This window comes from Chenopodium album, chromosome 27 (assembly GCF_948465745.1).
Source record: "Chenopodium album chromosome 27, dcCheAlbu1.1, whole genome shotgun sequence".
In the NCBI taxonomy this organism is placed as follows: domain Eukaryota; kingdom Viridiplantae; phylum Streptophyta; class Magnoliopsida; order Caryophyllales; family Amaranthaceae; genus Chenopodium; species Chenopodium album.
In genome coordinates this window covers 8,785,760-8,857,848 of record NC_137860.1, presented here as the reverse complement: position 1 = coordinate 8,857,848, position 72,089 = coordinate 8,785,760, and the positions used below count along the sequence as shown (strand labels likewise).

General features: G+C 34.2%; 4 protein-coding genes and 2 pseudogenes across 5 annotated transcripts in view; 5 read left to right on the top strand and 1 right to left on the bottom strand.

Moving 5' to 3' along the window:
- The window catches only part of LOC145619640 (phenylacetaldehyde synthase-like), a 4,935-nt pseudogene extending 941 nt beyond the window's left edge, over positions 1-3,994 (top strand). Inside the window, exons 2-3 of the transcript XR_014108172.1 lie at positions 1,182-1,562; positions 3,351-3,994. The product of XR_014108172.1 is annotated as a phenylacetaldehyde synthase-like (transcript). The remainder of the gene's footprint in view (positions 1-1,181; positions 1,563-3,350) is intronic.
- A 1,542-nt stretch (positions 3,995-5,536) lies between these two features.
- LOC145619444 (cytochrome b6-f complex iron-sulfur subunit, chloroplastic) lies at positions 5,537-8,320 on the bottom strand. The gene is made up of 5 exons (XM_081674132.1): positions 8,161-8,320; positions 7,774-8,021; positions 6,869-6,986; positions 5,976-6,158; positions 5,537-5,857 (listed from the first exon to the last, which is right to left on the bottom strand). Exons 1-5 carry the CDS (start codon positions 8,197-8,199, stop codon positions 5,753-5,755), a joined length of 693 nt encoding a protein of 230 aa, XP_081530258.1. The 5' UTR covers positions 8,200-8,320; the 3' UTR covers positions 5,537-5,752.
- A 21,612-nt stretch (positions 8,321-29,932) lies between these two features.
- LOC145621179 (uncharacterized) lies at positions 29,933-36,789 on the top strand. Its single transcript, XM_081675915.1, has 4 exons — positions 29,933-30,245; positions 32,187-32,395; positions 34,274-34,381; positions 35,171-36,789. The coding sequence occupies exons 1-4, from the start codon at positions 29,954-29,956 to the stop codon at positions 35,852-35,854; spliced, it is 1,293 nt and encodes a 430-aa protein (XP_081532041.1). The 5' UTR covers positions 29,933-29,953; the 3' UTR covers positions 35,855-36,789.
- A 776-nt stretch (positions 36,790-37,565) lies between these two features.
- LOC145619377 (G-type lectin S-receptor-like serine/threonine-protein kinase At2g19130) lies at positions 37,566-40,393 on the top strand. The gene has a single exon (XM_081674058.1). It carries the CDS (start codon positions 37,582-37,584, stop codon positions 40,078-40,080), a length of 2,499 nt encoding a protein of 832 aa, XP_081530184.1. The 5' UTR covers positions 37,566-37,581; the 3' UTR covers positions 40,081-40,393.
- A 2,680-nt stretch (positions 40,394-43,073) lies between these two features.
- Positions 43,074-43,445, top strand: LOC145619639 (calcium-binding protein KRP1 pseudogene; annotated as a pseudogene).
- Positions 43,446-57,166: 13,721 nt separating this feature from the next.
- LOC145619123 (uncharacterized) lies at positions 57,167-64,208 on the top strand. Its single transcript, XM_081673724.1, has 5 exons — positions 57,167-57,482; positions 59,451-59,896; positions 60,016-61,270; positions 61,440-61,586; positions 63,372-64,208. The coding sequence occupies exons 2-5, from the start codon at positions 59,846-59,848 to the stop codon at positions 63,974-63,976; spliced, it is 2,058 nt and encodes a 685-aa protein (XP_081529850.1). The 5' UTR covers positions 57,167-57,482; positions 59,451-59,845; the 3' UTR covers positions 63,977-64,208.
- Positions 64,209-72,089: the final 7,881 nt, after the last annotated feature.

The following is a 72,089-nucleotide window of genomic DNA, read 5'->3' as shown; positions in this document are numbered from 1 at the left end:
CATGATGAAATTTAACCGTTTAAAACCATAATTAATGATTTCCTAAGGATACTTTCGTTAAGCTTATGAGCCTTGTTTAGTGAGGGACTAAGGGGTATACTGGTAAGCAACGAGGGAGCTCCAATTAATCTTAGAGATTAACATTTCAGTTTTATCTCTTTTTACAACTTTATGCATTGATTTCTGTGTCACTTTATTATTTTATTTTTATAATTTTAAAAAATAAAATAATATAATTACATTGTGAGAGGAGATATGTTAACATAATTATCTTCGAGAGAAACTTGAATTTACCGGTCGTTTACAATCTCTATTGGGATAGTTTGACAATTGCCTAAAAAGGCATCTTGATTCTTAAATCATGCCAAAACTTTCCTTTTTTTTTTTCCCAAGGTTTGATCCAGCTGGGCCTACTTTGACTCCAAAAATTTCATCCAATCAAAACACATTTTTTTTTTTTTTTTAATTTTATCCAAAACACATATTTTCTTGCATAATTTAGCACACACCAATTAATACTTGCCAAATAAATCGTTATAAATAAAAATAAATTGATGTATAAGCAACAAAGATAGCTCCTTTATCTTCCCCGGAGTGTGTAGAGGCCTTAGCTGCAAGGTATGCTCTACAATTGGCGCGTAGGATGGGATACAGGAAGATATGGATTGAATCGGATGCTTTGAGCGTTATTAATACGATATCTTCGAATACCACGGCCTTTTCCCCAATCTTTGTCATCTATGAGGATATTGGTATTGCCAGAAAATGGTTTGATGTTTGTCTATTTTCTCATGTGAAAAGGGCATGTAATACTGTGGCTCATCTTGTTGCAAGATGGGATACGGGTGTTAACTCTGAATATGTACGTTTAGATTCTTTTCCCCAAAGTATTATTACTTTGGCGGATTTGGATATTATTTAATTAATATACATGCTCTGTTTCTTTCAAAAAAAAAAAAAAAAAAAAAAAAAAAAAAACTAATAGGTAATTAATACTCTCTCCGATTTTTTAGTTCTTTACATTTGGAATCTTGTAACTCATATGAGACAGAATGATCAGATGGAAAGAAAAAATAAATCGGAGGGAATAACAAATTACTTGCACAAGTTTTACACATTTAAAGAAATTGTTACAATGATTTACTTTTTTTAATAGCAAGTTATATTGAATGTACTTACAGGTAGTACATGTGAAGCAGTAGTGTGCACTCTAGCAGCCGCAAGGGATCGTGCCTTGGACACTCATGGTGAAGAAAAGATAACAAAATTGGTTGTGTACGCTTCAGATCAGACCCATTTCACGTTCCAAAAATCTGCTAAAATTGTTGGAATTTCCCCTCGGAATTTTCGAGTTCTTCCAACTTCTTCCTCTAGAGACTTTGGATTATCAGCAACTAAATTAAGGGAAACAATTGAGGCTGACATATCACAAGGGCTAATACCTTTGTATGTTTGCGCTTCTGTTGGGGCAACAGGGTCTGGTGCTGTCGATCCCATCGATAGCCTTGGCCAAATAGCTAAAGAATTTGGTGCTTGGCTTCATGTTGATGCTGCTTTTGCAGGTAATTTTTCATCATGCATCTAGTCGCGCTCTAAATTATCATTTTGGTCATTGGAGATTTAGGCCCTGTTCTTTTCACCTTAAAAAAAATAATATTAAGTAAAAATAATTTCTGTTCAGTAAAAATAAGTTCAGTTCAGCAAAATTAATTTCAGTTCAGTAAAAATAATTTCAGTTCAGTAAAAATAAGTTCAGTTCATTAAAATTCAATTTTCATAAAGAAGAATTATAATAGAAAATCAGTAAAAAATAATTTAATTTCAATAAAAATAATTTCAGTTCAATAAAATTAAGTTCAGTTCAGTTCAGTAAAAATAAGTCCAGTTCAGTAAAAATAATTTCAGTTCAGCAAAATTAAGGTGAATCAAACAGGGCCCTTAGGGGTGGAAACTGGTAACTTAGATTGATTATTACATATTTGAATTACACAAAATATTGTACCATTATGAGATATAATACTACCTCTGTTAACTTTTAGTTGCAACTTTGGGGGTATAAAATACATACATAATAGGTTAATAGTACACACAAAATACCGATGTACCCATAAAAAAAACTATTGAATGTCAAATAATGACCATTTACCCTCCTATGTGTTTTCAAAACACATAGTAGCTATGCACCAAGATGCACACATTTTTTTGACATAGTATTTTTTTTTTTTTTGGAAAGCTTTTGACATAGTATATCACCGACTAATTCAATTCAATATTGGCTTTTTTGAAAGAATTTAATGTTCACTTTTACAATATACAGTAACATTTTAATAATTTTTTGCAGAACTATTAACATTTTTATAATTTTTCAAGGTCATCAAATTTTGTCTTATTCTATGAAAATCTCCATTTCTATGTACTTGGATATTCAAATTTTAATACTGTAGTATAATTTTGTAAGTACCCTAAATAAGGGAAATCGATTTTGGCACACCCTAAATTGACTTAGACACACCCCTATGTGAGAAGAGCATAAAAAATTATGCTCTCATATAGGGGTGTGCCAAAATCAATTTAGGGTGTGCCAAAATCATTTCCCCTAAATAAGATATGGTAAAAATAATACGGATAAACAATAACTCTGGTGGCCATAAATTGGTTGGATGTGAAGTAATATAGTAAAGTACAATTTAGCAAATGCATACATTCATTACAGTCTAGAGAAAAGATTTTTCTCAACTTCTTGTGTACTTTAGTGATGAACAGAGACTTGCATCCACTTTGTACACATATAAATAACTCAATTATATATCGTAAATTGGGTTTAGACATGTATAATCATATTATCATAAATTGGGTTTAGGCATGTATAATCATATTATCTATTTTGGGTTTAGACATACGCATAAACCAATCCTGGGAGGATCATGGAGTGGAGGGACGGTTTGTCTCTCCATCTCCCCCAAGAGTGACTTGGATTCGATCCTCACTCCACCCCTCCTGTAATATATATAGGAGGGACACCCAGGTATCATACCGTGTAAAAAAAAATAATCAGAGTTCGAATATCATCCACCCCTCCTTTCAAAGTGGGATATTAAATGTTGGGTATAAACCAATCATGACAAACATGTATAATCATATTATCATAATTTGGGTTTAGTCATGTATAATCATATTATGGCAATTTGGGTTGGGTATTTGGGTTTAGACACGTATAACCATATCATCGCAATTTGGGTTTAGACATGTATAATCCTATTATCGATTTTGGGTTTAGACATGTATATAATCATTTTATCATAATTTGGGTTTAGACATATGTGTAACATATTTACTGAACAATTTTACAGGAAGTGCTTGCATATGCCCAGAATATAGACACTATTTGAATGGAGTGGAATTTGCTGATTCAATTAGCATGAACCCACACAAATGGCTCTTAACCAATATGGATTGCACTTGTTTATGGCTAGAGAACCCCAAGTTACTCGTCGATTCTCTTTCTACTAATTCTGAAATTCTCAGAAATAAGGCTTCTGATCTCAATGAAGTAATAGACTACAAGGACTGGCAGATTGCTCTGAGTCGTCGTTTTCGAGCCCTTAAACTTTGGACAGTCATTCGTCGATATGGGTCAGATAATTTGATGGCTCATATACGTAGTGATATAGAGTTAGCCAAGCATTTGGAATCCTTGATTCAGAAAGATAAGCAGTTCGAGTTGATCGTGCCTCGGAAATTTTCATTGGTTTGCTTTAGACTTAAGCAAGTTAGTAGTGATGGGAATTTGAATGTGATCAACCAGACATTGTTAGAAGTTGTGAATTCGAGTGGCAAAGCTTACATGACTCATGCGGTTATAGGGGGAAAATTTGCTATACGTTGCGCAATTGGAGGTTCAATGACTCAGAAGTGTCACATTGATAGCCTTTGGAAGTTGATTCAAGAGAAAGCTAGAACTATCATTTTTAAGAATGGATGGAAAACTATTTAGAGGAAAAAAAAAATGCATCTAAATTAGAGGAGAAGTAAGTTGATTCATTCCTAATGTTTGAGAGTATAATTCTTCTTGTAATTGGATCATTTGTGATTTGTGAGCCTTGCTTTCATCTTATTGCATTTTTTTTAATTTTTAATTTCCAACACTTTTACCTTCTTTTAATGTAGGACAACTGTTCAATTCACATGTGAGTGTTACAGAGTTAAAACCAAACAGTAGTTGTTTCATTCTAGATGTTTTGCTCGCATTTTCAATAAAGTCTTCTCATTAAAGTATTTTAATTATGTATTTGGTAAGTACATTATTAATATCCAATTTTTATAACTTAATAGTGTAAGAGTTAAGATATATATTTGCTATCAAAGATTTGCATTGACATACGTAAATGGGATGATTATTATGTTGGGTTTTGTATGTAGTGTGTGGAGAGTGGTTCAAGAAGGCAAGGGAGCAATGGGTTTTGCTTGGTACAAAGCAACAATGAAAGACAAGGGCTGACTTTAAGTGAGCATATCTCAAGATCTAGACATGATATTGAGATGATTCAAGTTGGAGGTGATAGATCGTCTCAAGAGCTTCTAACGACTGGTCATAAGCTCGATTTGGTGTAGAATGAGGAAGTTATGGCCATTTTACAAAGACCTGTATGCGCAGTGCGGGAGTTCAAGGTCAAACCTGCTGTAGAAAGTCATTTGCAGTAGCCACTGACTCATTTTGGAGGTTTGACGACCGAACCCAAGTGGAGGTTCGACCGAACCCACCTTGGTTCAGCCGAACTCTGGGTAGGTTCAGTCGAACTCTCGTGGCTCTGTTTTATCGTGCTTAAGCCTCGGTTTTTTACGGTCTTGATTTTTTCGTTGTTAGTAACTTGTATTCTTAGCCTTGGATTGTTTACCTTGTATTTGGACTATATATACTCATGTATGTCAATCATTAGGTTATGATGTTAGATCAAAAAGAGAGAAAAGCCTCTTGAGATTAGTTTTTCTTAGGGTTAAGTTTAAGAGAGTGAATTAAGTGAGGTGTGAGCTTTCATGGTATATTGAGAGCTTGTAATCATCATCATCAAATTGCTCCATAGTGGATTGGTGGGTTTCCTCCCGACACTTGGGGTCCCACGGTAAATTCGTTCTTGTTCTTTATATATTTTTGTTTCGTTCTTCGATTATTGTTAATTGTCGGCTTTGTCGCTAATCATAAACTTGCTAGCACATACGTAATCCTTTCATATTATGTTATGGAGAAAGAACTATACAAGGAAATATAATGATTCATTATCTAACTGCTTGGGGCACTTGTTAGCAAGATCCTAATAAATAATCCCTCAGTGCACTTCCTCCCCTAAAATTGTATTTCCGTGAGTGAGAAATGGGGTTTTAATTTAGGGACTAATGGAATATAATTGTATAAATCTCATATACTCTTTGTTCATTCTATCATTCAATGTTGTATATGCAGAGGTAGTTCCTCATCCTAGACATGTATTCCTTACCCTAAAAAATGAGTTATTTTTAGCACAGCTGTAGTAAACAAGGCTTTGCTTCAAACCATAATATATAAGATTTAGGCAATTTATATCAGTAGCAGGGAAATGTATCTGCCAGGAAAAACTTGAATATTGCTGTCCTTAGATATTCAACATTACACAGTTTACAATACTATCTACTGTACTCAATGTATCTTTGGTGATGCAGAACCATGTAGTCCACTTCACAATGAATTCAAATCGATGACTGGTAGAGTGATCTAGTCTTATGCCGACCACCATGGTTCATCACCAGTTCTGAAATCTGTTTCAGTCCATGGAACGAACACCACCTTTCCATCATCAACATCACAATGCGCCAATGCCAATGACTGTCACACAATTACAGAAAAAAAACAGATTAGGAAACTTAAGATTTATCTACAACAGATTAGTAATTACCGATTAGCTAGCTAACGACAGAGATGAGCAACAATATTAAGAGCGTACCAAAGGTGCAGGTCCTCGGACAACTCTGCCTTGGTTATTGTATTGAGATCCATGGCATGGACAGATGAATTTGTTCTCTGCAGCATTCCATGGAACAACACACCCAAGATGTGTGCAAACAGCATTGATTCCATATGTTGCAAGAGTTTTGTCGTTCTCCACAACCAAGTATGTTGGATCTCCCTGATGCAGCATCAGTAAATTGTAAGAATAAACTCAACTCCACCAGCAGCTGACTGATTCTAAAGTTTTGTTTTCTTCACTTTACTTACGACTTCTTACTTATTTAAATCAATCCAGATCATATCAAACCAGGCCAGAAGAATTCAGACCGGATTATAACATACAGAATACAAATAAAAGTTCAGGCTTGAAAATATTTCTAACCAAACAGAATAATTCAAATTAGAATAGACTAGGAAGAGCAGACTAAACCAGATTAAAAAAAAAAAAAAAAAAAAAAATCTATAAATAAAAACATCTTAACTTAAGGTGAAGTGAACATAGTAGTATTATACTAGGTATATGTATATGAGCATCATGCTGAAATGCTGAATGACCAGTAATACAGTTGCTTTAAATTCTATGTGCAATGGTACAACCCAAAAATGTTTATCAAGAATCAAACCCTCAAAACTAAACCAAGAGAAAGCTTATAAAAATAATATAATCCGCAATGACAGCAGGAATGGACGCCAGTTCTGTTTTGGTCCATTATACATAGCAGTATAGCACATAAGCACCGATTAATACTTGTACGGTCCAAATAACTAGACTTCTTTGTAGAAAATTGTTAGCCTATGCTCACTTTTTACGTACTTATTCGTACTGAGCTAGTGTGCAATGGAGAGACCAAGAGAGAAAAGGCAGACTATGAAGGATGGCAGAGATACCTTCAATCCTTGGGTAAGGGTTCGGTCTCCAGGTGCGTGTGTCTTGAGCCACTCAGCAGCAATGACATCATTGCCAAGAGCATCCTTAGCGATGGTACCACCAGCACCACCTCCTCCACTGTTGTTGACAGATTAAATTTAGAGCATAAAACTCGAATAGCATCAGTATGTTCAATGACTATGATGCACAAAGACGTGAACGTGCAGATATCAAACCAGAATCCAAGAACAGTTCAAAATTTTCCTAAAGATAAGTATGCAAATGAAACAAACGAATTTTTACTCAACTTTATTCATCTAGAATCTCTCATTACTAGAAATTAGATATAAATTGAGGAAAAAAGACCAAAAATAGGAAAAGGCAGAGAAGTATCATATATTCTAACATTGTACGGAGTAAACATTAAACAGGACATATTTGCTGAGTATATCTGCCTCAACTAAAGCATCCACTCCTTACGATATCTTATATCGTATTTCAATAAACTTCGATGGCTTAGTAAATTTAAACCAGAATTCTATAACAAATTCAATTTTAATCAGTTTAATTACAATCGATGAATTATAAAATCAAATGACTTATGTTCATCTCAGAGTAACTAACAAAGGCTTAATACTACCTCCGTTACATATTATTTGCAACGATTTGACATACAGTAGAGAGGGAAAATGTCTAATCATTGCAAATAATATGTAACGGAGGTAGTAATAAACTAGACTCCTTCTGAAGGGTGGTCATACTTAATATTAGTAGCATTTACTAATTTACAAATAATAAAAAAGGTCAATGATAGTACTATGCAACTCTAATAAGTATAAGAAGCTAATTTAAACCGAAATAATAAACACTAACAACACTGATCGATGCATGATTTTGTCGATATATTAAATAGAGACGAGCTTACCCAGGGGGGACAAAGAAACCTGCATAAGGAACCAACATGAAACCAGTAGGAAGAGAAATGGCACCCAATAACAACAAATTCATTAATTCTCTTTTTTTCATGTCAGGCACATCATCTGCTGGAATGCTAGTAGCTTGGCATGTTAGCTTCATCCCTCCTACTCTTTCCTTTCCAATCAAAACATTCACTCTACCCGCTTTCGCCAAAGCCAATGATGGAGCGAACATTCCACTCTTGCTCGAACATAGCTAAACATCCAACACAAAAAAAAAGGGTCACTAAAAAATGGCGCAATAACGTAGACAGGATTCGATCACATATCAGCCATTGAGTTTTTAACAAGTAATGAACAAAAAGACGTGTCGTGTCGTGTCAAAGAGTACGTACCTGAGATGGGGTGGCGGATGAGAGGGTGGAGGATGCCATAGGAGCTTATTGTTGTGAAAGATGCAATTTGTTGAAGATTAAGATGATTGGGTTTGAAAAAGGGTGTTGATAAATCGGAGGCATTGAGCGTCTAATAGTAAGTTGATAAATATGTGAGGTGGGTTCAGCCACGAACGATTTTGTGGATAAGGTAAGTCGATGGGTTGGAATGGGATAATGTGTTTTATACTACAAGGAGTCAAGGAGCCACACGTTCCTTCTTATTCTTTTTTTTATTTTGATTGATTTTTTTTTTAATAGATATATTTCAAATAGAGAAAATTGAAGTTCATAAAAGCAAAATGCAAATTAAGTGTCAAATTTCTAACTCAATCAGTAACATATTATTAGAATAGGCACTACAAATAACATGCGTTAATTCTGAGCTCGTTAATTCTTAACTGTTTTTTCTCTCACTTTTAAAAAAATCTATTGCAACTTTTGGACATATGATAATTGTGATGGACATATGAGAAAAAAAAAAGTTTTAGTTAATAATTACATTACAGACAAATATAAAGTGAATCATGTTTTTTGATAATGAAAAGGAAAATTTGACAATTATCACTTACAATTGTTGTTGTTTAAGCAATTATCACCTACTTTTTAAATTTTTATTTATTTTATATTTTATTTATTTTTTTGAATTTTACCACTAACTTTTTTTTAAAATATCAAAACTTCCCACTTACTCGGCTCTGAACTGAAGTATGATGTGTATCTATACTTCTATAAATAAACTAAAGGAAAAACCGCTGACATCATATTTTCCACGTGCCAGCTTTATAAGAAAAATTTTCCCGCCTAAATAAAAATCTGACGTCATTGTATTTTCTTTGGTTTCAAATTTCAAATTTAATTTCTCCTCCTCTCAATTTATCTATACTCTTTAATTTATTTATTTTTCTTCTATCACCAACTATTGGTAATCTAATACATCTTTCCCTTATGCTTCATCGAACAAAATACTTTGATGTATACATTTTTTTCTATTTTCCTGTATATATTACAAGTTTAAAATCATTATTTATTTGTTTAATTAAATTCGTATATTAAAAATCTAACTTTTATGTATGTGCTTAAATTTTCATATTCGGTTAGTTCTTCTTCAAAATTAATTTTATAAAATTAGCATTTACAACTAATGGTTATGTCTCAATAATTTTTCTGATACGTAATAATACATAAAATATATATACTCTATATTTCCGTGCATCGCACGGGACTAATCTAGTATATACTAAAGTAATCCCCGTAAGTATCCCCTAAGTACACGTGTCATCACCATATAAAAAATTTTCCCGCCTAAATATTTTGTTACTTTATTTTTTTATTTTTTATTTTTTATTTATTTTTTATTTTTTTGTTATTGATATAAGTGTGTTACTATATCTAAAGGAGAAGTTTTTGCCTTATATTTAGGGAGTGATATCCAATAATAATAATTTAAATAAAATTAAAAAATATAGTTATATTGAATGAAATTTTAGGTCAAATTATATAATACGAGTACTATTAGGATATCATCAAAAAAAAAATAAAAAATTTCCTCAACCAGAATAACATGAATAGTTAGTACTTTTTTTTATATATATATTAAGAAAAGGGTAGCTTTCATATTACGGATACTAAAATTTATTAAATTCTTCCGTCTCACATTAATTGTAATGTAATTTAGACATTGAGATTAATCTTATGGTATATCACAACGTTTATTGTACTTTATATATATATATATATATATATATATATATATATATATATATATATATATATATATATATATATATATATATATATATATATATCTTTTTTGTATTTCTAATGATTCGTTTTGTACAGTTTCTAATAAACAAATAGTCCGTTCAAAAAAAATAAACAAATAGTAAAATATTATTGTAAAACCGTGCATAGCATGTGTTTTGAACTAGTATATATGTGTAGACACCCATTTGTGTCTCCCCAAAACCAAACCCAGTGATGAATGTCTTGCACGTTGTGTTATTATCGAATTAGGTGAAAGTGATTCGAAAGCCAAGTGTTGCGGTTTAGTTTTAATTAAATTCTTCTCTCTCTGTTTTTGAAAATGACTCTATTTTATGAAAACGTCCATTTCAGTTTATTTTGGTCCATAATAAGGGTCCAATAATGGTGTAGATGGATGGGGCTCGAAAATACCTTTCCAACGATATATTATAAGCCCAATTCCGATGAATATTGAGGAAGTTATGGCCAAAATACTAAACTGGGCCTGGTTAATTATTTTATTATGGCCCAATGATCTAGAGGAGGGCCCAATATTAATTATTATTCCTAAAATTATTAGGATTAATTATAGTTTTCTAGAAGTTTCTAGAAAGTTTTTTTTAATTCTAATATTATTAGATTTAATAATTAATTATTTTAAAATAGACTTTTATTTGGAGTAAAATATTGTTTTGTTATCTTAAAAATACGTATTTTATCTTCTGTACGGATTCCGTAGATCAAGTTGATTAAAGATCGGATTCCGCGTGAAGAAAAACGCGCTAATACAGGCTGTCGCCAAACGACAAGTCTGTCGCCGCACGACAGACATTGTCGCGTCGCGACAGAGTTAGTTCCTGGCGACAGCGTGGAGTTTTATTCCTTATCAAATTCTATGTTTTTCCGGATTATTTTCATTATAAATAGTGTCCGAATCCCTGTTTTCAAAAATCATTCACAATTATCAATTTTCACAATAATCAACTCTTTCTCAATTCTCTCTATTCTCTCTCTAAGAAATATAGCTTAATTCTTTTCTTTCTTTCTATTTCTAAACTAGCCTTTTTACATACAATATTCCGCATTCACAAGACTTAGAGTCTCTTAGCCAAGTTCGAAGTTGCCTTCGCCCTAGACGTGAAAGGTTGATAATTTCTGAGGGTTTGGTCCAAAACTAGTCAAAACTTTATTTAATTTGATTTTAATTTAATTCTTTAATTCTTTAATTATTCTTTATTATTTTCATTGAAGTTTACTAACTTGTGTATTTTGTTATTAGAAAGAGGTACGAGGCTTCAAAGTATGTAATCTTATTACTCTCTTTCAATGTAGAAAGCATGCTTATTATTGTTTTATGATTCCTAGTATCATGTTAGGATGTTACTTTATGCTTTCTAGTATCATGTTAGGATGCCTTTACTCTTTCTAATATCATGTTAGTACCATGTTAGGTTTGAAGTTTTGATCTTTATTGTTTAGTGACATGCTAGGGTTTGTTATTAATCTTGTTAGTATCATGCCTAGGATCTTGCTATTATTATTGAGCTTTATTATGCCTTATCATGCTATTATCATTATCGTTATTGATTTATTATGTTGCTTGATATGATTTATATTTTATTGTTATTGCTTGATCACACCTTTTATGATTGTTAAAGGGAATTTGTACTTGAAATCACGCTTAATAAGATAATTATTAATTTGGTTTAGGCTAATGTGATTTTAACTCAAGTGATCGCCAATAATAGTATTATTTGTGCATTAATATTCAACCAACATAGATAAACAGGGTAGGTTTAATATAATGTTTGTATGTTATTCGAAAAGCGCACATGAATACGAGCAGAACAAAGTAGAGGCCTATTTTATAGGGCGGGTCCTTTCTTTTGTAGATTGAATTCGTACCTTCATCCCCGGACCCTATTTGGTTCAAGACCTTATGGAGTAGTTGATGGTCCTTTTGGATTGTCTTTTGGGTTTACAAGTTCCTAAAACTTGTTGGCGACTCTTTTTGCTCTTTTTCTTTCCCTTTGGAACGCCACCGTACTTTAGTGTATGATCACAGTGGGGTTCAAGTTTGGGGTTATCATAATCCTTGAAATATTCCCTACAATATGATAATGAGAAGTTTCTTCATATGAGAAGAATGAGAAGGATGAAATGTGGCATCATGGCTAGTAATTTTAATTTTCTCAAACTTGTTTGTATTTGGATTAGTTGTAACTTTCTTGATAGTACGAATATAAAATGATGATCGCAAATAATGTTGATTATTTTTAAACAAGTTGATGTCTAATATCTATAAATTTACTAAATAACAACCACTGACATCATCATCTTTTTCAAATTGTGCACGTGTCAGCTTCTCCTTCATTTTTTCCGGCGTAAACTTTTTTCTTTTCTTTTTCATATATTTTTTTAAAAAAAGAATCTAAATACTGATTGTAAAGTACGAGTAGTTTAATACAGTACATTAAAATTTTTAGTTTCATTACCTTTTCTTTTAAAAACCTTAAGAAAAACAAATACTACATCCGTTACATGTTAAGTGCAACAAAGGGGTGTGCACATTTCCCAAGAAAAAAAATGGAAAGAGTGATTAAATAACATAAGTGCATGTGATTAGTTTGAGGAGAGAGAAAATTGGGTCCCATTATTCCTTGGTTTGCTTTTAAGAAGTCTGCCAAAATTTTTGGGGGAAAATAGTTCCCGCCCCAATTTTCACCAAACTTTCAAATTGAATTTTAAAGTTTAAAATTCTTTCATTCTTTCTTCCAAAAGGCAACCCCTTTATAAAGAGGCAGCCACATTCCCATTTCATTGTTCCATTACATAATCAGTCACCATGAGTTAGATTAAATTATAGACAAATGTTTTTTTTTTTTCTAAAGTAAACCAAAAAAAAAAAATTCCTACAGCAGCATTCAAGAACAGCTTCATCAAAAATCATCATCAGCCTCTTAAATTCCAACTTCAGGTTCCTTCTGCTTTGTCAAAATAATCTGAAAACAAAACAAGAGCAACAAAAAAAAAAAAAAAAAAAACAGAAACAGAGAAAGCAATGGATGAGGTCAGTGATGATTGGTATTGGGGCATTGAACAAAATGTTAATCGATGAAGAAAATCAACAGTATGAAGATATGGAAACAGATGAAGATGGATATGAAACAGAAACAGATGAAGAAGCAGCCAACGATTTGCAGAAAACAATTAACTCTCGAGCAAAGAAGGGGAATTGTTGATCATCTTCTAGCTATGCTACAAGAGGATGACAACATACCTCGTGGTGCACAATCAAAAATAACAAGACAGTTTCATGTTCACAGATAAACAGTAAATAGAGTTTTCAAGGACATGCAGAAACAGAGACAAAATGGAGAGGTGATTGATGTCTAGACAAAGAAATTGGGGAGGGTAGGTCCTAAACCAAAAGAATGGCCAGATGCACTGCTACAGTCAGTCCCACTAAGGTTGCGGACAACCGAAAGAAGTTACGCGGCAGCTTTGGGAATTTCACATGTCACACTTCATAGGTTGATTAAACAGGGCTAATTAAGGGTTCATTCAAGCAACAATCATCCAGCCCTCACTGCAGATCATAAGATTGCAAGGATGAATTGGGTTTTATCCCATATCATCCCTGGCACACCCACAACAAATCCCAGATTTGTTGATATGGATAAAGTCATTCATATCGATGAAAAATGGTTTTATTTAAACCCGGAGACAAGGAAGTTTTATCTCTGTCCACTAGAAGAAGATCCATACAGATGCCAACAAAGTAGAAGGTTCAAAGTCAAAGGCATGTTCATGGGACTCATTGGCAGAGTACTTCAAGATGAACAAGGCAGAATTATTCATGACGGGAAGTATGGGATTTTCCCATTTGTGTATGAGCAAATGGCTAAAAAAAGCAGCAAGAACAGGCAAGCTGGAACACTGAAAATAAAAGCACATCAACATGTCACAAAAGAGATCATAAGAGATATGCTTTTGAACAAAGTCATTCCAGCTATTCTAGAGAAGTGGCCAAGACAATTAGGCAGGGATGTGTACATTCAATGGGACAACGCTAGACCACACAAGTTACCAACAGATCCAGAGTTTGTAGCAGCAACAACCTAAAGGGGCCTCAACATCCAAATGATATATCAACCAGCCCAATCCCCGGATCTAAATATCTTAGACTTAGGCCTATTCAACTCAATTCAGTCACTGCAATATCATACTTTCCCAACTAATTTGTCTGAGTTAATTAAGGAAGTTCAGAACGCATACGATGAGTTTGACCCTATTGTGAACAGAAACAGTTGGCTGACATTACAAAAGGTTATGCTGAAGATTCTTGAGCATAAGGGGGGAAACAACTTCAGAACTCCACATATGGCAAAGGAAAGGTTGGAGAATGCAGGAATTTTGCCCATAAATGTTACAGTGGACAAGCATATTTTAGAGGAGGCAGTCCAATATCTTAGTGACAGGTTCATGCCATCAAATCGACCAAATGACACAAATGCAGAACATGAGGCAGGAAATGAAGAAGGAAGGAATGAAGTGGATGCAGACTGAATGCATGCAGCAGTAGAGATTGCCATTTTGAAACCACATTTTGTGCAGGTAATAGTTATAGGGACTCGTTATGATGTGGTTATGTGTTTATTCCCTTTTGTATGTACAGTTAAGTACAGGCATGGAAGGCAATCAAGTTGATTACAGGTTGTAAGATTTGTTGATTGCCACATGTAACCACATTTTATGAATGTAATTAGTCTAGGGCCCCTTAGTGAAATTTGATATGTGGTTATGCCATCTTTTGTGTGTAATTAAACTAATGGCATGTAAGGCAATCATGTAGGGACTCTTGATGTTTAATCTGATTCTATGTGTGTGTGTGCCTTTTTTTTTAAAGCATTTCCATCAGAAGGCAATATTTTTTTTTCAGTACATGGGTCATGGTTTGTTACCTCAAACATGAAATGATACACATTTAATGGAGCAAAATCAAACACATGAACCATTCAGTCAATTGAGTCCCTTCATCATCTGGAAGTCTAGACTAAATTGATCTCTCAACTAAGTATCACTAAGATTAGTCAACCATAAGAGGACTGACAGGCATTTACAATGACCTCCCCAAATCAGTGAAACACATGCATACAAGACAACATTCATCATTCATCAATCAACCATCTCCATATTCATCAACATTCATGAACCACAAAAGGCAACCTTATTCATAATGTGAAACATAAAAGCCAACCATATCCACAGAATCACCAGAAAAACCCAACCTTATTCACAACAAAAACCACTAAAGGCAACCATATTCACAATGTGAAACAGAAATGGGTTGGTTATCCACAATATCACCAAAAAAACCAACCATATGCACAACAAAACCCACAAGAGGCAACCATACTCACAATGTGAAATAAAATAGCCATACGTAGACACAATATCAAATAAAAAAGCCAACCATATTCACAATATCAACCAAAATAGCCCAACATATCCACAATATCAACCAAAATAGCCAACCATATCCACAATATCAACCAAAAAAAGAAAATCCATATTCACAATATCAACCAGAATAGCCAACCATATTCAAAATAGGAGTAACATCCATATTCATCACAACTGGGACTCATAGAAACATGATCAAATTGTAGCAATAGATAGGACAATAAGCAACACATGTATTGAAGAAAATAACAACCAGAGCTAGCATAGATTTCAAGCAACAAAGGGACTCATATAATCAGAAACAGAAATCAAATAAGGGTTCAGAAAATTATACGCTGCCCATTTACTGAGAAGGGTGAAATTTTCGATCAAGATACTTCAGAAAGTCGAGGTAAGATGGATCGAATTGGTCCTCATCAACCACAATCCCAGATCTGATCCTTTTGTTGCCATCTTTTGCTTCTTCAGAAGGGAAGATCATTTTGGTTGGGGGATGTTTCATTGTAAAACCGTAGCACTCCTCCTCTTCAACACCCTTTCCCTATTCTTTTACCCCACTCTTTCCCCCTTTCTTTGTGTCCTTCCCCTTTCACCCTTGTTTTCCCCCTCCCTTTCCAGCTGAACCCCCCTCCTTCCCATTGTCCCTTTCATCAGCATCACAGATTTTCACCCCCTTCCCACCTATTCTCCGTACAGTTGTAGCTCTACGTAACTTTCGTGGTTTAAAGGTGGGTCTTGTCGATTTGACAATTGGAACCCTAGAATGGTAGTTCTCTTCCAAATCCACCACAGGATCTTCACCTTTTGCCATCTGAATTGAATTAAGGACCCTTCCCAAACACTTGAAAGAATGGTCAGACAACACCTCCCTAGCTTCACCAGATCTGTAAAATTGAAAAGGCCAAGGCAAATCATCCTGAAGATAGGCAATAAGCTCATCAAGAACCACACGTTCGTCTTCATCATCACAAGCGAAAAAAGCATCGTGTAAAGGGGTTAAATCAGCCATTTTTAGGGACTCAAGTGTAGAAATTCGAGTAGATCTGCGAAATTTCTAAAAAAAAAAAAGAAAAAAGGGTTGCTTCCGGTCAGATCTGATCGGAAAATCAGCGGGTTGAAAGTCGAATGGAAGAGTGAGATTGCTGGAAGAGAGAGATGGATGGAAGAGAGAGAAAAAGGGGCGTAAGGTTTTGGATAGGGTTTCTGGGTTCATGAGATGAGTGAAGAAGATGAATGATGAAGGTGGGAGTTGATTTAATGTGAATTGATTCAATTAAATGTGGGTAGTTGGGAGGGTTGTGTTTTGATTTTGGTGGGAGTCATTTGATAAATTAACTAAGGAATAGATTCTAATCAAATCTGTAAATTTGTGTTAATTGTATTTTAAGAAAATTAAGTAAGGGCAGAATTGTAATTTAACAGACAAAATTTTACTATATTCGGAAATTTTCACTTTGTTGCACTTAATGTGTAGCTTCCTTATTTGGCAAATGTTGCACTTAACATGTAACGAAGGTAGTATAACCTTTTATCTCCTTCTAATTACAAAGTTTGCTAAAATAAAAAACTCCCTTGAAAGACAGGGCTCTCGACTCCCTTGAAAGAGTGGAAACTCTAGCCTTGTGGAGGTTGATTCTCAGCCATGGCTGATGATCTAGCAGACAAGTGCAAGACCCTTCAAATCACTGACGAGAAGTAGGTGATTGATGTTAGCGAATTAGATGTCTCTGATTCTTCGAAAAGAGTTTCCTTTATGCTTGTAGGGAAATTGATAACTGATCGAAATTTTAATGTTGAAGCTTTCAAAAAGACTATGACGCAATCATGGTCAGTCGCAAAGAAGATAATAATCAGAATGGTAAGCCCTAACCTTTTTGTTTTCCAATTTTTCCATTGGAAGGACAAAGAACGAATTCTTGAAGGCAGACCGTGGTGTTTTGAGAATCATCTTTTGGTTCTCAATGAGGTGGGTGGGAGAGAACAACCAGCAGAGGTTCCTTTGACCCATTCACCTTTCTGGATCCGTATTCTTGACCTCCCTTTCAATTACAGATCTGATGCGATTGCAAAAACAATTGGTGGTAGATTGGGAGAATGTATTGACCTTGAACAAGATGAATTGGGGTTGGAAGAATATAGACGTGCTAGAATAAACCTTGACATAACCAAACCTTTGAAGCAGGGGATGGAAATTAAGGTGAAGGAAGGTAAAATCATTAAAATTCGCCTCAAATATGAAAGACTCCCTTATTTTTGCCTTATGTGTGGTATCATTGGGCATAGTGAGAAAGATTGTGGAGAGTACTCTGAGGATAAGCAGGAGAAGAGGGGATTGGGGTGGACTACTAGAATTCGTGCAACTCCAAGAAGAGGAAGGACGAAGCTTCTACAGGAGATTGATGAAGTCAAGGCATGTAGGAAGACACTCTTCGTGGTGAAACTTGACACAAGTGATAAACCTCTAGCTATAAAAGTTCTTGAACAAGCTGGTTCCGTGGAGTCAGAACAATATGCTGCTGAGAAGTTAGGTGTGGATAGTACAAAGGAAGCAGAATGCCCCTTAGCTTTGGTGACAAATATGCCTGAGCACCTGCCAGAAACCACTAAAGTGCAGGACCACAATAATAGCTCTAAGAAAAGCACTGATGAAATCACGATCCGGGAGAATGTTGCTGTAAACAAACCTATTTAAGTACCTCGTGACAACCAGAGTAGCATGAGGGGGTGGAAAAGAGTTGACTGTAGAAGCATGATGCAAGGTGATTATGCAGAATTGCCCTTTGAAAGGGGCAAGAGGAGCAGAGAAGAACATGAAGAAGGGGAAGTGCCAGGGAATGTGACAAAAAAGATGCTTTTGAACTCAATTTTGACAGGTATGGGGCCTTTGGCGGAGGTTGGAGATGTCCAAACCCCGCCCCACCCAATGAGTCTTCTATACTGGAATTGCCGTGGGATGGGCAACCCACGTGCAATTCGACAACTCCATCGATGGAGTAGGGAGTTTGCCCCTGTAGACACCCATTTGTGTCTCCCCAAATCCAAACCCAGTGATGAATAATCTTTCACGTCGAACCATAATCGAATGAGGTGAAAGTGCGGAAAGTTAAGTGTTGCGGTTTAGTTTTATTAAATTCTCTTCCCTCTGTTTTCGAAAACAACCTTATTTTATTAAAAATAGCCAATCCAGTTTAGTTTGGTCCGTAATAAGGGTCCAATAATAGTGTAATTGGATGGGACTCACAAAGACCTTTCCAACGATATATTATAAGCCCAATTCCGATGAATATTCAGGAAGTTATGGCCAAATTACTAAACTGAGCCCGGTTTGTTATTTACATACGGCCCAATAATCTAGAGGAGGGCCCAATGTTAATTATTATTCCTAAAATTATTAGGATTAATTATAATTTTCTAGAAGTTTCTAGAAGGTTCTTTTAAATTCTAATAGAGTTAAAATTGATAATTATTTTAAGATGGATTTTTATTTGGAATAAAATATTATTATTTTATTATTATATTATTATTTTAATTATATGTTTTCAGCTTCTGTACGGATTCCGTAAATCAAATTTGGTTAAAGATCAGATTCCACGTGGAAAGCGCGTGAAAGCCAGGCTGTCGCCAAACAACAAGTCTGTCGCCTGGCGACAGAGTGTATTTCTGGTGACAACGTGTAGTTTTATTCCTTATCAAATTCTGTCAATTTCCGGACTATTTTTCTTATAAATAGGGTCCTCGACCTCCGTTTTTAATCATCAACTCTCATGTTTACTTGATTTCTTCTCTCTCTTTCAAAACCAACCCTTTTAAACACAATACCGCATTCACAAGACTTAAAAACATCTAGCCAAGTTCGAAGTTGCCTTCGCCCTAGACGTGCAAGGTTTATAATTTTCTGAGGGTTTGGTCCCAAATCTAGTTTAAACTTTATTTAATTTAATTCTTTTAATATTTTCATTGAATTTTACTAACGCGTGTATTTTGTTATTAGAAAGAGGTACGAGGCATCAAAGTATGTAATCCTATTGCTCTATTCTTGTAGAAAGCATGCTTATATTGTTTTAACTAGGTTAGATCCCGTGTCATGCACGGTATTTTAACCTTTGTCACGGAGTATCAATTTAAAATATATATTTTTTTTATTTTATCTCAAATCAAACTACTTAAAATATATATATATATATATATATATATATATATATATATATATATATATATATTTTAATCTTTTTTGAATACATATTATATTGCTTTCTTCTTGAACCTTGATGACATTATTTTATTTCAAAAGTATAATTACTAATATAGGAATTTATTTATGCAAAGATATGGTTAGATATTTAAGTTTATAAATATAATATTCTACGATTTTTTTTTTCCTAAATTTTGGAAGTAAATATTTTGTGTATATTTTTTTATCAATTTTTTTAAAAGTTTTTTTACAAAAAAAAAATATACTAAGGACACACCAGAAGACGACACGTGTCATTGCTGGTGTGTCTTTTAGTATATTGTTATTGATTCCTAGTATCATGTTAGGATGTTATTATTGCTTTCTAGTATCATGTTTAGGGTGCCTCTTGTTCTTTCTAATATCATGTTAGCCCCATGTTATGTTAAAAGCTTTGATCTTTATTGTTTAGTGAAATGTTAGGATTTGTTATTAATCTTGTTAGTATCATGCCTAGGATCTTGCTATTATTATTAAGCTTTATTATGCCTCATTATAATTATGCTATGATTATTATATTTATGATTATTATTATGTTGCTTGATATTTATATTATTTATATTTATTGTTATTGCTTGATCACGCCTTTTATGCTTGTTAAAGGGAATTTGTACTTGAAATCACGCTTAATAATATAATTAATAATTTGGTTTAGGCTAATATGATTTTAATTCAAGAGATTGCCAATAATGGTTTTATTTGTGCATTAATATTCAACGAACATAGATTAAACAGGTTTAGGGTTAATCTAATGATTGCATGTTAGTCAGAAAGCGCACATGAATACGAGTAGAATAAAGTAGAGGCCTATTTTATAGGGCGAGCCCTTTCTTTTGTAGATTGGACTCGTACCCTCATCCCCGAAATACTTAACATAGACACCGTTCCCCGACAACAGCGCCATTTTGACGAGGGGAAAGACTAGGTCATTCACTAATCCTCCCTAATCCAAACAAAATATATAATCACTTAACAAACCTAAATACAAGTATAGAGGTAAGTCAAGGGTCGATCCACTAGGAACGGTTATATTCAAGTGCTCTCAATCAATGCCTAAGCTAGGTCGAAGTCTAAGGATAAGAGGTAAACATTAACCAACTAATCAAACAAAGAACCAAACAAATAAAGCACTGGGGAATGGGGATCAGCGAGAAATCATGACAATTGAAGCAACTCGATCGGGAACAATATGAAAATCAATGGTTACGAAGACTAATGATAAGAGCAATCAAAAGAGCTCAACGAGCTATCTCCTAGAGGTCTAACTAGTGCCAACTATGAGAAACTCTAACTAGGAGCATCACTAACCAAACTCAATCAACAATTGCAATTCCTAAATCAATGGTATGTATCATTAGAAATTACAATTCAATCTAGCATAAAGCTCAAGGCCTATCGAATTACACACACGCAAACTTCCACTAATCACTTTAATCTCAAAAATTAATCAACACAATCCCCAAATTAAGCACAATCAATCAATCATACAAGTTTCTCCCTATCCCAAGCCAACAACTACTCTAACATCATCATCAAATCAACAAACAACATAGAAATCAAGAATCATCAAAATATGAAGAACAATTACACTAATCAAAGATCAAACATTGAAATCAAATCAAACAAACATGTATTATATTAAAGCAACAAAATGAGATAGAGTTTAGAAATGCTCATTGATAATAGAGAAGATCTCTCACACAATTGTCACCATTGAATCTTCAATCTCTCAATCACCATTGAAATTCCTCACTTTCTTTCTCTAAAATCTACTCCTAAACTAATCCTAAAACTAGAGAGAGAATCTCTCAACTGAGCTAAAATTATCATCTAAAAAATGAATTAAAGTTTCTTGCAAAATCGGGTTACAAAGAGGTATATATAAGAGGCGCGAAACAAAAACAAAGCAAAGTAAGTACCTAGGGAGGCGCGGCCGTGTGGGCAAGATGGCACGCCCACGCCGGCAAGTGGCGCGCCCGCGCGGCTGGCTGCGCACCCGCGCCCGTGGGTTGCGTGCCCGCGCTTCTCTGGGTTTCTTCGGTTCTTCTCGCGGCTTCGTGCGTTCGCTAAGGTTTTCGAGTGAACGCTCCGAATGATGATGGTGAACACCAAAGTTGGGAGCTTCTAAGGCACTTGATAGTGGGTTTAACACCACTTCTTCATGATAGCACGACTTGAGAGCGCAAGAGCTAGAACTTGGAGAATTCACTTCCTTGCATCTTAAGCTTTCCAATTGCCATGAGTTTACTCCAAAAGCATATTCCACCTTAGAAAATCACCAATATCAAGACCCAAACCTCGTACAATACCTACAACCACGAAAATAGAGCAAATAAAAGAGAAAAGACTTGAAAAACCATCAAAATGCACAAAAGGTACAAAATAAGAGAGGAAAAGTAAAACCAAAAGCAAAAGCATAAAACTAAGCATTTATTAAGAGAGAAAACTATGAAAAGAAGGTAAAAACGACTTAATTGCTCATACAATGGGTGCCATTTATGACACCCATCACACTTTCGTTTGGTTGACTTTTAAGCTGGCTTGTTTTGAATGGTTTTGATTTTAGTCGTCCACTGTATGTCTTTGATAGTTGCCTTAGCCGTTTTCACGGTGGCGGTAATATCTTAGATTACCTATTTTGAGTTTTAAAACGAGCAAAATAGATATTTTAATGGAAAGGAATTTCTAGGGTGTTACAGGCATTCATCCCCAAACCTATACATATTGGTGGCGTCTTTCGCTTTTAAGTTAGTGGATTTCGTTCTGCGACGCAACTATAATTTGAGATCTACTTAATTATTTTATCAACAATGCAATTTAATTTAAGCAAATATATTCCATTGGTATCATGGCTAGTAATTCACTCTAACTTGTTTGTATTTGGATCAATCGAAACTTTCTTAATGGTAAGAATTATAAATGATGATCATAAAGAATGCGTTAATTGGTTTTAAACAAGTTGAGGTTCAATACGTGTTGTTCAATTATCCAGCTAAGCCTATTGAATAATCTACTACTCAAGTTGTGATTATTGCCGTGAATCCTTCCGATCTCAAATCAAGATCTAGGTCAAGAGGAACAATTGTCAATGAAAGAGAAATCAAGAAGTATAAGCGAGGAAATAAGTTTTTTTGAAGACACCTTTTGATTATATGAATAACAAAGTATTTGATCTTGAGTTATGTCAATGACAAATCTGTCAATTTTTATGCGAAATACTATAAAAGAATTATGGTGTGAATGATGTAGGTGAGAAGACGTATGTGACAGGAAATGGTTGTAATTTAATTAAGTTGGTGAATTCAAAGATGATCATGGAGCAAGTCTAGGTCTATGAAAACATAGTTGTTGATATTCTTGCTGAAGGGATGAAGATGTGTGAATGTATGGGTTTATCTTGATTGAAAATTGCTTGAATCTTATTAGATCGATTATGTAAACCATCTTAAGAACTTTTGAGGATCTCACTTGAAGAGTTTGTGAGCCATTTGAAGATTGAGGAGGAAATTCACCTTAAAGACACCTTTTTCAAACGAAAGAATGAATTAGTTGTGAAGGACAACAACCTTGTTGAATTTAATGTTGATTATGACAAGCTGAAATGCAAGTGCCAATCGTGATAAAAAAGGAATATTCGAGAAGACGTGAAATGTCTAAGCAAAGGGTCGGCTGGCAAGATTGAGATATCAATACCTTCAAATGATGGAGTTGTGGTATCATGGAACACTTTGCTTTGCAATGTGTTCAAAAAAAAAAAAAAAACAAACAAACAGAAAGCATCCAAGGCGAAACTCCAAATGGATTATTGTTGGCACATGAGCATCCAAACTCTTTTGTGCAAACAAGTAAGGTAACACGTCTACGTGGGGAGCTCAAGTAGTTTTGAGGAGTGAAAAAAGTAAAGTCCTTGAGGAAATTCGAGAAGCTCCCTAATTCCTCTTAAAGAAATCCATTTTCATTTGGCATTGAAGGTTGGAATGATGGAGATTCACCTCTTCCTACTACTCAAAAGCTAAAGGGTTGTCATTCCCTTTGTTCTAGTATTTATAAATTTTTTAAAAAAATTTGTTTGGTTGTAATGTCATACCGTTTAATGTCATATGTAGAATTATTTTTATTTAACTTTAAATTATTTTTTAAATGCAAGATCGTATTGCTGCGGTGGTACAGGTTTTGATTCAATCTCAAGTTCGCTTCATTGTTAAAAATACTGACTAGAAAGTTCCCGATGTTAGTCATGATCAGATTATTCACAAGAAAAATTCCCTATAACAAGAATGGAAGAAACTTGACAGAATGCTAACATGGGTCGCTATAGACACCCAAAAATGTCTCCCCAAAACCAAACCCGATGATGAACAACATTTCACCTTCATTACTGGTCGGGTCGAGTATTTAATCCCGGGAGTGCTTAAAACCCATGTTAAATCAAACTCAATTTATAAAATAGCCAATGGATTAGTCCTAATGTTTAGTCAAAGCATAGTCCAATTTGTATTTTGGCCCGAACCCTTTTTTGTTCATTTTGTATTATTTATTAATTGAGCCTAATTAGTGAATAATAAACTTAAATAGCCCGAAAATATTAAACGGCACTTGAAAATACCGAGCTTAATTAGGTTAAAAATGAATTTGGAAGAAAATCCAAGAAATCTGTGCACCGTGACACATCGCCACGTGTCGTGCCACGGTGGATATTGTTGTGTCGCGGCAATCTGTACCGTGTCACGGTATAATAAATGTCGCGACACGGGATGATTCCGTGTTTTCTCGTGTGTCAATCTTGACGCATTTTATCTTTTTTCCGGATATTTAGGTTTAAATTATTTGCCGCGTCGCGGTATGTTCTACCGTGTCACGGCACTCTTTGCCATGTTGCGGCAGGCTCTACCATGTCACGGCGCCCTAAAATTAGGGTTTTATCATTTTAGGGTTCCGTGTATTCCCTCTACTCATCATTTTCCCTATAAATAAGACCCTCATTTCTGCAGTTCGGAGCATCAATTTATTCTTTCATTCTCTTTTCTATGCTCTAGCCTGAAGACTAGCCTACCATATTCCCTCAAAATACCTTCCTTAAGCACTCCAAGGAGTCCGTACTTTACCCGAGGTTTTGTCCTTAAACCAAGGCGTGAAAGGTAGAATTGTTTGAGGGTTTGTCCCCAAATCAACTCTATTTGATTTAATTATATTATTGTTTTATTAATTTTCCTTGAATTTACTAACGCATTTATTGTTTTTATAGTTGCAAGCAAGCAAAATCAAAGTAAGGAATCATGTTCCTTTTATTTCTATTATTTTTCTAATGATTTTATATTGTTAAATTATTGTTAAATTGCTTCCAATATTATTGTTTGTTCTATTATTATTTATGATCACCATATTGCATGTTAAAGGGAATAGGTGATTGAAAATCACGACTAATAAGATAATTTGGACGACCGAATTTAGGTTCCTTTAATCTTGTTATTTAATCACATATATTTTAGAATTATGTGTGCATTAATATTCAATCAACTTAGCATAATAATAGTTTGGAGCAAATTAAATATTTTATTTGTATGCCTTTGAGATCACAGGAATGCTTTTTACAATAAGAATCGAGTAGAGGCTAATACGGGCGAATGTGACTCCATGACTAACTTCGTATCATCATCTCCGATCCTCCTTTCGTGGTTCCGAACCATATGGAGTTAGTAATCTCATGGATTATGAATGGGGTGTGTAGACACCCATTTGTGTCTCCTCAAAACCAAACCCAGTGATGAATGCCTTTCACGTTGTGTTATTATCGAATTAGGTGAAAGTGGTTTGAAAGTCGAGTGTTGCGGTTTAGTTTTAATTAAATTCTTTTCTCTCTGTTTTTGAAAATGACTTTATTTATTTGAAAATAGCCGAACCAGTTTAGTTTGGTCCATAATTAAGGTCCAATAATAGTGTAGATGGATGGGGCTCGAAGAGATCTTTCCAACGATATATTATAAGATCAATTCCGATGAATATTGAGGAAGTTATGGCCAAAATACTAAACTGGGCCTGGTTAATTATTTTAAATACGGCCCAATGATCTAGAGGAGGGCTCAATGTTAGTTATTATTCCTAAAATTATTAGGATTAATTATAGTTTTCTAGAAGTTTCTAGAAGTTTCCTTTTAATTCTAATATTATTAGATTTAATAATTAATTATCTTTAATAGATTTTTATTTGGAATAAAATATCGTTTTATTATCTTAAGAATATATATTTTATCTTCTGTACGGATTCCGTAGATCAAGTTGATCAAAGATCGGATTCCGCGTGAAGAAAAACGCGCTAATACAGGTTGTCGCCAAACGACAAGTCTGTCGCCACGCGACAGACTCTGTCGCCGCGCGACAGACATTGTCGCGTCGCGACAGAGTTAATTCCTGGCGACAGCGTGGAGTTTTATTCCTTATCAAATTCTATAATTTTCCGGATTATTTTTATTATAAATAGCGTCCGACTCCCTGTTTTCAGAATCATCAATTTCTCTCAATCAACTCTCATCATCAATTTCTCTCAATCAACTCTCATCATCAATTTCTCTCAATCAATTTCTCTCAATCAACTCTCATCATCAATTCTCTCTATCAACTCTCATCATTAATTCTCTCTATTCCCTCTCAAGAATTACTTAGTTCTTTTCTTTCTCCCTCTTTTTCTAAACTAGCCTTTTTACATACAATATTCCGCATTCACAAGACTTAGAGTCTCTTAGCCAAGTTCGAAGTTGCCTTCGCCCTAGACGTGAAAGGTTGATAATTTCTGAGGGTTTGGTCCAAAACTAGTCAAAACTTTATTTAATTTGATTTCAATTTAATTCTTTAATTCTTTTTATTGTTTATTATTTTCATTGAAGTTTACTAACTTGTGTATTTTGTTATTAGAAAGAGGTACGAGGCTTCAAAGTATGTAATCTTATTACTCTCTTTCAATGTAGAAAGCATGTTTAGATTTGATTATATTCCTAGTGTCATGTTAGGACGCTTTTAATGCTTTCTAGTATCATGTTAGGATGTTATTTTATGCTTTCTAGTATCATGTTTAGGTTGCCGCTTATTATTTCTAATATTATGTTAGCATGTTAGTACCATGTTAGGTTTAAAGCTTTGATCTTTATTGTTTAGTGACATGCTAGGATTTGTTATTAACCTTGTTAGTATCATGCCTAGGATCTTGTTATTATTAAGCTTTATTATGCCTTATCATGCTATTATTATCATCGTTATCATGTTTTTTGATTATTATTATGTTGCTTGATATATTTATTGTTATTGCTTGATCACACCTTTTATGATTGCTAAAGGGAATTTGTACTTGGAATCACGCTTAATAAGATTATTAATAATTTGGTTTAGGCTAATGTGATTTTAATTCAAGTGATCGCCAATAATAGTATTATTTGTGCATTAATATTCAACCAACATAGATAAACAGGGTAGGTTCAATATAATGTTTGTATGTTATTCGAAAAGCGCACATGAATACGAGCAGAACAAAGTAGAGGCCTATTTTATAGGGCGGGTCCTTTCTTTTGTAGATTGGATTCGTACCCTCATCCCCGGACCCTGTTTGGTTCAAGACCTTATGAAGTAGTTGATGGTCCTTTTGGATTGTCTTTTGGGTTTACAAGTTCCTAAAACTTGTTGGCGACTCTTTTTGCTCTTTGTCTTTCCCTTTGGAACGCTACCGTACTTTAGTGTATGATCACAGTGGGGTTCAAGTTTGGGGTTATCATAATGCTTGAAATATTCCCTACAGGGTGTAACCTTCACGGGTCAATTGTTGTTGCCTATCATTGTCCCTTTTCGTGGTTGCCTTATAATGATTCATGAACGGTTTACAAGTTCCTTAAAAACTTGTTGGCGGCTCCCTAATTTGCTTTGTCCCTAATTGTAATGTCAATTCCCATTTCCTATGAGTGCCAAACATATTCACACCATGCTTTAACGTAGGCGCACTTCAAACGACACCTACAATCGCAAACAATAGTGTTGTTGTTTTGTGTCGCCAAATAAAACTGGTATGTAAATATCAAAATTCTTTTTTTATTTATGATTAATTTCAGTCATTCAGTAATTTTATTTTACTAATAGGGTGCGCGTCGGTTATTCATCAATCGGGAGCGCAGTTTGAGTCTTCAACAACTAAGAATCATTGCTTTGCTTATATGGTTGATAGAGGTGATCATTGGACGGGCCGAGTTGGGCCAAGCTTCGGGCCGAAAATTATGTGCCCAAACTAGCCGGCCACGCGGGTTTTTTGGGCATTTTCGGGCAGGGCCAAAAAGATTAACTAAAAATGCATAAAATCCCATTCCCAAGCCCACCCAAAATTTTTTAAAATCAAACTGGGCCGGACCCGACACGATTTCGGGCTGAAAAAATTTGCCCAAAATCGGGCCGGGATCACTTTGATCAGGTCTAATTATTAAGTCCTTTACATTACAGCATGGTAAAACAAGTCACACGATTGGTGCAACGAAACTAAAATGAAGGGAAAGTTTGACTTTCGCTTCCAAACATGTCATTAGATGGACTACGTTACTAGAATAGAAAGTTACGTCGTCGAGTATGTATGTGCAAAGTCTAGATTTGTGAAGAATTTCTATAAATATGTCACAAAGAGAGAGACGTATTGTACTACTTGAATTAACTTGTTATAGGGCATTTCACCTTACTTTTCACACACATCGAACAAATTTGAAGAACTTGAAAAGTATGGGCGGAAAGTAATATTACATTACTTTTATTGATCATCGTTCAAGGTTCAACATAATTTATATTTTGAAGACAAAAGATGACGTTGATTTCCAAGTTTCTTGTGTATTCAATAAATTGAAAATCAGTAGCTAAACAAAAAAAAAATGAAGGCTTAGATCTGACCGAGGAGGCGAGTAGAACCTCTTCCTTTGTTAAAAGTTTGTGTGAGTTTTGTGTGAATAGTGGGTGAAAAGTAAGGTGAAATGTTGTTCATAAAAAGAAAGAAATCGAGGTTAACTAAAAGTGACAACTTTATAAGAAGAATGTGTGAACTGTAAAGAATTGATAGAATATCGAAAACTGGCATAATTATATAAAGATAGAAAAGAAACGCGGGTGCTTTATACATTATTACGAAACGAAAATAATACATAACATATATGCCTTGTTTGGAAATTGGTTGTTGAATGGTCTGACTAATTCTTTGTATTGACTTTTCATCTTGGTTATTTTTTTGACAAGAAGAAAAGGATTTCATTAATGAAAGATAGCCAAATGTCACTTACAAACAATTTCGAGGAAATCTAAAATTCCAATACAAATACAATTCACCTTAGAACTAGTTACATCGCAGATTCGATCAACGATCGCCTTTATAAAAATCTTCATCTGAAGCAATACAATCTGTGAGTTAGCACTAATTCGGCTTGAGATCTACATATGAATAGTTGTTTGGGTGAAAAAACTCATATGGCCTTCTAGACACTTTTGGAGATTGTGAAACCCTAAATCTTCAATCTTTGACAAACGAACAAACAAATAAATTAAACCTAATAGAATAAACTCCATCATAAAGATGTAATCCTTTATTGAAAGCAATTAAAGTTTTTTTTGGGGCTTACCACCGATAAAAACACCGATGGAAGCCCCTACAAAAATTTACAATTGAGACCAGAAGAAAAGAGATGGAAGAGAAAGAGAGAGAAGGAGAAGATCGAAGGAAAACCTTCAAGAAAATAGAGAAAATCTAGCAATGGAGGTTAGAAAAACCCTCCCAAAGAAGAAACCCTAGAGGGAACCAAAAAACCCTCCCAAGGAGAAAACCTATAGGGAACTTCTTTTCATGTTGGTTATTTGATTGTTGGTAATTAATTAAATATGTGTGGTCAAGTTGACTGTTACTCTGTTAGGATATAAATGTAACACGAAGTACTCGTAGTAATTGCTACCAAACATATATTTATATTTCGACTATTTAACCCTATCCAAAAGTCAAAAGCCATGGAAAAAGCTGTTTACCAAATAAGGGAAGAAAGTCCGAGAGCCACAAAGCCCTTTTTTTTGAGAGAAACCGCAGAGCCGAATTTGTGCAAAGCAAAGAAGCGCTCAAAGCTCTACAACGATGCTCTTCAGTCTTTCACCAAACCAATCACTATATATACATCGTACAACATACAAAAACAAAAGGCGCCAAAAACCAAAAACCAAAAATCAACATTTCATCATCAATTTTGAAATCAAACAACAAGCTTAGCTGAAAAAGCCTGAAACAAAACAAAACAAAATTCAAAACCTTGAGCAGCAACAATGGAGGGCGGGATGATCTCAGTAGATCGATGGGCGAGAGGAAGCCAAGCTTACTTTCTTACGCATCTTCACTCCGATCATACGCGCGGCCTCTCGTCGACATGGTCGCATGGTCCGCTCTTCTGTTCTCGCACCACCGCCAAACTCTTCCCTCTCAAATTCCCCGATTTCAACTTCGCTTTACTCCGTGTCATCGAAATCGGGTCTTGGCATCATCTTTCTCTCTCCTCTCCTTCCTCTGGATCTCCTGCTCCTATTCAGTTTATGCCAATTGATGCTTTTCATTGTCCTGGTAATCCTCAATTTTCATTTTGGTTAACCCTAATTTTGGATTTGGTGAATTCTGGAGTAATTTGCTGTTTTTCATGTAATTGTGTTGATTATGCTTGTATTTTATGTGATTAAGCCGACATCATGAGAAAATTAGTATAGGTTTGTAATTTGCTAGGCTTAATTTGATTTTTGTTGTTTGAATTATGTAATTGTGGTGATTGTGCTTGTAATTTGCTATGCTTGATTTGAGTTTTGTTGTTCGAATTATTATATGTTTATAAATTGATTATATATCTGAGAGATTTTGGAATTAATGAAGTTCTGATCACAAGTTATCGGTGGAAAATTGAAGAACTGTTTGGATAAAGATGTGTAATAATGTCATTGCTAGATTCTTCTTGAAAAATAGGAGTGCTGTTAATTGATATCACCTTATATTTATAAGAGTTTTGTTCAATTGATCTCCGAGATTAATATGCAAAACAAATCACGACTATGCAATTGTATTCATGTATAACAAAACTGTATGTTTATAAAAAGCTTTATCAAATATTCTGAAAAAAGAAGTTATTGTCAGTTGTATTACTTGTATATCCAAAACATTCAATCATTTTGAGTGCATGTATTTTTCAGTTTTATTTTCAAAATGCAACATTACTTACCACAGTGTTCGGTTTATAATACTGCCTTCATGATTCATCAATAGTACATTGTTGTATTACTTGTTAGTATTGAAAAATATTACTCCGTATTATCTAAAATATCGTTGGTTTAGTTTCAATGTACAACTATTTTTTTTTTATGATGAATTTTTAATACATTTTTTTTTTAAAAAAAAAAAACCAAAATCAATATTATTTTAGTAGTGTTAGAGACATTGATAGTGAAAATTTGGTGTTGGCAATTAAGTGGTTAGAGTCAATAACATTATACGTTGTACAATATAATTAAAAATTGTTCTATGATTACAACAACAAAGTATTAGTCCTAAAATGATATGGGGTCGGCTAATATGAATCATCATAAGGAACTATACGATATAAAGAAAGGGACATAACAAGATAATCATTTGAAAGAGTTTGAAAAAAGGTGAGTGAAATGAGCAAAAGAAAGAGCATCCAAGAAAAATTAAGGGAGTTTTATAAGAGAACCAAGAAAAATCGTTTTATGATTATGATAAAAAAAAAAAATGACACAATCGTAGTTACCATGTACTCCCTAAAGGATGGAGTGTGCCGGTCTGTTGCACGTATAAAGAATCTATTACTCATGGTTATCCCCAAAGAAATTGTTTCTCCATTTGTTTCTAATTTTCTATATAGTGCTAAATATACTGCATTCCCACTTTATTCATGTTATTTTTATCTCCCTCCATCCCAATCATCTTTAGCTTTCCTTGGCTACTATTGAAATATCTGTCTTTCCTACTGGTGCATCCTCTAGTTGATGTTTCAAGTGTTTAACCAATTACCAATGTAGCTGATTCTTCCTTATTTTATTCTCAATATCCGCGAGCCTAACGTTATATCGAATTTCTACATTGCTAATATTATCCCTAGAGGTGTTTCCACACCCATTTCACCATACCCATCTTACTGTCCAACATTATAACCCATACAATAGTGCTGCTCTAACTGCCATTCAATAGAACTCTCCTTTCAACCTTAAAGGCATGCTCTGCTCTCCACTTCAGCCACCCAGACTTAAATCTATGAGTTACATCTTTATTGAATATTGATGTCACCATTCCTTTGCAAACAGAGATTTGGAGAAAAATTAGACAGTTTCAATCTGCTTCAAAAAATTGAGTTGGGGTTAACCTGAGGGCTATGATATGTTTTATAAGCTTTACATGCTGCAAATTTTTTTAGGCTAGGTCCTTGTCATTCATTCTAATTGTGTAGAACTATGCTTGAGATTTTTACTCTGGTTTACACGTGCTTTTAATTGTTATGAACAGGGGCTGTAATGTTTTTATTTAAGGGAATCTTCGGTCACGTTCTATACACGGGGGATTTCCGTTGGGAAGCAACTGGTGAGAGGTCAATGAAAGCAAGGAACATGCTTCTTGATGCTCTCCATGGTGCTAAAGTTGACCACCTTTACTTAGACAATACCTACTGTAACCCTTTGTACTGTTTCCCTACACGAGAAGTTGCTGCTCAACAGGTACTTTTCAGGTCCTCTATTGTGTAGCATCTTGCTGTTTACTATATACATAGAAGTATTTTGCTGCTAGTGCTAAGTTGCACAGGATTGGCTTTTCTTTTATGAGAAATGAAAAGGAAAAGTGGAATAATGTGTGCATTGGAAAATGATTGTTTTATATTTATTTATTTATTTAATGCAGATGTGCTGGTTGATTATTTGATTGTGATTACCTACTCAAATCAGCGTGTGATGTGCTATTTCTTGACTATCTAGTTGCCTACTTAAATTGATTAGTCTGCATGCCTACTTGGAACTAATATTTTTATTAGCAATTAAGAATATTTGTGATGATCACTTGGTTGTTTTTTTCTCTATTGGAAGAGTTGGAGATGATTTATCATTTACCATGTATATATTAAAGAAATAGCACAATTAAGAAAATTTTATTATATACAAACTATATCTAAGCCGGTGCTATGCTCATTTTTTAATAAATATCCTATATGCAAATTTCTTGTGAACGTAATATAGAATTACAATTTCTGTTGTGAAATTTTTCTGTACAAAAGCTTTATTAACGACTGAAAATACTTTATGATGACTTAGCTTGACTCCCTGAGTAATGGTCTAATGCCTGCATCTTACTTTCTTACCTTTAAATTTATAACCCAAATTTACCAAAGGTGGTGGCACTGACGGTGATAAGCATGAGATTGTGAAACATGGAAATAATCTCTGCTTTAAACACTTTTGTTCTAAAAAATAAGATGTAATATTATCACGCACTACAAAAAGATGATTATTCATTTACTCATAACAAAACATGTTAAAAAAATATAATTATTAATTACACTCAATAATGAAATGAATGTTGATTAACTAAAAATTTGAGTTTATCCTTGGCTTTAAATTTAAATGGCTATTGTTATTCATACCCTACTTCTTTGACTTACAATTATTCATCCCCCCTTATTTAATCTTACCCAATTACATAAACAGCACGCCTACTTTAAGGTTGAGGAATTATGATAATATTCTTGTAATGTACACACCATATTTGAATTACCGCTTCTACATACTAACGCACAAGTAATAAAATATGTTCTTTAAGGATCACCCTTTTATAATTTTCTTTTTCTTTTGTCTTTTGGGTATATATTCTTATATAAGTATTTATTACCTTTATCATATTGTATACACTTCATTCCAATCCCTGGAGTTATGGTTTTATTTTTTTTTATAGAGAAATTCAGAGGTCATTCATTAGTACCTATAAAATTTACACTAAGAGTGTCTTCTACCTCTGCTGCTTCTGTTTTTAGAGGCTCTAGATTATGATTCAGCAAAAAAGCATAATGCATTTTAAAATATAATGCATACTTTCACTAATGCTGAAAGGATTTCTGAACTAAAATTTTCTGCTACTTCAAGAGAGAATCTGTGAAGTTATAGAATTTATAGTAAAATCCTCTAGACTTGTACATGCTTTTGGCATTTACTATAACTCCTTTAAAGAAAGAGATATATGGTAACGTTTTTGCATGTACATTCAATCAACTAGCTCTTTTTCTCTGAAAGTATATTCTGACAAATTGCAGAGAATTGTTAATAGATACTTTGTAATTGGCAAATGAATTATTACTAATCCATCTAGTGTAAACTTTATATTTTTAGTCCAACTTATGTAAACTTGAGTTTTTAATCCATCTTATGTGATTTTGAGTTTTTGATGCATCTTAAATAACTTGAATTCTTAAATTCTCATTATAAGTGCTGGTGAGTATGGTGACAATTGCTGTGACAGCTACTAGAATAGTTAGAGCATAACTGTTTATGGAATTGCTTTTATTGATAGCTTCACTAATTGAAGCAATTGCATCAATGGCTGGTTTGCAGGTTATAGAGATCATTGCCTCACACCCAGACCATGACATTATCATTGGGATTGACTCCCTGGGTAAAGAAGATCTGTTGCTCCAAATTTCATGTAGTCTGAAGATTAAGGTTTGAACCTTTTGTAAAACTTGATTTTAGAGTTTGCTGATTCCAATTCCACTGAATTAGGTAACTAAGAACCAAGAAATTCATCTGATTTTTTTTTTCAAGGTTTTAAATGCTAGACGGATGCTATACTGTGTATGTCTGAGTCTCACCAGGATGCTTGATTTACTTGCTTATCTATTTTTCTTCGTAATTTTAATACAATTTCAGCCTCAGAATGAATATCTACATGGATTAGCCTTAATCAGGACACCAAGAGAAACCAAGTATCAAGAGGTTCATCTGTTCCAAGTTTATTTCCTATGTCTTTACTGATGTTATCCCAAATTGTTATAGCATTCCCATCACTGTAGTTTATTTGATGTTAAAGGCCAAATTGAGGAGCTGGTTGGATTTTACATTTTAGTCACAATTATTATTTATTAGGTATCTCTATCAAAATTATAACTTATACACTGACCAAGGTACAAAATATTTGGAGTTGTACTGTAAATGAAGTTAAAAAGCTATAACTATAAATGGCATCCTGTATTCCAATGTGGTGCCTTTTTTTTGGTGGACTCTATTAATTACTGTAATGCAAGTCTAACATAAAAAAACTATTGCATTATACATGTTCAATATTATGGACTATATAGTTAACCATCATATATTATGGACTCTGCTCCTTGTGGACCTTGTCCCTCGTTTGCCTGCTAGAAGTAATAAATAAAAGCATTTTAAAGCTTGTCATATTGCGCACTACTATGTTATCTGATTGTATCTGTTTCCTTTTCTTTTCCGGCTCCGAAGATCTGGGTGTGGCCAGAGCGGTTACAGACCATGCATCTTCTTGGTTACCCTGATATCTTCACAACCAGGACTTCCCTGACAAGAGTTCGAGCTGTTCCTCGTTACAGTTTCAGCATTAACACCTTAGAGGCCTTAAACGCCAAAAGGCCGACTATAGGAATTATGCCATCTGGTCTTCCATGGGTAGTGAAGCCCTTTGAGGGAAACATGAAAGAGTCCCTTTCTCTTTCAGTTGCTTCAACAAACAGGACACTGGCGAGCAATGGGACTCGAGTTGACAGGAACATGAAATCTGCTGAGAAGGTCCATAATTACATCTTTACAGTTCCTTATTCTGACCACTGCTGCTTTCGTGAAATAAAGGATTTTGTTCAGCTAACCAAACCATATAATGTGAAAGGCATTGTGTCCATGTCTTCCTGCTATGTTAATCCTGCTTACTATCTCAGTCACTTGTTTAGCTCAAACCATTTATCTCAGAAAACTCGTCTGGATCCAGAAATCTGTAGGGAAGTTGAAAAAGTTGGAAGGAATGGAAAGATGAAAATCAAAGATATCAGAGGTACAGGGCTGAAAAAGAGGACCAACAAGGCTAACTTTCTAGGGGTTCGAATTCGTAGGGTGGCCAAACTGAGACAGATAAGCCGTGGTGTAAAAATTGTGGAATGTGATAGTCCTGACTGATTAAAGTTCAGCGTTGGCCTTTGTGTTTCCTGATGATATAAGACAAAAAGGAAGTTTAGCATTGCATTAATTAAATAGAAGATGTTATTAAAGACCCTAGGATTTCATGGTTTTAAAACTTTGTACAGAAGTTCTAATTTGGGAGAAAGCAGCTCGGTTATACTTGGCGTTTTGCTGAATATATCTGAGTTGGGTGGTTTCGCTGTCCTGGAATCAGAGTTTAAGTGGTATAAGCAAGTTGAACACCAATTATGTGAATCAGATATCCCTGGTATGCTATTTTAGCTCCTCATGTTTTTTTCACACTTCAATTGCCTGCTCAGTGCTCACTCCTCCAAAAACAAAAGTGAAGCTTATTATTGCCCTTTTTTCTACTTTATGGTTCCTGATTGATCTGGTAGTAATGTAGTATAGCATACGTCGTATGTCCCTTACAAACTTTCATCGTTGTTCCTTGTTTTTTAAAAAATTAAGTTGTACAAATCTTTAATCTCTGGTGGAATGACTTATACATATATCCTTGACTATGCTTGTCAATCATCCATGAAGTTAGCACATAATTCTCCCTTTTGTTCTTTGGGAGAGTTTTCCATTTGTGACCATGATATTTTTAGACAATTCATATACTATTTACTTGTGAGCTTAATACTTGAATGTAATTATCTTTGGACGTTTAGGTTACTCTGAAGACTATCAACTGTAAGTCTACAGATGAATAAGAAATTGATGGTTATGCTAATTTTATTTTATTTTATTTTATTTTATTTTATTTATTTTTTTTGACAAAGGAACTGGCTCATTGTTGTGCAGTGATGTTAAGGAATGGCTTGCCATTTTTTTTTTCTTTTCATTTTTCACCTTTTCAGCTCTCTTTATAGTCCTTTAGTCTTGCTCTATTTGACTTTTTATAATCAAAACTCATCGATCTTGATTGTAATTTCTCTTTCTATGATATAAAGATATACTCCATTGTAATAATGAAGACAATGTCATACGAAGTATGTGTTTTAATTTGCATTTTTTAAAATATTATGGTTAAATATGCATCTTAGAGGCCATAAAAATGGAAATAGAGCAACTTAATTTGACTTGTTGTGAGATTCGAATTATTAGTCTTAGTAGGTTAATCCCTGATGATTATTCTTAGTACTTAGTAGTCTAAGCCCATGATAGAAATCCAGTTTATTATTTCAAATACTTGATCTAACTAGGGGCGATTTGAAGTTTTCCTAAACGTATAAGAGCATTTTGAAATAAAATGAGTAAAGTTTAACACTATTTAACACGGCATGAAAATGTGACATACAAAGAAACTAAAGAAAAGTACTGGTAATTAACTAACATAATTGTTCATATTAGAAAAATTAGAACAGATTTCTAGGCTTCAACCAAAAAAAAAAAAAAAAAAAATGTATACAAAAGTTGAATACGTCAAAGGGACAGTGGAACGCATTATAAACATCTAGAAGATTGAAAATTCAGACAACAATGAAGTCAACAACTAGTCTTCTATTTGCCGTTCAAATTGGGCTCCATAAAATTTTCAATCTTGACTTTTCATCAACCAACTAACATTAATATTGTTGTACCAAGTTTGATATATCAATTAAATTTTAACGCGTATACCACCAAAATTCATTACACACTTATCCAAGTAACCACTACTCCATTTTCATTATCATCTCCAAATTTTTATATTTTGTTTTTTTTTCTTCCTTTGCTTTGCCATGGAGTTGAACTATAATCCATGGTTGAAGGTTGGTTATCTTTTACTTTGTTTGGCGTATTTGTGTCGTATTTCCCATGGAGCAGACCGAATTACCGCGAATTATTCAATCTCGGGTGATCAAACTATAGTGTCACAGCCTGAAGGAATTTTTGAGCTGGGGTTTTTTAACCCATCAGGTAACTCTTCTAAATACTACATAGGTATTTGGTACAAGAAAATATCTTTGCAAACTGTAGTTTGGGTAGCAAACAGAGAAGATCCTGTCATAGATAAGCATTTATGTGAGCTTAAAATTATGAATGGTAACTTAGTTCTTACAAATGGATCAAAGTCATCTGTTTGGTCCTCAAACTTGACATCCACCAAGTCGAACTCGATCAATGCAGTCTTACTTGATTCAGGAAATCTTGTGATCAGGGACGGATCTGATAGCAACCAAAATCCACTCTGGCAGAGTTTTGATCAGCCTACTAATACTTGGCTTCCTGGTGGTAAGTTGATCTATGATAAACGGGTTGGGAAACCTCAACGACTAATTTCATGGAAGAATCAAGATGATCCTGCTCGTGGTTTATTTTCTCTTGAACTTGTGCCTACAACTAAAGAGTATGTTATCAAGTGGAATTTAACATATAAGTTCTGGACAAGTGGGGCATGGGATGATCAAGAGAGGATTTTTAGTCTAGTTCCTGAGATGAGGTTGAATTATATATACAATTTTAGCTATATTGATAATAAGAATGAGAGTTATTTCACTTATAGTGTTTATCATTCGTCGATTATATCAAGGTTTGTGATGGATATTTCCGGTCAGGTTAAGCAACTGACATGGCTAGAGGAGACCCAACAGTGGAACTTGTTTTGGTCGAATCCAAAGCAACAGTGCCAAGTATATGCATATTGTGGTGCTTTTGGGAGTTGTAACCAAAATTCTTTGCCATTTTGCACCTGCTTGAAGGGGTTTCAACCTAAGTCGGAAGGTGATTGGGGGCTGAGTGATTACTCAAGAGGATGTGAAAGGAAGACCGACTTGCAGTGTGAAAGACCGGATTCTCAGAAAAAGAGGGACCGTTTTTATCCATCTAACAATTTGGTTTTACCCCAAAATGCCGAAAAGTTGAATGCTGGAACTATTGAGGAATGCGAAGCAGCTTGCTCGAAGAACTGCTCGTGTTATGCTTATGCGTATGATGGTAGTGGCTGTGTTGCTTGGCATGAAGATCTGTTGAACATTCAGCAACTTTCTGATGGTGATACTAGTGGTAAAACTCTTTATCTCAGGCTTGCAGCCTCAGAGTTTCCAAAAAAGAGCAACAAGAAATTGGTTATAGGTGTTGTTGTGGGCTCAATTATTGTCACCTTAGCCCTATTATGTCTGGTTTTTGGGCTATTGTGGAGGCGGAAAAATCGATCTGTTGGTTCTTCAAACAAGGGCGTTGAAGGATCGTTGATTTCTTTTGGATATAGAGAACTGCAACACGCGACAAAGAATTTTTCTGACAAGCTAGGTGGAGGTGGGTTTGGGTCTGTTTTCAAGGGGACATTGCCAGATTCATCAGTAATTGCTGTGAAGAAGCTAGAAAGTTTCAGTCAAGGTGAGAAGCAATTCAGAACAGAAGTAAGCACCATTGGAACGATTCAGCACGTGAATCTTGTTCGCCTTCGTGGGTTTTGCTCTGAAGGGACAAAAAAGCTATTGGTTTATGATTACATGCCAAATGGCTCTTTGGAAGCACATCTCTTCCCTGAGAAAAGTTCAAATCTCTTAGACTGGAAAACTAGATACCAAATTGCACTTGGGACAGCAAGGGGGTTGGCATATCTACATGAGAAATGTAGGGATTGCATCATTCACTGTGATATTAAGCCAGAAAACATACTTCTGGATGCTGAGTTTTGCCCAAAAGTTGCAGATTTTGGATTGGCAAAACTTGTTGGCAGGGATTTTAGCCGGGTTCTGACAACCATGAGAGGAACTAGAGGCTACCTTGCGCCTGAGTGGATTTCAGGAGTCGCAATAACTGCAAAAGCAGATGTTTTTAGCTATGGTATGATGCTGTTTGAACTTATATCAGGCCATAGAAACACTGAACAATCAGTATATGGCACAGTGAAGTTCTTCCCTACTTGGGCTGCTAGCAAAGTTGCTGAAGAAGCAGAAATCATGAGCATATTAGACCCCAGATTGGAAGGTAATGCTGATGAAGAAGAAGTTAAGAAAATATGTAAACTTGCGTGCTGGTGCATTCAAGACAACGAAATTCAAAGGCCGTCAATGGGGCAGGTGGTTCAAATAATCGAGGGTGTTTTGGATGTAAATATGCCTCCAATGCCTAGGTCCCTTCAAGTTTTTGTTGAAGAACAGGACAATATAATGTTCTACACTGAGTCATCTTCAGCCCAGAGTTCACAAACACGAAATACTCCCTCTGCTACATCATCTTCCATAAGCAAGAACAGTGTCTCCACAACGAGCAACAATACTACAGTCGAATAGATTAATTCATCCTCTGTAGTCTGCACTTAGTTTGAGTTTCAGGGTGTTTTCGATTGTGTACGCTTCATGTACTTGTAGAGTTGTAGAAAGTATATCTGTATATGTATGAAAAGGCTAAATGTATTAGTGTATCTCCTGTGCTCATAATGTAACACAAAATTGAGCAATAGTGGAGGATAATTTTTTTTTTTTTGGTAAACTTTTAAATTTCATTGTATAAAGATATGGATTGATTTTCCATTGTACTATGATGCTTTGTAATTATAATAATGTAGCATTATAAGAAATGATTATTTTTTTGCAGAACTAACAAGTCGTGATAAATACTCATATTAAGTGTTCCCCTAATTAGTACAACAAAATCAGTGATAAAAAATTGTGTCGAACCACCTTATGTTCATTGTATGTTCACTTATATTCAGAATATTAGACCAGATAAACATCAATATTCGACAAATTAAGTTTTGTCATGATTTCATAAGTTGAGATTCCCTTGATTACTTTATACTCAAATTTTCAAATCAAGAAGTGTTGCATTTTAAAATAGGCAATGCTATATTCCTATATGTAACCTTGGCTATGAAATGTATAAATAAGTAGTCCCTCCGTCCCCTTTTGATAGTCCGTTATGGGCAAATTTTAGTCCCAAAATGTTCACCCCATTTGCTTTCTCCAACAACCATTAATATTAATTTATTACCAAAATTCCCTTCGATTTGCAACAATACTTGTGCAAATTTAAATTTCCCATGTACTTTTATTACTTTCTCTCTCTACTCTTTTGCATACCCAATGTTAATTTACCTTTTCAATGTACTTTTACTATTCTTATTTGTGTTTATTAATTCCCGTGAAAAATGCCCATAAGGGACTATTAAAAGGGGACGGAGGTAGTGTTTAAGATATTTCCTGAATGGTACTCCCTCCATCCCCAAAAATTTGACCCCTTTAGCCTAATTTTAATCCCAAAATGATCGATCCATTTGCATTAAGGTATCCACCAATTTGCAGTTATATTTGTGCATAATTAGCTTCACCATATAAAATTTTGTTTTTCCACGTACTTTATTATTTTTTCTCTCTACTTTTTTTACAAACCCCATGTAAATTTATCTTTCTAATATACTTTTACTTCTTTTTATTTACATTTCTTAAGCCCAAAAGGGCCCAAAAGGGTCGTTCTTTCAGGGACGGAAGGAGTATTTATTTGGGAATGTAGGACAAAATTACGCGCAAATTAGAGCAATTAATGTCATTTTTTCATTTATTTTTCCATTTTTTTAGCTCTTTATATGTAGCCCTAAGGGCCTTTTTGGTTGAAAGGATGTGGATTGTGGATGGAAAAGAAAAGAAAAGAAATGAACTTAATCATGCTCCCATGTTTAGTTATATAAATGACATGAGAATCTAAAGGAAAGGAAGGGAAATAGGAGGAAAGTGTTGTAAATAAGAGGGGTCTAAAACAAATAGTCAAAGGAAATAAACAAGTAAAATAGAATAGAGGAAATTCGGTGTGGCGTGATAAATCACTGCCTTTGAAAACGAATTCCGGCGCAACCGGAGTGTACAATTGTAATCGCTGGCTCATTCCCTAACATTACACACCACTCTTATACTAAGGCACTTCAGAGTAAGAGGTGGAGTCGAAGTAAACTTATGCTCAAAGAACAAATGTGTTTAGCTATTTTTTGTGTATGATGTGTATCAACAATGAAGAATAACCAAGCTAATTTTATAGGCAATGATGGAGCTTCAAGAGGATGAATCTAGACATCAATGGGTGATTGAATCATGAAAAAGTTGATTAAATCACCATAAACAACCACTTTAATGGGAGGTTACAAGAGAATCCAAGAGATGAAGGAAGAATGCCAAAAGATGGATGAATGTAGACATTAAAAGTCCACTCCACAACCCACTTGTGGGCAATCGTTGTTGGCCATAACCTGCTTATGGAGTAGGTTGATTTTCTTATAAAGAAGACATAAAAAGTCTAGTTCACAACCCACTTGTGGGCAAACGTTGTAGGCCACAAGCTCCTTGTGGAGTAAACTAATCAATAATAAAATAAAAAAATAAAATAAAAAAGAATGGTTTTTCTCTCTTTAATCCAATAGAAAGTCCCTTTACAAATTTTCAGTTTTCCTTTCCTCCCAAAATTGGAGGAATTCGACTGGAAAGAGAACGTTATATAAATTTGCTTTCTCTTCCCTTCATTTCCTTTCGCAAACCAAATACTGGAAATAAAATCACCTTCCTTCCCTTCTTTTCCTTTCTCTTTCCTTCCCTTCTCTTCTTTTCCTTTATTAATATTGAACCAAACAATGCCTAAGAGTTATGTATAGCATTTTTCTTTTAAAAAAAATCTACTCATATTATCATCCAGTAATTAAGTCTCATTTATTCAAGATTCCTGGTCTCTAAACAAAAGTCACATTTCACCTCACTATTTCTTTATTTGTTTTTCCTCAACCAAACTCCCCAATCTTAATTTCTTATTCACTTCTAAGTTCTAACCAATTTAACCGCCATATTATACGAGTACTTTTTCCTCGTATATTCACCTCTAATCAACCAAATCAAACTACATTCTTCCTACAAATCCTATTCACTTCTTAATAAACTAGTGCAAAAGACAAATGATAATCAAAAACGAAGAATTGGAACATTACAAAATACTCGGTACCGAGTATATTAAAACCCGAAAAGACGAAAATACCCCCGACAAGTTTCTGCGAAGTTAGGAGCGAAATACGGTGCGAAACTTGTGAAAGCCGACCAGCCATAGCTGTTCTGTCCATGGGTTGTCATCCTAACCCCTTCTTTACCTCCTTTTCCACGAACCTCTCTTCATATTCTCATTTCATTCATTCATTCACCACTATATAATCTCATTTTTCTTCCACAATACTTTCCAATTCCATATTCTCCTCCATTTTCCCTTCTCTATATCGATTAAACACCTTTATAAATACCGATCAAACTGTTCGAGGATGGCGGGTTTTCAAGTAAAAGCATCCGCATCATCGGACCAGTTCGAAGACCACTTACCGCTTATGGCGGATAAGCTTGGCGGGGAAGGACTGATTGCGGAGCTATGCAACGGGTTCGAGTTATTAATGGATAAAGAAAAAGGGGTGATCACATTTGAAAGCTTAAGGAATAACTCTGCTTTGTTGGGGTTAGATAATATGACAGATGATGAGTTGATTAGTATGATGTTAGAAGGTGATTTAGATGGTGATGGTGCTCTTAATCAGATGGAATTTTGTGTATTAATGTTTAGATTAAGTCCTGATTTGATGTCTGATTCTGAATATTGGCTTCAACAATCTCTAATTCAAGAGGTTAACTTTAGATTTTGAGGAATTATACAATAAATTATTGATTGGAACAGATTAATTTGGAGTATTTTTTTGTGATTTTATTTGATTTGACTAATTAAATAATTAACTTCTTTTTCATTTGATCATTAATTTAATCTAATCCTGTTTTGTAATTGTTTAGTAAAATTATGTCTTTGCAGCTCAGAAGATAATATTGTTAATTAGTAACATGAAACTAACGGCATTATTCGCATCTTTTAATGGCGCATGCTTTGAAACTAAGGAAAACAGAAATTGTTTATTTGGCACAACATAGATAATCTTTTATACTCCAATTTTTTCTTGTTGCTTTAATGGCAACATATATATTTGGATTGTGCAAAATAATACGAACTTAACTATTTGCTATTACCACATTTTGTACTATATACACAAAATAATACGCTGGTCATCGAAAAAGCATCGCGAGGAATATTTCGTCTATATTAGTTATTATATTTTTTTTTCTTTTCAAAATACGTATTATGTTCACAATTTCATTGACATTACAATCCAAATTAATAATGCGCCACCCTTTGTTAGGCCTTATTTTTTTTTAAAAAAAAATGTTTATATGTATTTAATTTTTTTTTCAAATACCTGTAGTAATTTCTACTACCACACAATAGAAAAGTATTTAAATACGTTATTATTTTGATATTATTAGTTTAGAAAATTGTTTAAGATATTCTAAATTAAAATTCTCCAACATTATTTTGGTTGGTGAATGTGGGGAAATTTTGGATTTTTAAAACTAATTATATCAAAATAATAATGCATTTAAATACCCTATTAACTTTTGTGTAATAGAAGAAATTACTATATGTTTTTTTTTAAAATATACTATTTAATACATAAATATTGACAATTCAAAAAAAAAAAAAGAATTTATTAAAGGGTTGGGACATTATTAATTTGGATTATAAAGACAATTATTAACATAATTTATATTTTGAAAAAAAACAAGACATTAATAAAAATAAATGAAATAATTATAAATATAGACAGAATATTCCTCAAAATACTTTTTTGGTAACTGGCATACTATTTTGCACATATAGTATAAAAGGTGGTACCACTAATAGCAAATAGTTGAGTTTGTATTATTTTGCACACACTGTTAATAGTTGGTATTATTTTAAGCCAATTTTCTATTTCACAATCAGACAAGAGCTAATGAACAACTCGGGATGTTAGTTAAAATAAGTATAAGTACAACTACTATGTTAAAATAATAACTTAATTACACCTTTTGATGCGTGATTTTAGCATGCATTATAAAATTAATAGAATATTAATATCTTAATTTGTTATTTATCTACGCCTGGCCCAAGGGCATTCATTAGCAAGATAAATATCTATTTATACAATATTTTGACCATTAAATTTTGTATTTATTAATTAATAAAATAATAGATAATTATATAGTTATATAATTATATTTTGATAATTACATTTATACAAATCCAACAACATTTTACATATAAATATTCAATTTTATACTAATCTAAAAAAAGGATAGTCAAAGTTGACAGACCAATAGGCCAAATATCTTTTTTAACCATATGATTTGAAGTTCACAGTTCACAATGTTCATCTTTGACCGTGTGTATATTAATAAGTATGATATGAGTAAAATTTCTACAAAAAAAATTGTATTTAAAATACATTTCTAGCCAAATTTAACAAGAACACACAAGACATAGTTTTAATATTATGTAAATAATAAAAAGAAACAATGGGTATCAGTTTAATGTTGATGACTAACATCTACTGCCGTCTAAAATATAAAAGTTTAATTAAAATCAACTGATGTCATTTACTAGTATGTTAATAGTAAGTTTTGATTGATTAATTGATTGCGTTTTTTAATGATTGTGGTTTTCAACTAACAACTTATAAGATAATCAACTAGTGAGTAGCCCGGGCGTTGCCCCGAGATACTACTTATGTAGTTGTGCAAGTGTTAATTTTTTTTTTTTTTTGAAACCAGTGCAAGTTCTAATTTTTAACATCATTTAATAATATGTATGTATCATGTATTTTCAATACTTTTATATTATAATATTATTTAGTGTGCAACATTAAAACACAATCGATTATTTGCCTAGATGGTTAAACCAACATTTCATCAAAGAGGTCAAGGGTTCGAACCTTCTCATCCATATATTTTTTTCCAACACTGTTGGATGGATGATATTAGCATTGTCAAACGGTTTGACAGTTCGGTTTCGGTTCGGTTTGAAATCGGTTCGGTATTTAATCGGGTCGGTTTGGAATCGGTTTAATTGTCTCACGGGTCGATTTTGGTTCGGTTTAAATACTTTTCGGTTCGATTCGGTTTCGGTTTATTCTTAAGCGGTTTTAATTCGGTTCGGGTTGTAAACAGTCCGGGTAGTAAACGGTTCGGTGCAGACGGGTTGCGGTTTGTTAACGGTGCGGTGTAAACGGTTTTTATCCCGGTTCAAACAGTTTGGGTTGGAAACGGTTTCGGGTTAGAAACAGTTCGGTTCTTTTTTTGGCTCAGTTCATAACTGGTTCGGTTCTTTTTCGGTACAGTTTTTAACTGGTTCGCTTCTTTTTCGATTCAGTTTATAACTAGTTCGGTTATTCGATTGTTTAACCACTTTAACGTTATTCATATCGGTTCCATTTCAAGTTTACTAAATTACGGTTCGGGTCGGTTTTCAGTTTCAAAAAATAAATTGTTTATCGAGTTGTTTGGATTCGGGCAGTTAAATGATTTTGGTTTGAAATTTGATAGTACTTGCTAACCTTTTGCGTTCACAAATTTTATATAAAGTTGCGAATCATTTCATATTTAGGCATCATATTATAAACAAATTCTCATTGATTTTATAAATACATATTATATTTTGTTTCAAGTTTAGTCATACTGATCTTACTAGTTTATTACGAAGTAGATTATAAGAGTTAGTGTATTAAACTATTAATGTATTATTGTTTTACAATTAGGTTATTATATGCTTCTTATTTAATCATTTATATACTACGCATAGTATCATAATCATGATTTGATGAGTTCTTGTGAAATGGAAATTTGCAATTTGGAAATTCGATACTTGATTAGTCAACAAGACTGATAATTATGACTCGTTTATCATTATATATTTTCATGAAATTATGAAGATATTACAAAGTGCTTTGATTTGTATAATGAAAGAAAACACTAATGACTGATTAACAAGGTAATATTGATTAGTTCAATCGATCATATGTACACATTATTAATACATGGCATCTAACCATCTCATAGTTAAATATTCGTATCATCGTTATTCGTATGTATTAGTACAAAGTTATAGACTCATTACTTCATTATTGATCTTTTTAAATTTATCTATTTATACATTTCATTAATATAACGTTTTTATAATTTTTACGTGTATGAAAATAAAGATACACTAGTAGTTTAGTAGATGTTTTAATACGTGTCTTGGGCACTAATCCCGATCAAATGGGGCAAAAAAATACTAAAGAATTGAGGGAATAATATTTTTGTAGATGAATGTACAACACACAAACACACACGGATCACCACTCTCAATCATAGATTAAAAAATCAATAGTTAGATTCTTTCTCCCACAACACACACGGATCACCACTCTCAACCATAGATTAAAAAAATCAATGGTTAGATTCTTTCTCCCACCACACACACGGATCACCATTCTGAACCATAGATTAAAAAATCAATGGTTAGATTTACATGAAACCCTTTTGAAACCCTTTCACTCTCACTCTCACTTTACCACCCACTTTACCACTCACGGGCTCACGGCGCCTCTCATTCTCACGGGCTCAGCGCCTCTCCGTCTCCCTCATTCACGGCGGACCTTGAAGCTGTCCTGCTTGCTGGCCTAAATCTCCAAATTCAGGTAACCACTCTCTCTTTCTCGATTTTAATTGATATTTCTTGTTGGTATGAATTGGGTTTTTTTTTTTATTATTTATATTTTGTATATGTATTTCTTGTAATGCATGGAAATTGAAAATGTAAATTTGGGGTATGAATTGGATTTTATATATATAAATGAATAAATTGACTGAAAGTTTTGAAGAATGGGGTTTTGTTTTTTTAAATATAAATATGATATGAGTAATTGTTTTTATTGTTGGTGTTACGTTGTACTTAGAAGCTTTAATTTATGACTACTATAACTGTTTGAGACGATATATTATGAATGTAAAGAGTTCCTGATAACTCTATACTATGAGAGAACAAGGTATTTTGCTTGTCAAGCGTCAACTGTTTGTCATTGATTTTCTTAGAATGTTGTTTATATATATATAACTTATTACATGCAGTACATTTCTATTAGTTGCTGCTGTGAAATATTAAGGTGAAAATTAATTAAATTGACACTTTGTATTATCCCTGATCAGATAAAATGGCCATCTATATGTATCAATATGTGGCCTAGTATTGATTTTCTTTCAAATGTGGTATGACTGGTATCAAACTATCAATAGTGCTAAAATAATAAGAATTCTGGTCAGTTTTGAATATATACCATGTTCTTTGCTGATGAGTTGACATATAATGGAATATGGTTTGCTCAACTACATCCACTTATGATGAAATGTGTTGTTTTGTTTCTATTTTTTTAGTAATAGAGCAAGGGTTTGGAAATTATGATGAGCATACTATAGATTCTCAAGACACTGTTCAGAATCAAGATTCTTCTCAACAACAAGTCACTACAGCTAGTGGTAGTAAGCGTCAACGAACTTCAGATGTGTGGAGGCATTACACCTTTTTTGATAAGTTGGTTGGTGTTGCTCTGATAAGATATGCCCGATGCAATGTTTGCGGTAATGAATATAAAGCACCAGGTACGGCTGGTACCTCCACTTGTAAAGCTCATACTACCTCATGTATGAAAAAACATCCACATCATCCTGGACATAAAGAAAGTGGTGTTTAGCCTTTGTTTAATCAAACTCGTCATTTACAATTGCTTGCTAAAGCTATAATTTTGCATTCCTATCCTTTAAGTATTGTGGAGCATCATGGCCTTAGGGAAGTTTTTACGAATCTGAATCCTAATGTGAAGCATGTGTGTAGAAACACTATTTTGAAATATTGTATTGTTGAGCATGATAAGTTTAAGTCCTTGTTGTTGCAAACTTTTTCTGGAATTGAAGGTAGAGTTAGCTTCACTTGTGACTTGTGGACAACATGCACTAATCGAGGTTATCTCACTTTAACTGCACATTATGTTGACAAAAATTGGTGTCTAAGGTCTAAAATTCTGAATTTTAGATATTTTGGTCCTCCTCATACTGGTGTTGAGATAGAAAAATTTGTGTTTAAACTTATTGAGGAGTGGAAGCTTCAGGGTAAAGCTTTTGCAATAACTATTGATAATGCTCGATCCATGGATGTTATGGTTAATCTTCTGAAGAAAGATTTAATGTTGACTTCTCCTCTTCCTTGTAATGGTAAATTTTTTCATATTCGATGTTCAGCTCATGTGTTGAACATTATTGTTCAAAGAGGTTTGAAAGAAGTTGATAGTAGTGTTCAAAAATTGCGTGAATTTTGTAAATATATTGATTCTTCGGACTCTAGGCTTACTCAATTTGAGCATGCTCTTTCTGAGGCTAATTGTGTGTTTAATGGTAAGTTACGTCTTGATGTTGTGACTCGTTGGAATGCCACCTATACGATGCTCCGAAAAGCTTTAGAAGCAAAGGAAGCCTTGAAAGTGATTATCGATAAGTTTATGGGTTATGAATTCAAACTTTCGGATGATGAATGGGATACCCTTGCAAAAATATGTAATTTCCTAAAGCCATTTTATGAAATCACTGTGTTATTTTCTGGTTCAGAATATCCTAATGCAAATTTGTATTTTGCTAGTGTCTTGAAAATTGAGCACACAATAACTAAAGCCTATATAGACCCTAAACTTGCACCCATGGCAAAAGTTATGCTTGAAAAGTTTGAGGGCTATTAGGATGAATATAGTTTGATCCTTTCAATTGCTATTGTTCTTGATCCTCGCTATAAGCTTATTAAAGTGACAAAGATGTTCAAAGTGCTTTAATTATGTTGAGGAGGCATGTGTTGAAAAGGCAAATGTGATTAAAGATGCTCTTTTGGAGTTGTATAACTTTTATTCATCTATGTCTTCCGGTTTTAACTCAAGTACAATTGTTCCCCCCTCCATCCCAATTGTGATCGATAAATCAAATGGTGACGATAATGACATATTCAAGGTAATTAATTTCTTTTTAAAAATATTACATAATAATAATTGTATGTTTTAATTTTATTATTTAATAAAAGCATTTTGTTTGAACTTTTCTAGAATATTGATGATGATGGCCCATTGTACCGACCATCGATGGAGATTGATAATTATTTGAGTACTCCTCGTCAACCATTTATTGAGGGGGAGAATTATGATGTTCTCAAGCATTGGGAATCTCAAGTTATGGTGTACCCTATATTAGCTGTTATGGCTAGGGATGTTTTGGCCATTCCTATAACATCGGTAGCCTCTGAGTCTTCTTTTAGCATGGGTGGTCGTATTTTAAACAAGTATAGGAGTGCGCTTTTGCCTAAGAATGTTGAGGCGTTGGTTACCACACAAAATTGGTTACGTGGTTATGATTGTGATATTGAAGAAAACGTCCTTGAAATTGGTAAAGAGGTGATGGATGAAAGTTTTGCATCTAATTCGAAAGGTATTGACGTCCTTTAATCATTTTTTTAATAGCTTTTTTTCCTCCTGCCTCCCTTCTGCTCACATATAGCTTTTCTTTTTCCTCAAGCCTAGGCGATGCTACATTGGGGTGAATGTCCGCTGACTGCTCTTCCATTATACTGACTGTTCTTTGCTGTTCTGAAGTATGATGACTGATGTTCTTCTATTCTGCTGCTCTCTGCTGTTGTTCTTCTATTCTGCTGCTCTCTGTTGCTGTTCTACCATGTATGTTGTTCTGTCTGCTATGTTCTGTTGTGTTCTGTCTGCTGTTCTGCCATGTATGATGTTCTGTCTGCTGTGTTCTGCCATCTCATCTTGTTCTACTGCTAATGGACTTTGCTTGGTTTTGGGATTGTTATATTGAAGTGTTGTGTATTGAAGAATGAATTCATAGTTTTTGTTTGAGCTTGAAGAAATCTCTTAACACTCTACTGTTTTAGTTATCTCAGCAAATTTGCTAAGCTTAAGGATGTTGATTCAATGCTTTGAAGCAGTTGGCTTTTCATCTGTTGTGTTACCTTACTGTTTTAGTTATCTCAGCAAATTTCTAAGCCCTTTTGCTGTTTTTTCTATTGCTTCAAATTACTGTTTTCCTGATGAATTTCCATGAAAGAATAAATTAATTTTTTGCATCAGATGTAACCCAGTTGATCAATCATAAAGTATTATAACGTGAAATTCTTGCTTGCAGTTCCTGTCTCTCAATTTCTGTTCTTTGTTGTCATGCCAAACTGGCTGGCCTATGAACTACATGAGAGCATTGCAGGTGCTATATTCTGTCTGGTGATTTGCATTTTACTTCTCGTAATGGAGATACATGCAACTGGAGGAGGCAACAGTTGTATATGTAATTTGCAATGCTGTGCATATTAGCTCTGTATGACCCTTCTCTTCTTTTTTACGATACTTTATATATGTTCAAGTGACTAGTCTCCTCAACTGGATGAAAAATCCTTGTGCAATTATGTTAATTATGTGCTGATTTATATTCATGTTCTCTTGGACATTTTTTGCTTTGTAAATTTTTTGTATAATAAAGTAGAGCCTTGGTACTTAATGTTACAAGCTTTTTGTTCATTTGGTTTCATCACCTCAAATGTATACATGACTAGAGGCAGTAGTGTTGCTAATAGTTTGAGGCAGGGCCTGAGCCTACTTGTTTTGCTCTTGTTTGTGAACACTGATTATCCTTAAGACCTTAATGAATGATTTGCCTTGCTATTTTAATAAAAAATATTCTAAGATTTCTAATATTTAATCCATTTAATTATATCCCCGTCAAAAAAAAAAAAAAATTAAACAAAAAAAAATCCATTTAATTATATAAAAAAGTTTGTAAACGGTTTGATTTAGAAGCGGTTTGGTTCATAAACGGTTCGGTTTATAACCAGTTCGGTTTTTAAATGGTTCGGTGCAAACGGGTAGCAGTTTGCTAACAGTTCGGTGTAAGCGGTTTTTTTGCCAGTTTAAACGGTTTCGGGTTGGAACCGGTTTCGGGTTAGATACGGTTCGGTTCTTTTTCGGTTCGGTTTTCTTTCGGTTCGGTTTATATTCGGTTCGGTTTGTTAACGGGTATTCGGTTATTATACGGTTTAACATTATTCGGGTCGATTCGGTTTCGGGTTTACTAAAATACGGTTCGGGTCGGTTTTCGGTTTCAAAAAAATCGGTTTTTAATCGGTTCGGTTCTCATTTGGGTCTGTCGGTTTCGGGCAGTTAAACGGTTTCGATTTGAAATTTGACAACACTAATGATATACTATAGTGCATGATGTTTGCTGATGATATTGGGCCAATTGACCAGATTGGTAAATAAAAAAGACCTCTAGTGACAATTTGGTATAAAAACTTACTCTGGAGACAGTTTGGTAAAAATAGCTAACAATATGCGACATTGGTAAAAATAATAAACTACGACGACATTTAGACCAAAAGATCTTTTTTATCCTGACAAACTCTTTAAAAATCCTAATTTAGTTTTGTGTTCTTAGATTTATTTTTTCCATTAAAATTTTTGAATTTACATATCATCCCTTTTTATTTCCAACCCTGTTTTAAAAAAATTTCGTTAATAAGGGGTATGAAACTTAAGTGAAAATTGATACTTAACGCTTTTTTTTTCTTCATATTGTTATTTCCATAAAAAGGGTTGGTAAAATTACAGGAAAAACAAACTAAATTAAGCATTCGCGAGTAATTTATCGGAATTTTTTTTTATTTTTTGGGTTAATTGTCCCCTGAGATTATTTTATTTACCAAATTGTCGTTTAAGGTTAGTTTGTTTTACCAAATTGTCGCTGGATTAAGTTTTTTTTACCAAATTGTCTCTAAGGATCTTTTTAATGTACCAATTTGGTCAATTAGCCGATGATATTGTGTTGATTGATAAGATGAAAGAAGGCGTAGAAAGTAAGTTGGAATATAATTGTGGAGACGGACTTTTGGAGTCCCATATATAGCAAGTCCAAGGACTTATTTTATAAGGTGGTCAAATATAAAAACATTTCTTGCATATATAAATCCATAGAATTATTAAAACATACATGATAATTTACATTAATAATTACTTCGTATAACATAAAAGTTTATACACTAATTTTGAAAAAACCTACATTTTAATTAAATTTGTTATTTAAAAATTATACTTGAACTTGTAACATAAAAATTAGTATTCAACTTTTCCAAAAAAAAAAAAAACTTGAAATTGTTTATTACCTTTATTTGTTTTTCACCACTTAAAGGTCACATTGGTTCTTTGGGTCCAATTGAGTTAAGATTGATTAAAATTTATCAAAAATATCTCGTTTTGCGTGTGTCATGAAACTTAGGTATCTATGATTTTTTAAGTAGGTAAAACAAGACGGTTTCAAAAAAAAAAAAAGAAGACATTTGCGATTTTTTTTTTTGTCAATTTCGACCTTAAAACAAACTCAATGTAGCCCCAAAACCATTAAAGAGCATGTGTTTGGCACAAAAAATGAGGTATTTTTTTTTATTTCATTTGATTTTATGGTAATTTGACGGTAGTAAGTTGAAAACAATTTTTAGATTTTTATTTAGTCGTAAATTAAACTTGTAAAAGTTTTGATGGTAAAAAAACAATTTCATGTTTATTTGGTGGTAAAATAAAACTTATAAGGTTTCAAAAAAAAAAAAAAAACTTATAAAAGTTAAGAGTTTTGGATGCACATATTTTTATGTACACCCATGTATATATAAGAGAGGTAGGGGAAGCATGGTACGGGTACTCGTACCGTTAGTACTAATGGTTTAGTATTCAATAACCAATATCACTAAAAGTAATATTCATTTTAGAACTGATAAGTTCGGGTACCCGGATTTTCGGATCGGTTATCGGGTGTCCAATAATGATAATTAAACTTAATGATTTAGTTATTATGATATCTTTTAACACTAATTAACAACAATAGCACATGATATTCACCAAATTATTATATCATATAATTAATATATAAAGCTAAACTTAGCCAAGCCACGAGACAGTGACACTTGGCGTTTTTATTATTCGCCAAGTGTCAAACCACGTAGGCAGCAATTGGATATTAGTATGACACACATGATTTATTTAATTATATTTTTGTAAATAAGATAAATAATATTGGATAAAATTAAATAGAATTTGTAGGATAAAAAATTATTTTAGAGTTTTATTTTCAAAAAATTTTTAATAGAGTTAAGAGAAAACTTTTAGTTTAGAATTTTATTATTCAATAAAATACCAATATTTTTATACGTAGTATGCACAAGTGGTGAATCCAAATGGCCGGAGTATATATAGAGGTACAATTGTACTCCCATTCTCCTCCCCAAAGAGGAGGAAAAAAAATTAAAGAGACGTGCGATTATATATAAGTACATAACTGGTATCTTAAGTTTCAACATGCAACCAAGAGAGAATTAAAAGAGATTACAACTTCAGACAACAAAATTTTTAGTTGTGATAGTATTAAAACCACAACTAATCCTATAAATTTCTTGGGAAATTCTCTTTGGTAACCACAAACTTTATTTTTTTCTCAGTGGTAAAGCTTGAAACTTTTGATTATCAATGGTAATCACGAATTAATAAAACTAAGCTAATGGTAACCTTAATGATATTAAAACATCATTAAACAATTGACCAGGGTTAATCTTAGGTTAAGTAACAATAGATTTACATTATTACCCTTCAAATTAATTTTTTTTTAAAAAAAAACCAAAAATTCAAACCCCTCCCCGACCACCAGCCAACCACCAGCCCTCCTCCCCTTGTCGGCGCTCAGCTCAGTGCGGCTGACGGCGTCTCAACCCTTTACCCCGCCGGAGACCCCGCCACCAACACCCCAATCCCAAAACGAGCACCCCTCCCTTGTTCCCGACTCACCCTCTCTCCTATCATCACCACCAAATTAAAATCGCTTCTCGGGGACACGGAAATAAGCCATCCTCCCTTGCCAGAATCAACCGCCCTCCTCCCTTCCTCGATTCTGTCTCGTTCCCCGAATTTGGGTTGAAATTTCTAGGTTATTTTTGGTGATTTTGGGGTCGAATTTGTTGATTTTGGGGTCAATTTTATCGAAATTGTTGATTTTAGGGGTCGAATATGTTGGTTTTGGGTTCGAATTTGTTGGTTTTTGGGTCAAATTTGTTGGTTTTGTGGTCGAATTTGTTGATTCGGGTTCGAATTTGTCGATTTTTGGAGTCGAATTTGTCGAATTAGGGGTAAAATTTGTTGATTTTGGGGGTCAAATTGCTACTTTAAGGGTCGAATTTGTTAATTTTTGGAGTCAAATTGGTTAATATATGCTAATTTAAGGTCAAATTAGTGGACGATTTTGTTGATTTTGGGATTTAATTGGTTGGTTTTGAGTCGAATTTGTCGGGATTTTGTTAAATTCGGGGTCTAATGTGTTGAATTCGCTGCTGCCGCCGCATATGGTGCTGCCGCTGCCCTCTTTTTCCGACCTTAACAGCAGTTTAACAATGGTGGTGGTGGTGGCTCTAATAGAAGAAGATGGAGGTGGAAAGAGAAAGGAAGAAGATGGAGAGGAATGACATAAGGGTATTTATGTCTTTTTATTGTCCAATAGCTAAACCATGGTAAAGAAATTAACAAACTATTTAACTTAAGTTATCATTAGTTTAATACTATTATTTTGTGATTACCATTGATAATCAAAAGTTTAGGCTTTACCACTAAGAAAAAACAAAAGTTCGTGATTACCAGAGAGAATTTCCCAAATTTCTTTCATTAATGTGAAAATAGGTGCAACTTCAAAATAATTTCTTCTTATTATTTTACATCTTGATTGTCTAGGTGATTATCATTGAGTAGAAAATTCAAATAACAAAGTTTTATCTTAAAATTCAATTAAAAAAACCCGATCGCAAGGGCACAAAACTCTAGTAACTAATATATAAAGCTAAATTTATAGTCATGCGACGAGACAACGACACTTGGCGTTCCAACTTTTCGCCAAATGTCGTGCCACGTAAGATAGAGTTATATATAATTTAATTTGTAGGATAAAAAAGTTAGTTTAGAAATCTATTTTCAATCAAATTTGGATAAAATTGGAAATTTAGAGTTTTAATTTCGATAAAATACAAATTTTTCATATGTACAAATTGAATTTTAATTTTATTCAAAAAATAATTAGATTATAACTCTCATAAATTATCATATAAATTTATTTTTTTGTATCTTAATATTATTTTGGAGCGAAGGAATTAGTTCAAAATGTATCACATCCATTATTTATAATATATTCTAATCAATTAAAATAATATACTTCACAATTTAATATAATTTCATTACTGTGTGAAGACCTGTCAATTGAGTCGGGTCACGAGTCATTTCGGACAGGGTCATTATTTCAAGTTACTGGTCAATAAATGTTTTCACCAATATTATTATTACTAGGTTAGAACCCGTGCGATGCACGATTTATATAAAACCTATTTTTAATAAAAATAAATCACTATTGTACATGCATGAATATAAATAAGAATTACGTAGATTTTGTAATTTTAATTTTTTTTTTATTTTCATCAAAATTATGATAAGATCAACATTGTCTAATTCATAATGTAATGTAGAATGTCATATATTAGTGTGCTATTCAAAATTGTTTAAATTTCCAACGATAAACTGATAGGTTTTAGTTATGGTTCTAATATTTAATTTTCAAAAATGAAAAATATGATAGCCAAAAAAAAAAAAGATGACATCATCATTGCATTTAGGCGGAAAATTTTTATTGAGAGAGGGATACGTGTGCAATGATGACGTCAGCAACTTCTGTTTTAGTAATAGTTAATAGATTAGTCATTATATGCCTACTACATAGTTTAAATCGTCACAAAAACACATCAATTCCTAACTAATTTTGTATCGATGATATGTTTTAAAATTTGACATATAGATTAAAAATTTATCTTAAAATTCAATAAATAACCCGGATATCGCACGGGCACAAAACTATTTAATAATATTACTAATCATTGATATTATAAAGTGATTATGAAGTAAAATAAGAGTTTAGATTTTGAAAAAGTAGATTTAAGTAGGAAAAAAAAACAAATAATTGCTTATCGGATTGGTTCGGATAACCGTTAATTTTAAAATAATACCCAACAACCATACCCGATAACAAATTATCGAAACGGGTTCCCGAACCATTATAGTTATTGAATCGGGTACCCTAATTTTCGAAACAGTAGTTACGGAACAAGTTTTCGGTTTTTCGGAAAATTTTGCTCGGCCATAAAAAGAGGTTCTAAAATTCCTTATCTCTAACAATTTTCCATGGCTCTTTTTCAAAGAATAATACCCGTAGCTTTTATTTGATTAATTATGTGGTTATAAAATCATTGACGAATATCATTTTATCAACATAATAAAGAAATTATAAAGTTTTTAAAGTGTTTTTATAAACAATAAATAAATAAAGTTCGCAACTTGCTCAAATGCTCAGCTGAATCTTCCGCCTGTCTCTCGTGCTCGAAAAAATCTTTTATAAATTTTATTTATTTTTTGCTGGAAAAATCTACGATTTTTATTAGGGTTAGTTTTGGAGCTTCTGATTTGGACGGCGGAAATTAAAGTACTACGTAAAGAAATTAAAAAAAAAAAAAATAATGAGAAAATACCAAAAAAAAAAAGAAAAAAAAAAAACGCATGAAAATTTGGAATAAATCTGCTTTTCGTCATTTCTCCGCAAAGTTGAGAACACCCTTTTTCTCTCTGCCTCTTCTTCCTTTCTCTCTTTTCATTGGACAAAAATCTGGCTATCAACAGGTTTTATTCTTGTATTTTTTCTCCAGTTATTCAATTTTTGTTATTAATTTGTAGTTGAATTTGTTATTAATATATGATGATTGTTTAATTTATTGTTCAATTAATTTCCAAGATTATATGGTTTGATCGATTTTTGGAGGTTGATTTTCTTTCATTAATTTTGATATAATTCTTCTTTGCTTTTGTTATAAACGATTAAAAGTATATGTTTTAATATATTTTTAAATTGAATGTTAAAGAAATGGGTTTTATTTATTTGATATATTTGATATATATGATGTATGTAAATGTAATATGTGTTTAATCTTTCGAATTCTTGGTTACTTATAATGGGATGTTATTAGTTTTTGCCAAGGTAATTGCTAATTGAATTATTATTGGAGATTACTAAGTTTGTTTTGTATTTCAGTATGTTTGAAATATTGCTGATTCCTACTCAGGAAGTCATGTTGGTAAAAGAAAACTTGTAATTGTATTGTTAATTTAACCAGAATTCGGATTGAACATAGTCGCGTTTTGGATTCAACTTGGGCATTGTTCTGAATTTGACTTAGGCTGTGTTTTGGTTTTGATTTAGACCATGTTTTGGCCTCGGTCACGAACTTCTACCATTAAGGGTTGTTTTTATCCTTACATGATTATTAATATTTGCTATTAAGTGTGAGAATGAGTGGTTATGAGAATTAAAGGAGTGAAATTAGATAGTTGGTAATGGTGAGAGATGAATTATCTTGACAATCATATGACTTTTTGTATATATAGCTATAGACAAGATCAATGCTAGTCCTATGATTTATTACATTGTAGAAATTGAAGCATCATATGCTGCAGAAAATAATAACTGGGTCATTGGTGTGAACATTGAAAGAATTATGATTTTGGAGGATGGGGAATTTGTCAAGTTGGGGTGGTGTTTTGTAAGCGTTTTACATGGGTGAGGTTTTGGTGTCAACTTGTCACAGAGTTTAGGTTAGATACTTGGATGAACACCATCACCTTATAAATTCTTTTATAACCAAGGAAAGGAGACTTAAAATACATTTGGTGTGCATATTTTATTAGCCCTGTTGAAAATTTGCAAAAGTGAATGCTTCATGTCAACCTATCCTAAACATTTCTAAATTCTAATCTATAACTAAGAATTTGAATATCTGAAACATAAATTCATTTAAACCTGGAATTCCTTAAAATCAATGGTATGGTGATGGTCATAGTTGAAGTGGATAACCTGGAATTATATACTTATATGCATACGGAGTTAATGTATAACATTCAAAGGTTAATTTGTTGAAATTTTTAAAATATTTAACATAATTACACATTTTATTATCCTCTGGTGTGTCGTTTCAGCTCTCTTTTTTCTGTGTAACCTTGCTCTTAGACTTTGCTACAATCCAATTCTGATACGTTATCAATTTGATAACTATGTATGAATCAAAGGAGGATAGTCGATTTAAATAATGATATATGAGTGATAGATAACAAGGATTAGTTGATTCATCAAAAGATGTTATGGTCCTTTGTGTTTACCTGAACCTAAATCCACTCTGAATTGACCCATGATTGACAAGTTAAATTACAATACTGAATACAGATTAGTGATGGTGAATGTAGTATTTCATGCTCTCTGTCAATCTTAGAATATATACAATGTTTGCTCTTTTGCTGTGTCATGTCTCTCAGAAGTAGTTATGAATCTGAGAAATCTAATTGTATTGATCGCATCAATTGCCTGTAGGCTTTGCGTATTGTATCATCGTTTAAGGTTTTATTGATTTATTTATTTTTTTGTTTATGTTTTGATATTATGTCATTGACTCATTTATAGTAGATGATGGCTTCTTAAGAGGAAAAGTGCTGAGGCTACTTAGACAATAAAGGCTGATATTACTTTAATATGGAGAAATGTATAAGAGAAAAGTAAAATTACATAGAACTCAACTGTTCAATTTCAATGTTTTCATTTAGGTATCTGCTCATCAACAATCTGTCTGTTGTACTTGCTTGGGATTCAGCTTTCTGGCTTAGCAAAGATTTTCAATCACTCTGGCAGCTGCAACCCAGTCAAAGCTTTCTCGCACCACCAAGCGGGTGTGGGGTACTAATGATCGTGTGATTGTACTCTGTGTTTTGCAAAGATCAAGGTCATCTCATATATGGAGATTGTGTCGTACTTCTGAGGGTTTATCTGTTGATTATGGCTAAAGTTACCACCTGTTAAGTCTTTGAATTATGCTAGTGGGGTATTTGGAGTAATTTTGAATTTGACTATGTAAATAAGTTGGTCATTCTTAGCTCTCTGTGGTAATTTGATTGATTGTTCAGTAAATCTCTGCTCAGTGTTGCAAACCTGTTAGTGTATAATGGGTCGCTTCTCGTGCTTCTATGGTCACACTCCCGGTCAAAAGCAGAAGGTTAGTATTGAAGTTTTTGGAAAAGTTTTTGGTATTAAACTTGAAGTTGTTATGAATAATCTATGCTTCATTCTTATAACTGTCCATGTCTTTTTATTTTTATTTTTGGTGTTTTTCAGAAATCAGCCCAACCTTCATTTGAAGCAATGGTCAAGACGCTGCAACTTGGTTCTCAAAATAATGCATCAGCGCACTCTGTCAATCCTTTAACCATGCATGAATTTCATATAGGGAAAAGTGAGGCTAGCGAAACTGAGCATCTTACATTGGCCTCACGTAGTTGGAAATCTGGAGAAGTAAAATGTGATTATGATGCTGTGAGTAATGCAGACTCTATGCACTTTCAGACAGGGAATATTAGAAGAAGTCTCTCTGTTGGTTGTGAATTGGAAAAAGAAAGAATCTTTGGTGTCAGTAATGTTGATGACTGCAATGATCAGGAGTTTTCTTTTGAAGGGTCACATGATTGTGATGAGGTTGTTGATGTATCACCTACAAATGATGCCCGGAGTCAACGGATCTCCTCTCCTGATCAAAATCATGAAACTCCTCGTACACTGTGCCCTGATATTAGCTCTGATATTGGAAACCAAGAGTTAGTCTTAGCTGTTTATAACCCTCAATATTTGAATAAGGAAGGTCTTGAAGACTCTCATCGCTCATTGCATATGGGGGCTCCTGATGGTTCTTGTCAGAATTCACCTACTCAATCCTGCATTTCTAAATCGTACTCTATGCCAAATTTTGGGTCCATGTCTCCAACTTCTCCTGGTCTTTCTGCCTGTGTCATGTTGACGTCTCGTAATAGATCTTTTGAGGATCTTAAAAAGCTCTCTATCAACAGTGAAAATGTTTCAGCTCATAATGCAGAGATTGTTGGACTATGCAAGGATGATAATTTGTACTGTCCTGAGAAATTTGATGGAGAAAATGCTGTTTTAAATGGTTATGACTCTTATAATTATGGTTGTTCAAGCAAAGACTGGATAGTCCCAATGCCAGATGAAATTGGTGCAATGGGACATGGCCAGAGCAACTCTTCATCTGATCCCTGGGGTGACTTTGCGAACAGGGAATTTAAGACTAAACTCATTGAGGATTGGGTTATTGATCTTCAGCACTGCAGCCCCATAGAAGAGACCAATGAAGTGGCTGATTCTGGTAATGAGGTAAAAAGAAGATCTGCATTCTTGGATGGTCTGGATAAAGTGGATATGAATCTATACCCAGGCATGGAGGCAGCAAAAAGATACATATCTTCTCTGAATGCCACAACGACCACTGCACAGCTGGCCAATCATGGTTTGGTTGTAATCCCACTTCTCAGTGCATTTGTTGGCTTAAAGGTTCTAAATCTATCTGGGAATTCTATAGGTTGGTGAGGCACAATTGCTGCGTTCTACTTTAATAATCAGTATCTTTTCCAAGTTTAGCTTTTTTGTGTTGAGCTGTACTTTGCTTTGTTTTTTACTACCTCTTTGCTTCTGGTTTCATTCTTCCTTTGCTATGTTTATTTAAGTGATTTTGGATGCTTTTTTTGCAGTGAGAATTACTGCCGGTGCTCTTCCTCGAGGATTGCATATGTTGAACTTGTCCAAGAACAAGATATCGACCATTGAAGGTTTAAGAGAGCTTACAAGACTTCGCATATTAGACCTGAGTTACAATAAAATATCCAGAATTGGACATGGTAAGTTTCTACTTAGCATGTGGCTTCTTATAAATGTCTTCTTACCTTTTTCTGCAAAGTTGCTTCTTATGAACCAGATATCGACCACTGAGAAGGTTAGATTAAGCATTTTTATAAACAAATCACTGAAACTATGTTTTGTTCTGTTGGAGAAAGAGGGGGGGGGGGGGGGGGTGGCTTGCATTGGTGGAGAGGTCTGTTGGCTCATTTTTGTTTCAATTGAGTAACAAATGGCAAAAAGCTATAGATGTAATAGAAGTTAGTTTACCATTATTGTGAAAAGGTACGTTGGGGTATGCCAAAAATTGCTTTTCAAGTAGCAAGGTTGGCTTTTGTAGCATTCCCAAACCCATTCTTGAATAAGGCTTGTTTGTTTGCATGAAGTGGGAATGTGATTAGTTGTTGGCAGTGTTACAATCCTGAAGTAGAATTTTATTTCGTAACTTGTTGAAAGTAATTTGATTTCATTAACATTTGATAAAACAAAGAATATAGGTAAGCAATGTAGGGGAAAGGAAAGTAAAACAATTAGATTTACTATGTTGTTTGTTTAAAGAGATAAGGGAAATAATAAAGATAATGATAATGATAACCTTTGCATCAGAACACGACCTCTGCCTCACTCTTGCACCACCGCATCTCATCGGAGCACCCCCTCTATCTCTTTTGCTCTCTTAGATCTAGATTTTTTTAAGGGTGGGGTAGGTGGATTAGATTTTACGGGGGTGGGTGGGTTTTCGGGTGGGTGGGGGTGTATTTAGGTGGGTATCAATGGGTTTTCAAGTTGGTAGAGTGGGGTGGGGTGGATGTTCTAGGGTGGTGGTGGGTTTTTGGGTTGACTCTTGGATGGATTTTGTGGCTTATGGGTAGCGAAGTGGTGGCGATTAGGGTGGCAGTGGTGTGGTGTGATGGTGGCTAAGAAAAAAGAATCTAAATACCTAGGGGGAATCAGATAATCAACCTAGAAGACTTTGGGGGAATAGAAGGGAAAGGGAATGACCAATATTTCAACACAAACTTCTAACAAAGGGAATCAACCCTCTTGATTTCCTTACACTTTCTTAAATACCCCGTACCAAACGCCACCTTAATTTGTTTGTTAACTATCAAGAAGGCAAGATATTTATCGTAAACCTAGAAGGTGATGGTGACACCAGATAACCAAATCATCTACAGCCGTGGGGATGGGGCTTGAGAGGGGTGGGGCCGGGGGGGGGGGGGTGCGGACTTGTTTGTAAGCAGAGTTTTATTTGGTAGGCATGCAAAGTTCGCTTTTCCAAATACCTTATCTTGATTGGAGTTTTCTTTCCCAAGAATGGAATGGCCTTCGACTTTTGTATCTTCTTCCATTTTTTGTTTATGCTCCAGCGCTATTTTGATTTCTCATTCTTTCCTAGTTATAATGTTGTGATTGAAGTAAATGACGAATTTTTTATTTACGTGTATGTCTTTGGAAGAAAATTTCCTAATGGGTATATAATTTTCCGCGCTCATGATGTTATGATCTATGTTACTTTGACTCGGATGAAGTGTCCAAGTATCGGACTCGCCCATTTTCTTGAAAAAAATTGTGTTTAGTTAAAAATGAAATGTCCAAGTGTCGGTGTCGGTGTCCGACACGAGTCGTGTCGACACGGACACGTGAGGTAAACGAAAGAGTCCGAGTAACATAGGTTATGATATCATTTCTGCCTTTCTGGATGTCTGGTATTTATTGTTTCTGTTTTCCCTTGCAAAAACTTATAGTGCTATTCATGTGCACGTTGTTGTGGTCTGGTTTTGAAGGTCTTGCATCATGCTCCACTTTGAAGGAATTATACTTAGCTGGAAATAAAATCAGTGAGGTGGAAGGTCTACACAGGCTTTTAAAGTTAACTGTTCTTGATTTGCGGTTCAACAAGATTGCTACTTCCAAAGGTCTAGGACAACTTGCTGCTAACTACAATTCCTTGCAAGCTATCAGTTTGGAAGGAAATCCTGCCCAGAAAAATGTCGGGGATGAGCAACTGAAGAAGTATCTACAGGGCCTGCTTCCCTATCTCGCTTACTACAACCGGCTGAATATAAAATCTAGCACACTGAAAGATTCCTCAGATAGGTCTGTTCGACTGGGTATTTCTGATCGGGGACTTAGATCTGATCACAAGTCTTCCTCACGTCGTGGAAGTGGCGCTCCAAAGCGATCAACTCATTCATCTACACATGGGCAGAAGGGTCAATCATCAGACTCTCTGAGGCAATCTAAAGGGAAACATGTGCTGGTTCCACCAAGTGGGGCAAAACCGAGTCACCGCCATAATAATATTGACATTTCCAACAAGCTTCAAAGTTTGAGATCTGGTCTCTCACTCCACAAAAGTCGAAGTGAGGGCACTCTCGCTGTACTTTAAGTTCCTCTTCTGCTTATCAAACCTACCAGGAGTAAGGTCCCTTCTATTCTTTTGCATGGAATTATATTTGTGGTTTTGCTGGTTTGTGATATTTTTTTTCTAGTTACTCAAGTTGTCATATTATGCTGGTGCAAGAGCATTATGAAGCTGGTGCTCTTCTGAAATTTGCTACAATCATAAAACTTTCTAGCCATTTTTTTAGCTATATATAGTCCTTATTTTTACCGTTTGATTGCGGCCATTGTGATGGAGTATGAATCGGATGCTATAACTGTCAGAACATTTATATGCTTGGTTTTTGCATGAAGTTGGAATTTTTCTCATTACAGTTAACTTCTAGCAAAAAAATTTAGTAGTTTCTCTTTGCACATAACCAAAGATATGCAAGTAGCTTTTTAACCCATGAAGTGAGCCGCTGAAGTATTTATACTAATGGTAAGTAATTGCAATGAGTAAAGTTCATACTATGAACAAGTATTTAACTTCAAAAGGGGTCTAGTGCAACAGGTGGGTGTGCAGTGTGCTTGCATGTACCCAAATCCAGCCATCAGTCTCATTTTCACTTGTAAATTCGATGCCCTGAAAGTATGAATCAATTTAGTTTTTTATCAAACGGTACTCGGTTGTTGCACATAATCTTAAACGGATGTTGTATTATTGTCAAAATTATGCATTACGGTCTTACGGAGTAACAAGTTTGTCAGTCAAACAATTTTAGGCTATAATTAAGGAACCGAATAAGATCCCATCATATCAAAATACTTGCCACAATTTGAGGGGTCTAATTCTATTTGACAACTATATTCCCAAAATCTTCTTTTACAATTCTTTCTTTTCATTTGAGGAAAGTCCTAATGTCTAATAATTAGACATTAAAAACAATACCTAACAACCTTTGATACTAGAAGTCCTAATAGTACTGAAGAGTTATTTATTTTTATTATTTTTTTAAGGATGCTAGTTTCCAATAGACTCGAGGTTACGGTCCTTTTTGGTTGGGAGGAAAAGAAAAGAAAGGAAAGGAAAGGAAAAATATAGATTCCTATGTTTGATTTTAAAAATTATATAGGATTTGATAGGAAATGAAAGGAAATGGATAAAAAGCTCCCTTTACAAAATATTTTCTTTCCTTTCCTCCCAAAGTTGGAGGAATTTAGGAGGAAAGAAAAAATTTAAATCTATTAAACTTAAAATTAGTTTTCCCTTCCCTTTTCTTCCTTTACTAATGTCATATCAAACAATAGATTCCTCTCAATTCCCTTCTTTTAGTAATATCATACCAAATATTAGATGATATAGTTTAATTTATTTCCCTTATCTTCCTTTCTTTTTTTTTTCCCCTTTCTTTCCTTTACTAATATGAATCAAACAAAGTCTACAAGAAAAACAAGAAGAGAGTTTAGCTCTCTTTACTAAACTAACATAAGAACTATACCGGGGAGAGGGTATACAACTTTCATAACTTGTTGGACGATATGAATACGGAAAATGACTAATCCAATCATAAACGCTAGCCACAAGGTGCTCTGAGCTTGTTCCTTTACACCTTTTGGACCTGTAAAAACGAAACTTGAATATATTTTACCTTTCTGGTTCTTTGCCGTTGACTTGTGAGAATTCCCATGCTTCCTTGTCTTGATAGAGACATGTAAAAACGAAACTTGAATATATTTTACCTTTCTGGCTCTTCGCTGTTGACTTGTGAGAATTCCCATGCTTCCTTGTCTTGATAGAGAACATGCAGGTAAATGGTGAAGGATAAGATTGCACTTAGTCAGGTTCAAGAATCATAAGGTCATCTTCATTAGAGTCTACGGATTCCACTTCAGCAATGTTAGTGATAAGAGAGTCTCTCTCGTAGGAACTTCACTCCCCTCCTCTAAACATGAACCTTCATCCCAATTTCCAGTTAGACATGGAGAAATAGTCTCATCTTTCTTCTCAATAGCAGTATTGCTAGGCTTTTCACGCCCATCGATATGGTTGATCGCTTCATACTCAGGAGAGACTTGACCTTTTTCTTACGGATCTTTTTGTCGCGTCTCCTCCCAACTTGACTCACCTTCCTAGTAGGCATGGACAAGGTTTTTGGACATGTAGGGCCCTTTGCCTTGTAAATTTGTCTATTCTGTGTAATCTTGTCCTTCATTTGAATAATCATCGATGAGTTAGTAGAATTGTTGAAGAGACTCAATGTCTTCCCTTGCGAGAGTTTTGAGAAAGACAAACCAGAGATCTTTAGGGACCGACTTCTATGCATTCTATTGGAGAAAACATGGGTTTTCCCCTATTCCTTGTCCTTGGCATGTCTTGATTGCTGATTGTCAAGGGTGTTGCTGATTACCGGGTCTCAAAATATGACAACGAATTTGAAAATTTTTTCACTTCCAGGCCTAAACAAGATTCGTGTCCTAAAGTAATATTTCGACTCTGATTAAACATATCGGGTATCATGAAATTATTAGGAGATACAACGAAGACAACTACAATAGTGTGTAGTATATTTGTAGTCACATGTAAAACAAAACTTGGTAAATTATGATGATGATAATAACAAGTTGCATAAAGAATTCAAAGAAAGTAATCTGATATATTTTCTTCTAGTCAATTTCATCATATGTGTGAACACATATATATAGAAGCAATTATATAGGCCAATCAATGCAAGAAAACTGTCGATAACCGTCATTCTCAAATTGAACACTCCGCGCCCGACTGGGCAGATCAAATTTCTAGAAATCGAAGTCTCTCACGCCCAACTGGGCGGTGGTGGCCCTATCGAGTGGTGAAGCCACAAATTCCTTAAAGCTCTCTCGAACCCTATAAGTCGATCAAACCCAGAAACTGGGCAGCAACTTCGCGAAATTCCTTCACTGCTCGTGCCCGGTAGGGCGACGACTGCCTGGTCGAGCGACAGAGCAGCGTCATAAGTCAACCCTCGCGCCCGGTCCGGGGAGAACCACCCAAATCGGGCGGCTGACCGGGCGGTGGAATAGGTTGCTTGAATTATTCTTCTTTATAGAGTTTTTGCCTTTGGTTGAGTTAATTGCTTCAAACTTATTTGTTTAATCAATATGCAACACCATAACCTAAGTATTTAATTAAACAACATGAAAATAGTCTACAATACTCTAAAATATTCAACATTCCTCCCCATTTAAGTATACATCTAGACTCGTTGTATAACATCATCATCATAAAAGACAATCTTGTGCATAAATGAAAGTGTACAAAGACTTGAACTCCCACTTAGTACAATACACATTCTAAGAATCCGTATCCATTCGGTGTTGCAAAATGATTGAACCAAAAGTAATACATATTGAATTCATGAAGATATTACACACACAAGATAAATTACTTGATTACATTTATAATCGACACGTAAAGCCACGTGTCCCTATCTTTTCGTAAGTACTTCAAAACTATGCCCATGAAGCGGCTAAACTTCGTACTTAGGCAGACTTCCAAACATGCTCCTGTGACCAAAGCACTATATCAGGAATTCTATTAAGTTTAAAAACAACCTCTTTTCATCACAGTAAACCGAAAATTTACCTTGGATTATTAAACAAGTTTCCAATTACAAAATAAGAAAGTTAATCATATTGAACTTAAGACCCAACGTCTTATTGGGCATTAAGTTAAGACTCCCTCATTGGTAATTAATTAGGGCTCCAATCCCAAATTAATTGCCATCCTATTTTTCACATTTCTAGCCAATGCCTTGGTGAAACAATCGGCTAGATTGAAAATTGTTCGAACATAATCAATAGTGATCACACTATTCTTGATAAGCCCTTAGATGTAGCTATGTTGCACTCTAATATGCCTTGACTTACCATTATACACTTAGCTATATGCTTTAGCTAAAGTAGCATTATTATCGCAATGTAGCACAATTAGCGATATTGGCTTTTGCAATAAAGGTATCTCATGCATTAAATCCCTTAACCATTCTACTTCTTTATTAGCGAAATGTAATGTAAGAAACTCCGATGTCATTGTAAAATCAGCAATGCAAGTTTGCTTTTTAGATGCCCACGAAATGACACCTCCCTCATATAGGAATACCCATCCACTTGTGAATGAATGATCTCTATTTGAGATCCAACTTGCATCCGAAAAACCTTCAATTCAACAACCGAAGGGTATCCACTATAAAACAAACCATAATCCATGGTTTTCTTCAAGTACTTCAACAAACGATGAATCGCTTGCCAATGGAGCATACTAAGATTACTAGTGAACCTACTTAATTGACTAACCGCATAAGCAATATCCAGCTTAGTACTTGTCATGGAATACATCAAACATCCTATAACTATAGCATATTCCAGTTGTGAAACTGCATTATCTTCATTAGGTACCTACTTTATGCTAGAATCCATAGGTATTGAATAAAGAAAGGTCGAACTTTCACTAACATTGAACTTCTTGAGCACATTCTCAATGTAATGAGATTGCAACAAGATTAACTTCCCTTTTTTCTCTTTATTCTTATGCCCAAGATGACATCCACCTCTCCCATGTCTTTCATTGAAAGCTAAGAACTAAGGAAGGATTTTGTCATCATCTCAACTTTTGACAAATCCGTTCCCAAGATCAATATGTCATCTACATATAAACAAATTATGACACCTTGACCGTTGTCATCAAATTTGCTATACACACATTTATCAGAATTCAAGTTAAATCCATTAGACAACACAACCTCATCAAACTTTTGATGCCATTGCTTAGGTGCCTAATTTAGCCCATATAGTGATTTAATTAACTTGCAAACTTTTGCCTCTTGGCCCTCCACAACAAACTCTTCCGGTTACCGCATATAAACCTCTTCTTCCAAATCTCCTTTCAAGAATGCAGTCTTGACATCCATTTGATGGATCACTAAATTCTTAATTTCCACAAGTGCAATTAACAATCTAATAGTTGAGATTCTAGCTACCGGTGCTTATGTATCAAAATAACCAATACCAGGTCTTTGTTCAAAACGTTGTGCCACTAACCGGGCCTTGAACTTTTCTACAGTTCCATCAATCCTGAATTTTTTTTTGAAGATCCACTTGAACCCTATTGGTTTAAAATTAGATGGTAAATTAGCTAACACCTAAGTGTTGTTTCCCATGACGGAATCCATCTCATCATTAATAGCTTCCTTCCAAAATAGAGCATCCCGAGACTTCATAGCCTATTCATATGTTAAAGGATCATCTTCCATATTAAAAATGTATAGATGTTGTATTGAAACTTCATCCCTGATCCTTCAACCAAATACACATGAAAATCCCGGCCAAAAGATTTTTCTTTTTTTGGCCTCTTACTTCTCCTTAGTTGTGATGATGATGCATATACCTCCTCTAAATGACTTTGGTCATCCACCTCTTGATCAATGAAACCATGATCAAAACTTTGAGCATTGGTATTTGGAGTTATATCCTTAGGTCTAGGAATTGAAGAAAATCGATTTTCATCAAACAATGCATCCCTTGACTCAATGGTGGTGTGAACCGACCAAAAGTCATTTTTCTCTATTACATAGAAACCATAATATTTGCTATGTTCCGCATATCCTATAAAAATGCATTCAACTCCTCTTTCACCTAACTTTTACGTTTAGGTTGTGGAACTTTTACAATTGCCCTACAACCCCAAACTTTGAGATGACTCAAATTTGGTTTCCTTTTATAACATATCTCAAATGGGGTAATATCTTTCCCTTTCATGGGAACATGATTTAACACGTAACAAACCGTTAAAACGACTTCACCCCAAAATCCATCACTTAAACCTGAATATGATAACATATAATTAACCATTTCTTCTAGTGTCCTATTCTTTCTTTCCGCAACACCATTTTGTTGTGGTGTATATGCCGCGGTAATTTCATGTACTAAACCTAAATATGGGAAATAACTTGGGTTATAGTATTCACCTCCTTTATCGGTTCTTAGCTTTTTAATTTTTCTATTAGTTTGCAATTCTACTTCCCTTTTGTAGATTTTAAATTTGTTTGGGACTTCATCTTTAATGAATAACAAAGTAACATAAGAAAACCTTGAAAATCATCAATTAATGTCACCAAAATTTCTTATTCCCTAAAGAAGGTGTGCTGTGAAAATCACACAAGTCACTATGCACTAAATCAAGCAATGAAGTATTTTTCTTAACAACTTTAGGAAATGGATTTCTTGTGATTTTGGTTAACATGCATGTCTTACACTTCTCTATTTTTGGATCAAATATGGGTATCAAATCATGCTTAGACATAAAATACAATTATTTTTATAATTAACATGACCAAGTTGCAAATTCCATAGAGAAGAATTGTCATTAACAACATGCATAACATCATTCAAATTATTGCAAATACTTAGCTTAAACATACCGTTACACAAATATCCAAGTCCTACAAATTGACCTCCTTTAGACAAAATAAATTTATCCGACTCAAAACCATTTTAAAACCTAATCAATTCAAGATCACAACTGATACAAGATTTCTCCTAAGTTCGGGAGCATACACACATCTCTTAAAATAAAAGATTTTCCCGAATTAAAGACTAGGTCCGCTTGTCCCTTGCCAAGCACCTTAGCTATAAAGTCATTGCCCATATAGAGAATTTCTCCATCATCAATCTCCAAGAAGGTCTTGAACAATGATCTATCCTTGCATACATGCCTTGATGCGCCCAGATTGTGCAATCCTTCTTAAAATATCCGGGTTTTCCACAAACCCAACACGCACGTGATTTTGTACCATCACCACTTAACTTAGGATTCTTGCCCTTATTTTTGTATGAGTCATTTCCTCTCTTCCTCTCATTTGGCTTGGCATCCTCCACCACATTTACCGCAGTGTAACTAGGATTAGCACCCTTATGTCCCTCTTGCAACCGGATTTCTTCCTTAATCCGAATGTGAGAGGCCAAACCTGCAAGATTTACATCATCCTTTCTATGCTTTAAACGATTTTCAAAGTCTTTATGAGAGGAAGGCAATTTGTCTATTATAGATGACACTATAAAGGTTTCATTAAGATTTATGTCATGTTGCCTAAGACTTCCTAATATTCTTTGAACCTCATGAAACTATTCCATAATGGGCCTACTATCAAGAAACTTATAATTGTTAAATTTACTAACAAGTAATTTCTTGCTAGAAGCATCTTCAACCATATATTTAGCCTCTAATTCATCCAAAGAGACTTAGCAAAATCATTTAACTGATAAACATCAAAGAGTTCATTATACATACCATTTAGGATGTGACCACAAAAATGTAATTGTCATTCTCCCGCTTGTTGTGTTTCCTAGTATCATCTAATGATTCATTCTCCTCCCTGTAGGCTTCGGAGTTGAGAGAACATAAGCCACTCTAAACGTCGCTAAGAGGAAGTGCATCTTTTTCTGCCATCTTTGAAAATCAACTCTTTCAAATTTGTCCAACTTCTGAAAGTTTGACATCAATTATTTCACCGTTGCCATCTTTGCAGGATGAATTAGAGGCTAAATATATGGCCGAAGATAGGGCTGTACACCGGTTCAAAACCGGATCGGACCTGGACCGGACCTGAATCTCTATTTTTTGAGGACTGGGGACCAGACCTGGAAAAACAGGTCCAGTCCGGTTTTGGACCTGATTGGACCTGTTTTTTTTTTTTTTTTTTTTTTTTTTTTTTTTTTTTTTAACCTAAAAAATATCAATTTTAAAATAAAAAAATACATGTTAACCAAATTCAACAGCTTTATATTGATGTTTAATACTACTATTAATTTCAGTTTCAGATTAATTTTAAATTCAACCTAGAAATTAAAACAAAAAATAAATGAAAAAAAGAATAGGAAGCAGTTAGCAGAGCACCGCAGCAGGAACTTTAAGCCTAGATATTGTGATTGTTGGGTCGCCGGATCACGCATTCGTGGTCGCGAATCTCGCAATCGATAGAGCCATGCGTTCTGGTGGTTGCGGTCGTTGGAGTCGGTGGCCATGGTCTCTTCAATCGCGTGATCTGGTTGCCGTGGAGTTTGCGCGCGGTGGCTGATGCAACATGCAGGGGGGTTTTGTGGTGGGCGCCTAGTGTGGTGGTTGCCTGAGGGGAGCGTGCAGC

Excerpts from the sequence above, each read along its gene's own strand:
- LOC145621179 (XM_081675915.1), top strand. The coding sequence starts at position 29,954 with ATGGAGGGCGGGATGATCTCAGTAGATCGATGGGCGAGAGGAAGCCAA. Across the intron at positions 32,396-34,273 it reads GAGAAGTTGCTGCTCAACAG|GTTATAGAGATCATTGCCTC; the intron begins GTACTTTTCAGG and ends GCTGGTTTGCAG. Across the intron at positions 34,382-35,170 it reads CATGTAGTCTGAAGATTAAG|ATCTGGGTGTGGCCAGAGCG; the intron begins GTTTGAACCTTT and ends CCGGCTCCGAAG.
- LOC145619444 (XM_081674132.1), bottom strand. The coding sequence starts at position 8,199 with ATGGCATCCTCCACCCTCTCATCCGCCACCCCATCTCAG. Across the intron at positions 6,159-6,868 it reads CCCTTACCCAAGGATTGAAG|GGAGATCCAACATACTTGGT; the intron begins GTATCTCTGCCA and ends ATGCTGCATCAG. Across the intron at positions 5,858-5,975 it reads TCCGAGGACCTGCACCTTTG|TCATTGGCATTGGCGCATTG; the intron begins GTACGCTCTTAA and ends ATTGTGTGACAG.
- LOC145619377 (XM_081674058.1), top strand. The coding sequence starts at position 37,582 with ATGGAGTTGAACTATAATCCATGGTTGAAGGTTGGTTATCTTTTACTT.
- LOC145619123 (XM_081673724.1), top strand. The coding sequence starts at position 59,846 with ATGGGTCGCTTCTCGTGCTTCTATGGTCACACTCCCGGTCAAAAGCAG. Across the intron at positions 61,271-61,439 it reads TCTATCTGGGAATTCTATAG|TGAGAATTACTGCCGGTGCT; the intron begins GTTGGTGAGGCA and ends CTTTTTTTGCAG. Across the intron at positions 61,587-63,371 it reads AATATCCAGAATTGGACATG|GTCTTGCATCATGCTCCACT; the intron begins GTAAGTTTCTAC and ends CTGGTTTTGAAG.